The sequence below is a fragment of the Eleutherodactylus coqui genome, chromosome 8 (genome assembly GCF_035609145.1).
Source record: "Eleutherodactylus coqui strain aEleCoq1 chromosome 8, aEleCoq1.hap1, whole genome shotgun sequence".
Classification (NCBI taxonomy): domain Eukaryota; kingdom Metazoa; phylum Chordata; class Amphibia; order Anura; family Eleutherodactylidae; genus Eleutherodactylus; species Eleutherodactylus coqui.
This window is the reverse complement of record NC_089844.1, coordinates 188,546,264-188,618,352: the sequence shown is the minus strand read 5'-3', so window position 1 is coordinate 188,618,352 and position 72,089 is coordinate 188,546,264.

Here is a 72,089-nt window from a genome sequence, read left to right as displayed (position 1 = left end):
TGCAAAATACCGGAAACATGCGTAGGAGCCGGGGAGGGTCCAGGAAACTTAAAATCTTCCTGTTCCTGACTACTAAAGGTAACCGAGAGCCTGGAGCAGTGACCGGCAGCCTTGTTCAGCGGTCCCCGGTCATGTAATAAAAATCTACCTTACGCCGGTCTCACACGACCTAATACAAAACTGCGGATTCGCACGCATTTGATCCGTGCTAATACACGGATCAATCAAATGAATTGGATTACACATTTCCGCTCACATTAGTGGGTCGGAATTAGGTAATCCACTCGTAGGAAACAGAACGCAGCATGTTCTATTTTACCGCAGCTATCCACAACATAGAGGCCATTGTGCTTCATGGTCACGGATATACCCACAGCCCATACGTTACTACATTGTGTACGGGCAGTGGGTACCCGCGTCATCGCTAAGCGTCGCCAGCTAAATACAATATCAAATGGAGGAAATTATGACAAGACAGTGGGGAGACATGTAGCTGGGGGTGTGCTGCTGATTGACAGACTATACAGGGGCCAGCAGTGTGGTGCTCACCTATTACCCCCAGGGCTGATAATGGTGGCTGTGTGACAGGACAGCGGGGAGACATGTAGCTGGGGGTGTGCTGCTCAGTGACAGACTATACAGGGAGCTGGTGCAGCAGTGCTGTGTCCACCTATTACCCTCAGGGCTGATAATGGCGGCTGTGTGACAGGACAGCAGGGAGACATGTAGCTGGGAGTGTGCTGCTCAGTGACAGACTATACATGGACCAGCAGTGCAGTGCCCACCTATTACCCTCAGGGTTGATAATGGCGGCTGTGTGACAGGACAGCAGGGAGACATGTAGCTGGGGGTGTGCTGCTCAGTGACAGACTATACAGGGACCAGCAGTGCGGTGCCCACCTTTTACCTTTAGGGCTGGTAATGGTGGCTGTGTGAAATAAATCCTGCTATTTGTATAGTGATAGATAGCTAGATAGATAGAGTAGATTATAGACATACATTATATCCAGATGATAGATTTTAGATTATTTATATCTGTGTAGATTTTATCATCTATATTAATTATATAATAGATCTATGGATTATCTATCTATCAATCAATAGATCTATTATATAATCAACATACATTATAGAATCTACATATATACATAATACAGCTTTATGTGTTTGTGTATGTATGTAGATATATAAATATATATATATATATCATCTAAAATCTATCTTTAATCTATATGCACAAAATCTATAATTCAGATATAATCTATATCTATAATCTACATAATTAATAAATAAATAGATAGATTCATTCAGTCATACTCATTCATACATACATACATACATACATACACACTGTATGCAAATGAGCCAGGTGTCTGGCAGGCTGATGTCACTGCATTGTGATGTCATCAATTTAGAAGTATAAATACCGGACTTGGCAGCCATGTTAGTCAGTCTCCGCTGCAGCTCGGAGACGGGAGGTGGGGGATCCCCTATCTCCTCCGAGAAGCCACAGAACTGGACCCTTTTTATTTTTAGCAGAGTGCATTTTTAATGCAGCACACAAGGGGGAGACAGCGGCCTACCAAAATCTACTGGGTCATATGACGTGGCTGGCGGTGGGCGGGGAAGTGGTTTTTACTCTATCTTCCGCTGTGCTACAGATTATTTATATCTGTGTAGATTCTATCATCTATATTAATTATATAATAGATCTATGGATTATCTATCAATCAATCAATAGATCTATTATATAATCAACATACATTATAGAATCTACATATATACATAATACAGCTATATGTGTTTGTGTAAGTATGTAGATATATAAATATATATATATATATATCTCATCTAAAATCTATCTTTAATCTATATGCACAAAATCTATAATTCAGATATAATCTATATCTATAATCTACATAATTAATACATAAATAGATTCATTCATTCATACTCATTCATTCATACATACATACATACACACTGTATGCAAATGAGCCAGGTGTCTGGCAGGCTGATGTCACTGCATTGTGATGTCATCAATTTAGAAGTATAAATACCGGACTTGGATCTCTTCAATGCTGAGATTACAGAGGCAGTGGCACCAATCTAGCATTGCGTCCCATTCACAATGTTTCCCCCATACAGGGGTTCCCCAATAGCATCCTTATTTCAGAACATTCAGTGTTGAAATATTACAATCTCCTCTGAGCATCCTCAGTCCTCCGAGAACAAGACCTTCACACATATGGTGCGTCCGCTACCTTTAGATGGCGCTTTCCCTCCTACCTTTATATCTCAAGTTACTTCCCAAGATACTTTAGGCTGTATTCACACGGGGCGGTTGGGGTTCAGTAAAAAACAACATTGACCAAACTGCCCACGTTTCTGCTACGGCTTTGATGCAATTGTGGTGAAAACTGAAACCGCATCAAAACCGCAGCAACAACATAAGCAGTTTTCCCGCTGTGGTTTTGTACATTGTTTCCACCATAAATCCCTGCCAGCGGCCATATTTACCTATACAGTGGTACCCCGAGTTACAAGTGCCTTGGCTGGAGAGTTTCCGAGCAAAAATTCGGGATACGAGCCTGCTTGCAAGTCAAAAAACTCACAAGCTAAGGCTCGGGGGGGGGGGGGGGGGGGTTACTGGGGCTGAGCGCTGCCTGTGATTCACTGAGCACTGTGACCAATCATAGGAATCGCTCAGCTGTTGTTCAATGAACGGCTGAGCGCTGCCTGTGATTGGCTCCGCTCTGTGACCAATCACAGGCAGCGCTCGGCTGTCAATCAATTAATGGCTGAGCACTGCCTGTGATTGGCTGAGCACTCAGCCGATCAGACGCAGCCCTTTCAGCAGCGGGGATTTTAAGCTGAAAAGCTTCCCAGCAGTGCGGGGAGAAGACAGGCCAGTATATATTTTACTTTTTACTACAGCTAGGGATGATTTTCAGGGAAGGGCTTAGATTTAAAGCCCTTCCCCTAAAATTACTGCAGGTGTGACGGCAGGGCATTGCAGTGGACCCCGGATCCCCACAAGCTGGGAGCACCTCACACGGAGAGTATGTGTGTAATATGCACCAAGACGGTGCATGCCGCTGTCTGTTTTGCGCTCACATTCTGTACGCTGTCCCCGGGAGGCACAAATAGAGCTAGATTTAGGTGGAAAAAAAAGACCGATAGAATTTGTGTTTATTAAAAGCGCCAAAATTGGGAAAATTTTGAAAAAAATCGTCATTTTTTCACATTTCCAACTGCAATATCTCAAATATGTGCAAACATAATATAGAAATTTTTGCTAAGATTTATATTTCCATCCGTTTACTTTATTTTGGGAGCACATTGGAAAAACTTTCGTTTTTTTTTTAACCATTTAGGAGACGTACAAATGTAACGTTACTTTTCAGCATTTTGAGGAACACTTTGTTTTCCTACACCAATCCAAAATTGGAAAGGCTCATAGGAGTCAAAATAATAGATACCCCCACAAGTGACCCCATTTTAAAAACTACACCCCTTAACGTATTCACTGAGGGGTGTCATGAGTATTTTAACCCCACAGTTTTTTTTCAGGAGTCAATGCAATTTAGAAGAGAAAAACAAAAATTTCATATTTTTGCAAATATGTCATTTTAAAGACAGGACTTTTTTCTATAGTACACATGAAAATTAGGATTTGCACCCCAGAATGGATACCCCTGTTTGTCCCGTGCTCAGAAACATACCCATTGTGGCCCTAATCTTACGTTTGGATGCACAATGGGCCCAAAATGAAAGGAGCAATCGGTGGCTTTCAGAACAGAAATTTTGTTTGAAGGAGATTTAATCCCCATTGCCCACTTGTAGAGCCATTGAGTGACCAAAACGATGGAGAACCCCCACAAGTGACCCCATTTTGAAAAGTAGACCCCCTAACGAATTTATCTAGGGGTATGATGACTTTTTTGACTTCACAGTTTTTGAATGAATCTAAGCCAAGCCGAAGGAAAAAATTACGATTTTCATTTTTTGGCAATTGTGTCAATTAAAAAACAGGTTTTTTTGGAAAGTGTACATAGGAATGAAGACGTTCGCCCCAAAATGGATACCCCCATTTGTCCTGTGTTCAGAAACATACCCATTGTGGCCCTAATCTACTTACAGGACACATGGCTAGGCCTATAATGGAGGGAATGCCCGCTGGATTTCAGGGCAGAACTGAATAAATTCCAGGCCCCATTGCCCACTTATACGGAAAAAAATTTGACTTCCTAAAAATAATCCCCCCCCTCACCCCCCCCCCCCCCTGCCATCCCCATTTTTTGGCATTCCCTAAATATTAGATAAAGGTAATAATATAAACTGCGTTTTATGTCCGAAGACAGGGGTAATTACGGAGGCTGGTTGGGCTGGGCACATGGGGCAAGAAAGCCGGGTATCCCCCCCCCCTCCCCCCTCATGTATTTTGGGGGGTATTTCGTCTCACAGAGAAGGCGCTCAACAAGCTGCTCCTGGAACTGCAGGAAGGCGAGCGTTCCTGGGGCTTCTTGTAAATTACGGATTACTGGTAGCGGTCTGCATAACGCCGTGCTCACGTAGCCGTAGGCGGAATCCGCTTGCCGAGGCCTGCAGCGGATCCCAGCTGTGAGCCCGGCTGTGACCCTGCGTACGGTTGCGTAATGTTCTGCGCATAACTGCCTACTCACACAGGCGTTTTTTTGTTTGCATTTCCCGCGCCGTCGCTTAGAGATGACCCGGGTACCCGCAGCCCGTACACAATGTGTTTGCATATGGGGTGCGAGTATATCCGTGGTCATAGAGCACAAAGGGCTCTAGGTCGCAGATATTCGTGGTAAAATATAGCATGCTGTGTTCTGTTTCTGCGAGTGGATTACGTAATTCCGACCCGCTAATTGGGGGGAATTGTGTAATCCAATGCATGCGATTGATCCGTGGATTACCGCTGATCAAGCGCATGCAGAACCTGTAATTCCTCTCCGGTCATGTGTGACCGGCCTAATGTTAGTTCGCTACTTTATCATGTGACCGGGGACCGCTCAGCGAGGCCGCCGGTCACTGCTCCAAGCACTCAGCAACCATTGGTCACTGGGAGCAAGGAGATTTAAAATTTCCTGGGCTCCCCGGCTCCTGCGAACGTGTCCGGCATTTTGCCGGCGGGCGCATGCGCAGCAGCCGGAAGGGTCCATGGAGGATAATCGAATCTGGATTCAAATGCGGAAGCCTCCGAGAAGATGTTTCATCTCCCCCCACCGATTGCATCGGTGAGGGGAAATGAAACTGCTACTTTTTAAAGAACTTTTACGTGATCGCCATTATGCATTGGATAACGGCGATCACGTGACCAGTAACCGCATACCGCGGCTCCCCGTGACATCTCCAGGCTCTTGGCTACCAGCAGCAGGGAGATTTTATATTTCTTGGGCAATCTTTCACTTTTGCGCATGCGTCCGCCATCATGCTGACGGGCGCATGCGCAGAAGCTGGGGTAAGATCTGCGGATCAACATTCCACCAGGGAACAAATCCGGGACCTTGGGTACGTAATTTCATCCCCCCTTACGAATACGATCCATAAGGGGAGATGAAACTTTAACTTTTTAAACTTTTTTTTACTTTTTAACTTTATATGATCCTCGTTATCCGATGCATAACGGTGATCATATGACTGGAAGCCGCATACAGCGGTCCCCAGTCATATCTTCCTGCACTCGGCTATCTGTGACAGCCGGGTGCAGGGAGATTTTGAATTTGCCTTACTACCGGTGACGACATAATACATCAATACCATTTAGTGGAAACCTTGTGGCTCTGTAGTTGCTGTTTAGTAGGGGTGGACCTTGTAGCTCTGTATTTGTTGTATAGGGAGAGACCTCGGGGCTCTGTAGTTTGGGGGGGCGGGGGGACCTTGGGGCTCTGTAGTTATATTTAGTGGAAACCTTCTTGTTGTATATGCTATTATGGGGGAAGGGTGGGGAACCTTGGGGCTCTGTAATTGCAGCATGTGACTGCAGCATGTAAAGGGCTGTGACCATGGCCCCCCCCCCCCCCCCCCCCAGAATGTAATCAGGGAGTCCTGATGGGTCTCTGTGGAAGTCCCCTAAAGAGACAAAAAAAAAAAAAGTAAAAAAAAAAAGTTAAAAATTATTTAAAAAATAAATAAAATTAAAAACACCTTTCTCCCTTTACTTTATGAAAAATAAAAAATAAAATTACACATGTGGTATCCCTGGTCGTAATGACCCAGAGAAGGAAGTTAGTACATTATTTAACCCCTTAATGACACGGTCCCTTTTTCCCCCAGTCGTCTCCACGACAGCACCAATTGAGATTGCCTCCTCCTGATAGGACAGGAACACACTGAGAGGTTAAAAGCTCCCCCCCCCCCCCTTCCCCACTTTCCCCAGTGTCTTCCTGTCCTGCCAGGAGGCAGGATCTCTGAGTGGGGCTGGTGGAGAAGCCAGCCGGAAGCCTACTCACGGGCGGATCGGAGGGCAGTGGGTCAGCCTGTCCTCCCTTCCCAGCCAGACGACTCCCGGGACGCCACATGGGGTGGTAACCCCCGGGCCAGGTTCCTCCCGCGGCGGCCCATGGGGGCTACAAAGCGGGAGACTCAGTCCCCCTCCTCCTCCTCGTATAGTGGCAGCGCGGCGCTCCAGGAAGCCCTTTGACGGCGGGGGGCGGGGCGTCGTGTCACGTGCCCAGCGTGGTGACGTCATCACGCTCGCATCAGGAGCCGCATGGAGGGGTCGGAACTTTGCGCAGGCGCGCAAAAATTCAAAAAAAGGAACCTGAGAGAAGCCAGAAGGTGGACCAGCACTACAGGTCGCAGGGTGTCTGCAGCCACCGGTATAGTAATGAGTGCTCCAGCCCCAGAGATAGCTGAAACCTCAGCCTCAGTGGCCGTAAGTAGCCAGTGCGGCAAAAAATACAAAATGCAAAATCCAATGTATTGTATATGGAAAAATTGCATATTTACCCGCAAAAAATACTTTCCCCTCTTTGTTTGTTAGGGGGATAAAAAAGACATTCCCCCCCCCCCCCCCCCCAGAACAAAACCCAAAAAATGTGTGGAGTGCGGGACGAGACTGCCAGCCACGTACCAGAGGCCTCTATGCAAAGCATGCGTAGCTAGGCTAGTCAAAGAGGAATCGGGAGGATTCTTGGATGACGTTAGGAAACTGGTGAAGGAGGAGGTTCGATCAGCCCTAACGTCACAGCTGGCGCCGCCAGCGAAACGCCAGAAAAAGGCATATGTTCCTGTCGAGCCTTCCGACTCCGAGAGTTCTATCGGATCGGAGCAAGAGGAACAGGCGGCCGAGGAGTCTTCAGATGATGACTACAAAAGATACCTTTTTCCATCAGGACGACTTAACAGAATTAATTAACCCCTTGAGTGGCACGCCCGGAAAAGTTCCGTGACGAGCTCCACTGCTCATAGCGATACTGCCCGGAAGATTTCCGGGCTATGTATCACTATGGGAGCTGCAGAGCACAATGCCACAAGCTGTGACAGTGTGCTCTGCCTGCACAGACCCACAGAGAACAAAGCAAGGGCTTTGAAAAACCAGCAGAAGATATTGCCGACATGTCGGCAATGTCCTGCTTTGTTTACAGGTTGCCATAGAGACCATCGGCTTGTCAGAAGCAAGCCGATGGTCTCTGTGGCAGGGAGAGCTTGGTGCTTGGCTGTGAGAGGACACCTAGGTACCAGCTCTTACAGCAGAGATCAGAGAAAACCTGCGATCTCTGCTGTGTTAACCCTTGACTGCAGCATGTAAAGGGCTGTCACTGCAGCATGTAAAGGGCTGTCACCATCGGACCCCTGGAATGTGATCAGGGGTCCTGATGGGTCCCTGTGGAAGTCCCCTAAAGGGACAAAAAAAAAAAAATTTAAAAAAAAATAAAAAAAAAAAAAAGTAAAAAAATTTAAAAAAAAATAAAAAAAACACTTGTCTCCCTTTACTTTGTAAAAAATCAAAAATACAATCACACATGTGGTATCCGTGCGTCATAATGACACAGAGAAGGAAGTTAATACATTATTTAACCCCTTAATGACATGGCCCCTTTTTTTCTTTTTTCCCCATTTCTTTTTTTCCTCCCCCCTGTTTAAAAAATCACAACTTGCCCCGCAAAAAACAAGCCCTCATATGGCCATGTCAATGGAAAAATGAAAAAGTTATGGCTCTTGAGACGCAACTGCAAAACTAGTTGAAATTCAATGATTAGACCATTTTAAAAAACCTGCCCTGGTGGGCACGACAGGGTGGTAGGAAACCCGCCACTCAAGGGGTTAAAGGGGTTGTCCGCGGCAGCAAGTGGGTCTATACACTTCTGTATGGCCATATTAATGCACTTTGTAATGTACATTGTGCATTAATTATGAGCCATACAGAAGTTATAAAAAGTTTTTCACTTACCTGCTCCGTTGCTAGCGTCCTCGTTTCCATGGAGCCGACTAATTTTCGCCATCTAATGGCCAAATTAGCCGCGCTTGCGCAGTCCCGGTCTTCTTCTTTTTTCAATGGGGCTGCTCGTGCTGGATGCCGGCTCCGTGTAGCTCCGCCCCGTCACGTGCCGATTCCAGCCAATCAGGAGGCTGGAATCGGCAATGGACCGCACACAAGCCCTGCGGTCCACCGAGTGAGAAGACCATCTTCATCAGGTAAGTAAGAAGTCACCGGAGCGCGGGGATTCAGGTAAGCGCTCTCCGGTGTTCTTTTTTAACCACTGCATCGGGGTTGTCTCGCGGCGAACGGGGTGGGGGTTGAAAAAAAAAAACCCGTTTCGGCGCGGGACAACCCCTTTAAGTCAGTCAGGGCTACATTAAAAATGGAAGAGCCCAGAGAACCACGCACCCTGCAGGATGAGATATTTGAGGGACTAGGGGAGAGGCATAAACATACCTTCCCTGTCCACAAAAACATCATTAAAATTATCCAAAAGGAGTGGAAGAAACCAGACGCAGGTTCCTTCTCCGCTAGAGGGGTAAAAAGAAGGTACCCATTTGAGGAGGAAGTTTGCGCAAGCTGGGAAGAGATACCCAAGGTGGACGTCCCAGTGGCCAAAGTAGCTAGGAGGACGAGCCTGCCCTTTGAGAACGCTGCACAATTAAAAGATCCCATGGATCGCAAAGTCGAAGGCCTTCTAAAAAAATCATGGGAGGCAGCAGCAAGCATACTTAGGCCAGGGATCGCAGCCACCTGCGTGGCGCGCACCCTGGGGGTATGGCTCGAACAGCTGGAGCTACACTTAAACAATAAAACGCCAAGGGAACAGATCCTAAATTCCCTACCTATCCTGCGCATGGCAACAAATTTGCTAGTGGATACCGCGGCCGAAACGGTTAAACTCTCGGCAAAAGCTGCAGCCCGATCTAACTCAGCCAGAAGAGTACTATGGCTGAAATCATGGTCAGGCGATTTGGCCTCAAAAAATAAACTATGCGCCCTCCCGTTCTACGGACAAAATCCTGGAGAAGGCGGCCGACAAAAAGAAGGGATTCCCGGAAGAAAAGCCGCAGAGAGGGAAGACCTTCTTCCGAACCCCAGGGCAACAGCCCGAGGCCTACCGAGGCAAGGGCAAGACAGGCCGCTGGAGTTACCCCAAGGGGGGCAGAGGGAGAAATATCCTCTTTAATCCCCACCAGGGGGAGCCCAAGCAGAGACCCTGATGCCAGCTCCGTAGGGGCAAGGCTGGGGAACTTTGTGGACCAATGGGCCGCAATTTGCGAAGGCCCATGGATCCCAAAGATCCTACAGCAGGGATACCGGATAGAACTGGTGTCCCTCCCCAGAAGGAAATTCATCATCACAGGAGGCTCAGGGCGACAGTTACACTTCCTAAGGCAAAGCGTTCGGGACCTGCAACATCTAAACGCAATATCCCCCGTACCGCAAAACGAGGAAACTCAGGGCCATTATTCCAGGCTCTTCCTAGTAAGAAAACCCTGCGGGAAACACCGCATGATAGTGAATCTGAAGCCTTTGAACACCTGTGTCAAGTACAGGAAATTCAAAATGAAGTCCATCTCTTCAACAATAAAGTTGATTCCCAGAGGGGCCTACATGGCGTCCATCGATCTGAAGGACGCTTATTTCCATGTACCGATCCACGAGGGGTACCAAAGATACCTAAGGTTCGCAGTGGATATGGGCAAAGGAATAGAGCACCACCAATTCAGATGCCTGCCTTTCGGGATCTCCTCAGCACCCAGAATTTTTACCAAAATTATGGCAGAAGTAGCTGCCTACCTGAGAAAAAAGTCGATCCTAATAATACCCTACCTGGACGATATTTTAATAATAGCAGAGTCCAGGAAACTACTAACAAAGCACCTAGAGATAGTGCTAGAACTCCTCCAGTCTCTAGGATGGATCATAAACTGGGAAAAATCCAGCTTAGACCCCGACAGGAAGAAGACGTTTCTGGGCATAACGCTCAACTCAGAATCACAATGCTCCTGCCTGCCTGAGGAAAAAATACAAAAAATCCAAAGGCTGGTCAGATCCTTCCTACAGAAACTATCATGCACAATTCGGGAAGCCATGTCTCTCCTGGGAAGCCTAACATCATGCATTCCCAGAGTAGCATGAGCCCAGGCTCACACCAGAGCTCTACAGGCCTCCGTCCTATCCGCATGGGACAAAAAGCAGTCCTCGCTACGGACAAAAATGTATATCCCAAACACAGTGAAAACATCCCTGCGTTGGTGGACATTCCCAGCGAACCTGCAGGAAGGGGTTCATTGGCTACAAAACCCAGCCACGCACATCACAACGGATGCAAGCACCTGGGGATGGGGAGCGCATGTGATGAAACCAGTTCTTTCAGGGCCCGTGGTCCCAAAGGATAAAGGAACAATCCTCCAATTACAGAGAGCTACAGGCCGTATGGCGGGTCCTACAGCAGTTAGGAAACTCCCTACGGAACCAGCATATAAAGATACTGTCGGACAATACCACCACGGTCGCCCATATTCGGCACCAGGGGGGCACAAGGTCTCCTGCCCTGCAAAACATTTAGCAGAAAATCTTCCACTGGGCAGAGGGCCGGATCCTTTTGATCACGGCAACCCACTTAAAAGGGATGCTAAACCAAAAAATCCTGACCAACCGGTGGGGGTCCCCACAATTGGACCTATTTGCAACCAGGGAGAACGCCAAAGTAGGCAAATTCTTCTCCCTCCGGCCAGGAGATCGTCTTACAGCAATAGACGCCCTAGGCCAGGACTGGGGAAAGGGGCTAGCGTACGCATTTCCTCCAATACCGCTGATCCCCAGGATCTTACAACATTTCAGAACCCAGGTATGCACGCTAATCCTGGTGACCCCCTTCTGGCCCAAGAGAAGTTGGTTCGGTCTTCTGACAACATTGAGTGTCCAGGACCCAGTCACCTTTCCAACCTGGACAGATCTGCTATCACAGGGGCCACTGAACCACTCGGGCTTAGACAGACTCCACTTAACAGCATGGCTCTTGAGGAATCCTCACTAAGGGGGAAGGGATTCTCACAAAGAGTGGTAGAAACGTTAATGTCCAGCAGAAAAAAGATGACCCACCTTATCTACCAGAAGGTTTGGAGAAGGTTCTCCTCATGGAGACAGGGAAGGGATTCTGGGGATTCTATCCCGAGCATCCCTTTGATCTTAGACTTCTTGCAGGAGGGCCTACAGATAGGCCTCTCTCCAAGTACCCTGAAGGTCCAGGTCACAGCCCTTAGCGCCATATGCGACACAAAGTTCGCGGACAATAGATGGGTCAACAGGTTCTTGACAGCAGCAGCTAGATTACGACCTAGACCCATAAAACTTGTTCCAGACTGGAACCTTAATTGGGTTCTAAGGGCCATGTCAGCGGAACCATTCGAGCCGATCGAAGCACTACCAATAAAAATGCTTACAATCAAGACCGTTTTTCTAGTAGCCATCACGTCTGCAAGGAGGGTTAGCGAGCTTCAGGCTCTGTCTATTCGCCACCCATTTCTAAAAATCTCGGATTCCAAATTAATATTTAAACGGACCCTGCCTTCATGCCAAAGGTGGTATCACATTTTCATAGGTCCCAGGACGTAATAATTCCGTCATTTTTTTAGCAAACCAAAAAACGAGGAAGAAAAAAATCCTAAGCTGCCTGGATGTCAGGAGAGCAGTCCTAGGCTACTTAGATGCGACAAGCCACTGGAGGCGGGACGACAACCTGTTCATCCAGTTCAGTGGCCCAAATAAAGGGAACAAAGCAGCAAAAAACTCCATAGCCAGGTGGATCCGCCTGGCCATCATAGAGTCCTATAAGGCCCTCGGGAAGGAGATCCTCTTAGCTCTTAAAACCCATTCTACAAGGGCAGTAGCATCCTCATGGGCCGAACATAGCTCAGCCTCGGTCGAGCAAATTTGCAAGGCCGCAGTCTGGAAAAAACCCCACGCGTTCACTAAACATTATAGGGTAAAAGTGCAGCAGGACGAGGACATGGCCTTCGGCCGCAAAGTCCTCTCGGCAGCAATCCCACCCTAATAAACTTTAGTTGGTACGTCTCAATTGGTGCTGTCGTGGAGACGACTGGGGGAAAAAATGGATTATACCTACCTGATAATCAGGTTTCCAGGAGTCTCCACGACAGCACCCGTACCTTCCCCCCCCTAAATGGATAGAAAGAAACTATAGAATATGATATATTATATTATATACTTATTTGTTTTTTATAATTTTATAATCAACAAAAAAACCCCGGTTAAGGGAAGAAATTTAAGTTGAGCTCCTACCCCGGCAATTCGTTAGAATCCACTTAGGAAAGTGGGGAAGGGGGGGAGCTTTTGACCTCTGTGTGTTCCTGTCCTATCAGGAGGAGGCAATCTCAATTGGTGCTGTGGTGGAGACTCCTGGAAACCTGATTATCAGGTAAGTATAATCCATTTTTTTTCTTCTTTCCCCAATTGTTTTTTCCTCCCCCCCCCCCCGTTTAAAAAATCATAACTCCTTTATTTATCCATCAACGTCACTGTATGAGGGCTTGTTTCTTGCGAAATGAGTTATATTTTTCAATGGTGCTATTTAAAGTACCATATAATTTGCTGAAAAACTTTTACAAAAATCTAAGTGGAGTAAAATGAAAGAAAAATGACATTCCACCATCCTTCAGTGCGTTTTGTTTCTACGGCACACAAACTGCAACAAAAATGACCTGATAACTTTATTCCATGGGTCAGTACGATTACTATGATACCAAATGTGTAAACTTTTTTTACTATAGCACTTGTATTTTTTTCAAAGACATTTAATTTTTTAAAATTATTTGCTGCTGTATCTTCTGCGCGCAATAACTTTTTTTTATTTTTCCATCGACGTACTTGAGCAAGGGCTCGTCTTTTGCGGGACGTCCTGTAGTTAACGTTGGTACCATTTTGGAATACATACGACTTTTTGATCGCTTTTTATTGGATTTTTTTCTGGGAGACAGGGTGACAGAAAAAGGACATTTCTGGCGTTTATTTATTTTTTTTCGGATTATGTTCACCATGGGGGATAAATAATGCACTATTTTGATAGATCAGACATTTACGGACGCGGCAATACCAAATATGTATTTTTCTTTTATGATTTAGATTTTTTTATTATAGATATGGCAAAAGGAGAGTGATTTATCTTGTATTACTTTTTTTCCCTAATCTCCCTACAAATTTTTTCACAAAAGTTATGCAATACATTATGTATACCCAAAAATGATGCCATCAAAAAGTACAACTTCTCCAGCAAAAAACAAGCCCTCACATGGCCGTGTCAATGGAAAAATGAAAAAGTTATGGCTCTTGGAACGCGAGTGCAAAATTAGTTGAAATTAAATGATTGTCCAATTTAAAAAACCTGCCCTGATGGGCACGACAGGGGGGTAGGAAACCTGCCACTCAAGGGGTTAATGTTTTCCACCTATCATAAATAGAGAGTGGGTCACGGCTTATCTTGGCCGACAGCAAGTGTGTGTAAAGTGCTGATATTAGTCCTCTAGGTCCCTGTAATTTAAGAATACCTACTGTTGGGTATTTGGAGATTTTGGTAGAATTCGGTGGAAACTCTGCATTCAAAGCATGTCTCAACTGAAAGTACCTGAAAAGTTGAAGTCTAGGTACTTTTAGATTCTCTCGTAATTGTATATAGGACAGCAGTGTATTATCCTCGTATATATCTCCTAGAGTATGTATCCCTAGTTTAACCCAGTATCCAACATCCTGCATCATCTTTAGTGAGGGCAGAGTAGGGTTATTCCATAAAGGAATGTCCGTCATTGTATCTGGGTATTGTTGGATACGCTTTGCTGCGCGCCACACAGACAGGGCCACTTTATGCATGGTTAGAAGTCTTGATGATTTTCTAAAATCTGGATGTTCCAAAAACCCAATTAGATTCCGACCCTCTAACTCATCGGCTAGGTAATGATCTGTGATTGGCATCTCTTCCCAAAATGAACCAATCCCTGAGATTACGTAACTGTCTCGCTATGTAATACAATTTAAAGTCGGATAACGCCATTCCGGCTTGATTTTTAGGTCGTTGTAGTGTAGTGAGTTTAAGCTTGGAGCGAGACGGGCCCCAAACAAATCTAATAACGAGAGTTTAAGGTTTGGAAGAAACTTTCCGGAACTTTAACCGACATATGTTGTAACGAATATAAACATTTGGGTCGGATTACCATCCTAATAAGGTTTATACAACCTGCCACGGATATAGGTAATTTCCACCAGGCCTTTATTTTCGTTTGTATTAGGTTTTATGGTCTTGCACTATATTAATTCCTACATACTTGAATTTGGTTATTTCCAATAGACCACAGGCTGACACATCAGAAATTGTGGTCGCGTTTTGGGCTGTATACATTATTGCAGCTTTGGACCAGTTTATATAAAGTCCAGAATGTTGAGAGAGAGTCTATTATCTCAAGGGCTTGTGAGAAGGAATGCTCTGGGTTACGGAGGAAAAGAACCATATCATCTGCATATAGACCAACTTTACTCTCTCTACCCCTCCAACTCACTCCCGTAACCGCAGAAGTATTGCGCAAACGGATGGCCAGTGCCTCAATTGCTATTGCAAAAAGGGAGGGAGACAAAGGACATCCCTGACGCGTCCCCCGTGACAGTGGAAAGTTCGCTGAAGATATACCGTTTACTATAACGTTGGCTGTGGGGGATTCATACAGTAACCTGATCCACCCTAGGAATCGGGACCCGAAACCAAAACGTATCAAACATGCCTCCAGGAAACTCCACTCCAATGAGTCAAATGCTTTTTTTGTATCTAGTGACACTACTGCCCAAGGCATATCATGCAGTCTCCCTATTTATACAATTGTTTGGACTCTGCGTATATTTATTGTGGTTGATTTTCCGGGCATAAACCCTATCTGGTCTTCATGTTAAGTCTAGTAGCCAGTATTTCTGTCAATATTTTATGCTGTGTCCTGTTACCTCACTGTCCCTCCTGCTGTGTCCAGCCACCTCACTGTCCCTCCTGCTGTGTCCAGCCACCTCACTGTCTCTCCTGCTGTGTCCTGCCACCTCACTGTCCCTCCTGCTGTACCCTGTCACCTCACTGTCTCTCCTGCTGTGTCCTGTCACCTCACTGTCCCTCCTGCTCTGTTCTGTCACTTAAGTATCCCTCCTGCTAATGGGTCCTACCACTTCACTGTCCCTCCTGCTGTGTCCGGTCACCTCACTGTCTCTCCTGCTGTGTCCTATCACTTCACTGTCCCTCCTGCTAAAGTGTCCTACCACCTCACTGTCTCTCCTGCTGTGTCCTATCACCTCACTGTCTCTCCTGCTGTCTGCAGTCACCTCACTGTCTCTCCTGCTGTGTCCTATCACCTCACTGTCTCTCCTGCTGTCTCCTATCACCTCACTGTCTCTCCTGCTGTCTCCAGTCACCTCACTGTCTCTCCTGCTGTCTCCCGTCACCTCACTGTCTCTCCTGCTGTCTCCCGTCACCTCACTGTCTCTCCTGCTGTCTCCCGTCACCTCACTGTCTCTCCTGCTGTCTCCCGTCACCTCACTGTCTCTCCTGCTGTCTCCCGTCACCTCACTGTCTCTCCTGCTGTCTCCCGTCACCTCACTGTCTCTCCTGCTGTCTCCCGTCACCTCACTGTCTCTCCTGCTGTCTCCCGTCACCTCACTGTCTCTCCTGCTGTCTCCCGTCACCTCACTGTCTCTCCTGCTGTCTCCCGTCACCTCACTGTCTCTCCTGCTGTCTCCCGTCACCTCACTGTCTCTCCTGCTGTCTCCCGTCACCTCACTGTCTCTCCTGCTGTCTCCCGTCACCTCACTGTCTCTCCTGCTGTCTCCCGTCACCTCACTGTCTCTCCTGCTGTCTCCCGTCACCTCACTGTCTCTCCTGCTGTCTCCCGTCACCTCACTGTCTCTCCTGCTGTCTCCCGTCACCTCACTGTCTCTCCTGCTGTCTCCCGTCACCTCACTGTCTCTCCTGCTGTCTCCCGTCACCTCATAGGAGTATTGGAGGGGTTACTAGTGAGGTACCACAGGGGCCAGAAATAGAGGGGTCATTGTTACTAGTGGGGTACCACAGGGGGCAGTATTGGGCCCTCTTCTTTTTAGTATATTTATTAACCCCTTAGTGACTAAGCCTGTTTGAGCCTTAATGACCAGGCCAAATTTTGCTAATCTGACATGTGTCAGTTTAACATGGAAAAACACCAGAAAGGTTTTGCAAATCCAAGCGATTCTGACAGTTTTTTCGCCACATGTTGTACTTCATTTAGTCGGATAAAATAGACCGATAAAATTTGTATTTATTTATTAAAAGCGCCAAAATTCAAAAATTTTGAAAAAAATCGTCATTTTTCACATTTCCAACTGCAATATCTTAAGTATGTGCAAACATAATATAGAAATTTTTGCTAAGATTTAGATTTCCACCCGTTTACTTTATTTTGGGCGCACATTGGAAAAACTTTCGTGTTTCTTTAACCATTTAGGAGACGTACAAATCTTGAGCGCCCAAAACCATAGAGAACCCCCACAAATGACCCCATTTTGAAAACTAGACTCCTTAACGAATTTATCTAGGGGTGTACTGCGTATTTTGAACCCCCCCCCCCCCCCCACACACACACACACTCCGTTCCCTTTTCGGCGTTCGCAAATCTTAGATAAAAGTAATAATATGAACTGTGGTATTTCCGAAGACAGGGGTAATTACGAAGGCTGGTTGAAATGGGCCCATGGGGTAATAAAACCATGTATCCCCCCTCCTATCATGCTTTTTAGGGGTATTTAGTGACCTCAGTAGCGGGTATGGGGTGTAAAAAGTGGCGCTCTGTGAGTCTCCGTAAGCTTGGTGAGGTGTGGCGGTCTCGCACAGAAGACGCTTAACAAGGTGCTCCTGGAACTGCAGGAAGGCAAGCGTTCCCGGGGCTTCTTGTAAAATACGTATCACAGGTAGCTGTCTGAATAACGCCAGGTTCACGCAGCCATAAGCGGAATCCGCTTGCCGAGGCCCGCAGCGGATCCCATCTGTGAGCCCGGCTGTGACCCTGCGTACGGCCGCGTAATGTAAAAAAAAGTACTGCGCATGACCGCCCGTGTAAGTACGCAGTTATGCGCAGTACTTTTTTTTGTTTGCATTTCCCACACCGTTGCTTAGCGATGACACGGGTACCCGCAGCCCGTATACAAGGTAGTTGCGTATGGGCAGTGGGTATATCCGCGACCACGGAGCACAATGGGCTCTATGTTGCGGATAGCCGCGGTAAAATAGAACCTGCTGCGTTCTCTTTTCTGCGAGTGGATTACACAATTCCGACCCGCTAATGTGAGCGAAATTATGTAATCCAATGCGATTGATCTGCGTATTACTGCGGATCAGACGCATGCGGAATCCGTAATTCCTATCTGGTCATGTGAGACCGACCTATGTTAGAGCGCTACTTTTTTATTATGTGACCGGCGACCGCTCAACGAGGCCACCCGTCACTGCTCCAGGCTCTCGGCGACCATTGGTCGCTTAGAGCACGGAGATTTTAAATTTCCTCGGCTCCCCGACTCCTGCGCATGTGTCCGGTATTTTGCCGGCGGTCAAATGTGCAGAATCCGGGTAAGTTCACAGATGAGGATCGCGTCGGGGTGCAAATACGGAGGCCTCCGGTAAAAAGTTTCATCTCATCTCACCGATCGCATCGGTGAGGGAAGATGAAACTTCAAATTTTTTTTTTACTTTTACGTGATCGCCATTATTGGATAACGGCGAACACGTGACCAGGAACCGTTCACCGCGGCCCCCCGTGAAATCTCCATGCTCTTGGCTACGTTTTGTAGCCAGGAGCAGGGAGAATTTAAATTATCCTGGCAATCCACAGCTTTTGCGCATTCGTCTGCCATTTTGGCGACGGGCGCGTGCACAGAAGCTGGGGTAAGGTCCGCGGATAAATCCGGGGGCCTTATGTACGTACTTTCATCCTCCCTCACGGATGTGATCCGTAAGGGGAGATGAAACGTACGCTTTTTTAACTTTTTTTTACCTTTTTAAAACTTTCTTTTACTTTTTTTTTTTTACTTTTTTACACATTTTTTTACTTTATATGATCACTGTTATCCATTGGATAACAGTGATCACATGCTGGGTGACATCCCTCTGCTCCAGGCTACACATGGCAGCCAGGAGCAGAGGGATTTTGAATTTCCCGGGGCTCGAGCCCCTCTGTGCACGCGCCCGATGTCAATCATCGGGCGCAGAGGGGGACTTCGGGTCCTGGAACACCGGGGACATCGGCGGACCTGAGGTGAGTATTTTCACCTCCCCTCATGGATCCGATCCATTAGGGGAGGTGAAACTTCTTTTTTTCACACTTTTTTTCACTTTTCCGCGATCGCCGTTATCCATTAGATAACGGCGATCGCGGTGCTGGGGACCGCTCACCGCGGTCCCCGCTGACATCTCCTGCCTCCCGGCTACCTACAGGAGCCAGGAGATTTTAAATCTCCCGCGCCGCCGAGCCTTCTGCGCATGCGGCTGATGTAATGCCGCCTGGCGCGCATGCGCAGAAGACTGGCTTCGGGGCCCGGAGCGGCGGGACAGGGGGAGCAGTGCGGCGGACCTCGGTGAGTATTTTCAGCTGCCCTGATGGAGCTGTCACGTCCACAGCCCAAGGGGCTTTATTCTCTGTAGGACGCATGTTTTTACGTCCTCGGAGAATAAAGCCCACTTCGGGAGGACGTAAAAAGACTATGGCCCGGTCGTTAAGGGGTTAATGGCCTGGTAGAAGGATTGTGCAATAAAATACCAATATTTGCAGATGACAAAACTATGTAAAGAAATGAACACAAGAGAAGACAGAATGTAGTGACAAGAGGATCTGGATAAGTTGGAGGCAGAAAAGTGGGAAATGAGGTTTAACATTAATAAATGTAAGGTTTTGCACATGGCCGGGGAAATACGTGTCACAATTACACACTACATGGGAAACCACTGGGTAACACTGATGTGGAAAAGGACTTGTGGATTTTAGTGATCTCTAAGGTAAAATGAAGCAACCAGTGTCAGGCAGCTGCTGCCAAGGCAAATAGGATCATAGGGTGCATCAAAAGAGGTCTGAAATACAAGGCTGAGCCGCAGCGCTCTGCCACAGATGTTCATGCAGACCCACATGGAGATTTGGCTCCAGTCAATGGGGACAGCGTGTGTGCGGCCGACTGACGCAGGTTTTTTTCCCCAGCAATGTGTATCTCAGAACTCACGCACGTACAAATCTGCCCCGTATGAACTGCAGACTTAGGCCGCTTGCACACGGGCGGAAATCCCGCGGCGGGATTATCCGCGGGATTTCCGCCACTGAAAGCCTGCATAGGAGTGCATTACAAAACGCACTCCAATGCAGACGGCCGCGGCATGTCCTATTTCTGTGCGGGGCTCGCAGAGCCTCGCACAGAAACGTCACTCACCCGGCCGCCGGCTCCGGTCTGCGCATGCGCCGGCTGCCCGGGGCCGCCAGGCGTGGGTGAGTACGCGCTACTCCCTGCAGGCGCTGGGGTCGGGTCCCGTGGCGAGAATTCTCGCCGCCGGATCCGACCCGCCCATCTGCAGGCGGCCTTATATAGTATTTCATAGAATGCTAAAATGGCGTGAATTTCATTAGGATTTGGGGCAAAATCAGCAGCAAAAATGTGAAGGAGCAGTAGGAGAAAATATAGTGGTTTCTTTCAGGAATGCCTACTTTACATAGTAACATAGTTCGTAAGGCTGAATGAAGACAATGTCCATCTAGTCCAGCCTGTTAGCCTCCTATTTTGTTGATCCAGAGGAAGGCAAAAAACCCCAAGAGCAGAAGCCAATTAGCCCTTTTGGGGAAAAAATTCCTTCCCGACTCCCTAATGGCAATCAGACTGTTCCCCGGATCAACCCCTAATAGTTCCTACCTGCCTGTATACCCGGATTAATAATTAACCTAAGATTTATAACTAGAGATGAGCGAGCGTACTCGTCTGAGCTTGATGCTCGTTCGAGTATTAGGGTGTTCGAGATGCTCGTTACTCGAGACGAGCACCACACGATGTTCGAGTCACTTTCTTCTCTGAGACATTTGCGCGCTTTTCTGGCCAATAGAAGGACAGGGAAGGCATTACAACTTCCTCCTGTGACGTTCCAGCCCTATCCCACCCCCCTGCAGTGAGTGGCTGGGGAGATCAGGTGACACCCGAGTAGTAAAATCTGCCCCTCCCGCGGCTCACCACAGATGCATGCTGACAGAGATCAGGGAAAGTGCTGCTGATGCTGCTACAGAGTGTTAGGTGTTATTTTAGTCTTCAAGAACCCCAACGGTCCTTCTTAGGGCCACATCTGACCGTGTGCAGTACTGTTGAGGCTGCTTTTAGCAGTGTTGCACAATTTTTTTTTTTTTGTATATCGGGCATGCAGACCAGTCTGCAGTCATTTTGCAGAGTATAGGGGCAGTACTGGTGAGGCAGGGACAGTGGGAAAGGTGAAAGAGATATACTGTCTATATAAGCAGTGGGCTTTTTCAAAAAAATTGGGGACAAATACTATATTTGGGCTGCCTGTGACCGCGTGTCTGCTGGGGGTAGTAGTCATAATTAATACGCAGCTAAGCGTTACAGCAGGCTTGCGCATAATTGTTTCCTGGCTCTGCTGTGCCCGTTACATCACCGCCGTCATAGCGCCAGAGGGAAACAGTATACATAATATACGCTGCATACAGGGTTTGTCTGGTGTTTCAGCTCACCATTTAAAAAAATAGAAGCAAAATACTTAAAGGGGTTGTCCGGCCATAAACATTAGGTCTCATTACTTTTGTTTGCCCAATACAATGCACTTTGTAATATACATTGTGCATTGTAAATTAGGCAAACAGAAGTTATTCACTTACCTTTTGGGGTGCCCCCCCCTGTGTTGCTCCTCGGTTGCCATGGTCCGACAAGTCTCTTGTCCTCTTCTTGTCGGGACGACGGGGACGCGCTTCTCCAGCACAGCTCTGCGCTGACCCTGTGCTAAAAGGTGGGGGGGTCGACAGTGGCCCAACCTAAGCGTAGACATCGCCCAAATAAGAGGGCGGCCCAGCGGTCTTCGGAACTGGGCCATAGCTGATCCTAGGAGCCACAGAACAGGACACACGCATGGCATATAACAGAGACGGAACAGAATACACAGAGATAGAAAACACTGCATACAGAAGCCAAAAATGCAACCACTACTAACAGATAGGCTGATTATAAAGAACAGGTATTACTTGACATTTTAGACAAAACGTGAAGCTAGCGGGCGAACTTCTAAGCTCCTGGTTATACCGCTATTCCCTACACTAACCATGAGTCCAGGAGACCCGGACAACGATCACACAGGAGATCTCTAATAAATCTCTAAACCGCTATAAGCTACATACTGTCCCTGCTTTTCTTCACCACAACTTTAATAGATCCAGACATCTCATTTGGACAATTAGTATGTTTTTCCGAAGCTTTGTTAGCTGTGTGCTAATTTGGTACAGTATTGTGATGGCACCTATACGTTTGCAAGAAAATAAATAAAAGCTATTAGTGTATCCAAAAATGCCAAATAAAAAATAAAAATTCAAGAATTTTATGTAATCTGTTATCCGGCCTATAAGATGAAATTTTAACACAGCAAATTATTGTCCAAATTCGACGTACGTGTACACACACGCGTACATACATAAACGCACGTACGTACATACATGTACGTACGTACATACATAAACGCACGTACGTACATACATGTACGTACATACATAAACGCACGTACGTACATACATGTACGTACGTACGTACATAAACGCACGTACGTACATACATGTACGTACGTACATAAACGCACGTACGTACATACATGTACGTACGTACGTACGTACATGTACGTACATACATGTACGTACGTACATACATACATGTACGTACGTACATACATAAACGCACGTACATACATACATGTACGTACGTACATACATACACGCACGTACGTACATACATACACGCACGTACGTACATACATGTACATACGTACATACATACACGCACGTACGTACATACATGTACATACGTACATACATACACGCACGTACGTACATACATGTACATACGTACATACATACACGCACGTACGTACATACATGTACATACGTACATACATACACGCACGTACGTACATACATACACGCACGTACGTACATACATGTACATACGTACATACATACACGCACGTACGTACATACATGTACATACGTACATACATGTACATACGTACATACATACACGCACGTACGTACATACATGTACATACGTACATACATGTACATACATACACGCACGTACGTACATACATGTACATACGTACATACATACACGCACGCACGTACATACATGTACATACGTACATACATACACGCACGCACGTACATACATGTACATACGTACATACATACACGCACGTACATACACGCACGCACGTACATACATACATACACGCACGTACGTACGTACATACATACATACACGCACGTACGTACATACACGCACGCACGTACGTACATACATACACGCACGTACTTACATACATACACGCACGTACTTACATACATACACGCACGCACGCACATACACGCACGCACGCACATACATACACGCACGCACGCACATACATACATACATGCACGCACGCACGCACGTACATACACGCACGCACGTACATACACACATGCACGTACATACACACACGCAGCTGATGACGAGTGCGCACCGCTGCCACTTCAGTCTATGCCAGACGCAGCACCGTACATTTCCGGCTGTACACGCCTACATAGGATTGCATTTCAATACGCAATCCTATGCAGAAGGCCGTGGTTTGTCTACGCGAAATCACGCGCAGAAAACAAACCGCGCCATGCTCTAATTCTGTGCGGGGTTCGCAGAGCCCAGGACATAAACGTCACTCGCTGGCTGCCGGCTCTGCGCATGCGCCGTCTGCTGGCACATGAGTCAGAGCTGCGGGAGCGGGCGAGTTCCGCACTGCTCTCTGCAGGCGCTCAGGTCGGGTCCCGTTGCGAGCAGCTGGATGCGACACGGCCGTCTGCAGGCGGCCTTAGGCCTCATGTCCACTAGAAAAATACAATCCGCGTAGAATCAGGCGTCACGCGCTCGATTGCCCATGCGCGCTGAGGCGTCATGCGGGACTCCGAAACCGGAAGTATTGGGGTCTCTTGGGGCCGCCGTGACGGGCTCCGCCCCGGAATTCCATGGCAGAGCCCGTCACAGCCATGTGCAGCCGGCTTTACAGCGTGGGTAATCAGGAGTCTGAAAACATAAATAAGGTAAAACAAAAAAACTAATTCAAATCACGTTTTATTATTTATTAAAAATGTGAATTTTACACCAAGTGTCATTCCCTGATAAACCAAAGGCCGCTGTGTTTGGGTATCTTTTCTGTTTACTCAATCGGTGTAAAATATTGCGCAGTTTTTCAGGATCCTCCGTCATAATTCTTTGAAAGAAAAAGCTTATAAAAAAAAAAAAAAAGGTGAGTCACAGGCAAAAAGCAGTCCAATAGCCCTAAACAATATTGTTAAAGGGGTGTTCGAGGCTATCGCTCTTCATGACTGCGAAAGCTTCTTCCCAGGAGCGTGGGCGCAATACACTCGGCGGCACGAAGCGCAATTGTGCCTCGAGGAGAGCGATCCCTTGGCCGGCTTTACCGATACCACGCTACACAGCAGATGAAAGATATGTTTTTTTTTCAGACAGCATTCGCTAGTTGTTACCAAGTACGTCAGGCGCAAACAGAGCTGTAAGTCATGGATGAGAATAACGGAGGAAAAGATTCCTGAAAGTCGCCCAAAGAAAATATGGCGGAGCGAGAAAACCAAACTAAAACGACGCAGACAATTCTCAGCGAGGCACAGGATTTACTGAATGTAAAACTATTCGTCTGCAATACACCCCCCCCCCCCATATGAAATAGAGGAAAATGCACTGAAAAGTTGAATATCTATATATCTCTCTATAGGGGCCACAACAGCCATAATTATACAAGAGGCTTCTGTACCGCAATGCCTCATCAGTTACAGTGGTGATCATAGGTAATGGCAAGCAGGGACACCTGTTGTCATGGCAACCAATCGGCCCGCCACGATTACAAGGGCCAGACGACATAACATAGGGAGCACGCTTCCTCGGGGAATCCTCTACTTGCTTACATCTCAACAGAATGTAGGAGTTTAATAGTAGGGATCGCTATCCTTATGTACCCCGCTGTAGCAGTGGGAAGCCCGCTATCGGATGGTGTGAGCTCAGCTTCTGATCCCACGCCATCCACATGATGTACGGCCTATAATGGAGGGAACACCCGTTGGATTTCAGTGCACAACTAAATAAATTCCAGGCCCCATTGCCCACTTGTGCGGAAAAAAAAATTGACTTTCTAAAAATAATCCCCCTCTACAACCCCCCTCCCCCCTGCCATCCCCAATTTTTAGCATTCCCTAAATCTTAGATAAAAGTAATAATGTAAACTGCGTTTTATGTCCGACGGCGGGGTAATTACAGAGGCTGGTTGAGATGGGCACATGGGGCAAGAAAATCAGGTATCCGCCCTCCTCTCATGCTTTTTTGGGGGTATTTCTTGACCTCAGCGGCGGGTATGGGGTGTAAAAAGTGGCGCTCTGTGAGGCTTCGTATGCTTGCCATGGTGCGGAAGTCTCACACAGAAGACTCTCAACAAGCTGCTCTTGGAACTGCAGGAAGGCAAGCGTTCCCGGGGCTTCTTGTAAATTATGTATTCTAGGTAGTGGTCTGAATAACGCTGGGATCACACTGCCGTATGTAGAATCCACTTGTGGAGGCCGGCGGGCGCATGCACAGAAGCCGGAAGGGTCCATGGAGGATAACCGGATCTGGATTCAAATGCGGAAGCCTCCGAGAAGATGTTTCATCTCCTCTCGCTGATGGCCGGGGTAAGGTCCGCGGATCAACATCCCATCAGGGGACAAATCCGGGGACCTTAGGTACGTAATTTCATCTCCCCTTATGGATACGAAGTGGGGTGACTATCTTCACCTTCCCTCATGGATCCAATCCATGAGGGGAGGTGAAACTTATGAATGTGTGTGTGTGTGTGTGTATGAGTGTGTGTGTGTGTGTATGAGTGTGTGTGTGTGTGTATGAGTGTGTGTGTGTGTGTATGAGTGTGTGTGTGTGTATGAGTGTGTGTGTGTGTGAAAATGAATGTGTGTGTGTGAAAATGAATGTGTGTGTGTGTGTGAAAATGAATGTGTGTGTGTGAAAATGAATGTGTGTGTGTGTGTGTGTGAAAATGAATGTGTGTGTGTGAAAATGAATGTGTGTGTGTATATATGTGTGTGTGTGTGTGTGTGTGTGTGTGTGTGTGTGTGTGTGTTACACTAGGAAAGTGGGCTTACATGAGGGGAGCGTGGAGGCGGTGCGGCTACACAAGGGGAGTGTGATGGAACCCCTAACAATAATCTGTGCCGTGTCATTTCCATAAATGTCATAGAAGGTAATGAAAATGAAGTGAACAGTTTAGCATACAGTAATTCCCCTTTCACATGGGCCAAAACTCTCACTATTCTCACTTACCCAAAGGAAGCAGCTGGTGACAAAACATGAAACATGTGGGCAAGGAGGCTCTGGTATCCTGTTGTACCACTTCTAGCTTGGATACAAGAGGTTATACAGATGGGAATGGAGGCTCTAGTACCCTGTTGTACGCCTTGTAGCTTGGATAAAAGATAAGATAAGGACAGGCAAGGGGACTCTAGTACCCCGTTGTACCACTTCTAGCTTCTAGAATAGAAGATGGGGAACAGGCGGCTATGGAGGCTCTATTCTAGAGAATCAATACAGTAAGCAGTGGAGTAGGTCAGTAAATCCATGGCTGAAATAACAGTTGAATTGTGTTACCACGTTACTACTGACAGTCCTCACCTCTTTAGTAACCGGTGGCATGGCTGAAGCCTCATCACAGTATTTCAGTGCCAGAGCTTTCTGTCCTCGGTCTTTGTAGCACTGGGATGAAAGATAAAAAACACCAAAAAAAGCAAAAACCAGTAAAGCAATAGAATCTTACAGTAACTTTGGGGCATTACGTATACCATATATCTAACAATGCTCTTATTATTTATCTGTAATCTGTATTTTGAAATGCACATGTTAATAAAAAAAACGAATTTAAAAAACTTTGGGGCATTACAGCAGCACACAATGTCCCTGCAGGTTGGATTACAGATGAGTGCTGCTGTATGGTGCCTCCATACCTCTAGGGCAGGATACCTACCTGATATGTATTGTCATGGCCCTTTGTGGCCCTAATCTACTTAAAGGACACATGGCTAGGCCTATAATGGAAGGAGCACCCATTCAATTTCAGGGTACAACGGAATAAATTCCAGTCCCCATTGCCCACTTGTAGAGACATTGGGCGGCCAAATCGAAAAAGAACCCTCACAAATGACCCTATTTTGTAAACTAGACCCCTTAACAAATTCATCTAGGGGTGTACTGCGTATTTTGACCCCACAGTATTTGACTGAATCTAAGCAAAGCAGAAGGAAAAAATTACGATTTTCATTTGTTTGTCAATTTTGTCAATTTAAAAACTGGGTTTTTTTTAACAGCACACATAGGAATGAAGACTTTCACCCCAAAATGGATCCCCCCGTTTGTCCCGTGTTCAGAAACATACCCATTGTGGCCCTAATCTACTTACAGGACACATGGCTAGGCCTATAATGGAGGGAATGCCCGCTGGATTTCTGGGCAGAACTGAATAATTTCCAGGCCCCATTGCCCACTTATACAGAAAAAAAAATTGACATCCTAAAAATAATCCTCCCCCCCCCCCCCCCCCCCGCCATCCCCATGTCAGCATGCTGTTATCCTGACCCCCAAGTGTCAATGCATAATGCATCCCAAGTGGCAGCTTGCCCACCCATATCACGTCTTGTATCCAAGCTAGAGGCGATACAACAGGGTCTGTTTCACATTTTGTATCCAAGCTAGAGGTAGTACAACTTTAACTTTTTTCCTTCTGCTTTGCTCAGATTTTTTTGTCCAAAAAAAAAAGCAGTCCCCTTTATTTTCTCGTGCATTTCTGCAGTGGAAGAACATGTATTATTCTAATTACACTAATTTCAATAAATGGTGGCATGGTTGCGTGTTTTTTTGCGCTTGCAAATGTGCTTGATTCATGCTAACAAAAGTACAGTAAGGGCCGCTTCACACAAACATATTTGTTTCAATGGGTGCCTTCAGAATTCTCTTTACAACGTAGTTGCGTATGGGCTGCGGGTATATCCGCGACCACGGAGCACAATAGGCTCTATGCTGCGGATATCCGCGGTAAAATAGAACCTGCTGCGTTCTCTTTTCTGCGAGTGGATTACATAATTCCAACCCACTAATGTGAGCGGAATTGTGTAATCCAATGCGATTGATCTGCGTATTACCGCGGATCAGATGCATGCGGAATCCGTAATTCCTATCCGGTCATGTGAGACCGGCCTAAGGTAGATCTCTACCTTTTTATCACGTGACCGGGGACCGCTCAACAAGGTCACTGCTTCAGGCTCTCCAGGGAGCAAGGAGATTTTACGTTTCCTGGACTCCCCGACTCCTGCGCATGTGTCCGGTGTTTTGCCAGCGGTCGCATGTGCAGAATCCGGGTAAGTTCACGGATGAGGATCGCGTTGGGGTGCAAATACGGAGGCCTCCGGTAAAAAGTTTCATCTCTCACCGATCACATCGGTGAGGGGAGATGAAACGTACGCTTTTTAAACTTTTTTAACTTTTTTTTTTTTTTTACTTTTTCACACTTTTTTTTTTAACTTTACATGATCACTGTCATCCACCCAGACACGTTTTTGCGTCCTCAGGGATTAAGGCCCACTTGGGCAGGATGTAAAAACACTATGGGCTGGTCACTAAGGGGTTAAGAATTAAATTATGCAAACCGAATAATACGAAATGTAACGATTGGCCAATTTTGCATCTTTCAAATAATGTGGAATATGATTTAGACCCGTTACCACTGAGAAACAAGGCGAGGTTCATCCATAGACTCATCACAACAGTTCTTTTGTTTTATTATATACTTTATTATTGTGATTTGCATTTTATATACTTTGTCAAATCAATTTAGAAAATCAATTAAATATTTGTTGATGAAAATGGACAAATGTTTCCGCTTACCTGTACAGAGCTGACGGAAAATGCGTTTTTCCCATGGAATCGGCTCTTTAACCCCTTAACGACGGCCCCATCAGGATTCTACGTCCTGGCCGGCTGGGCTTTATTCCTAGAGGACGTTGTTTTATGCATCCTCTAGGAATGACAGCCCTGCAGGCTCAGGACGTGATAGCTCCATGCTGCCGGTTACCGGAGGTAGCCGACAGCATGGAGCTGTCATCCCGGGCCACGGGACCCCACCCCCGGTCACGCGATCGCGTTAAACTCAATGGAAAGTTAAAAACAATTAAAATTTCAGCACCCCTTACGGATCCGATCTGTAAGGGGAGCTGAGAGTACTCACCTCCGGTCCTCCGCAGCGTCCGGATCCTTCTGTCTTCTCCCCGACACTGCCGCCGGCGTCTGCGCCTGCGCGCCAGACGCATTACGTCACGCACATGCGCAGAGAGCCGGGAGGCCCGGGAAATTTAAAAATTCCCTGCTCTCGACTAGAATGAGTAGCCGAGAGCAGGGAGCTGTCACCAGGAGCTGCTGTATGCGGTTCCCGCTCACATGATCCACCATTTTGCTTTTGTTGGTATCGGGTTGCATGCATTGATCGTGTCCTGTATGTGATAGTATAATATAGATATTTTCCCCGCTGTGGTGGTGGCGTTACCTATTATGTCCGCCACTATGTTCGTTGTCACTGTTATTTCCGCCAAATTCTTTTACATCTGTGACTGAAGGCTTAGAAGGGTATTTCAATCTCAGCAAATAAAAGTAATACCTTGTATAATCAAAAATTAAAATTTTCCAATATAATTTATAAGCGACTATATGCATAAAACAATGCGGGTGTCCCGTAGTGTACTAACGGTCTATGTGATGCCGACTCTGTCGGCAGAGACTGCGTATGGCAGCGAGTGTACTGCGCATGACTACGTATCTCACGTACACGATCATGCGACGTGTGACTGTCTTTTTTCTTCTAATTCCCTGCTCTGTTTCATCATGGGGGTTGCATATGTATTGCGTATGGACAGTGCTGTATATACGCTGCCCATACAAAAGTATAGGGCTCACACTGCGTGGTATGTGGAGAAATAGAGCAAGCTGCCATCTTTTCCTCGCTCGGATCTACACACAGTGTTTACATGCGAATGTGAATGGATCAATAAAAGTCAGACAACAAAAAAAAAAAAATCACAGAGAGCGGCCATATACTCACTGATATACTGATTCACCACGTGTCACACGGCAGTACATCGCATGAGCCCTAAAGTAGAACATGCTGCGTACCTATTTATGTAGTCTAATAGAGCCTCATGAGTGTGAATAAGCTGGTGATGTCACCAGCTGCTTCCTTTGGGTAAGTGAGATTTTTGGCCCGTGTGAAAGGGGCATTACTGTATGCTAAACTGTTCACTTCATTTTCATTGCCTTCTATGACATTTATGGAAATGGCACGGCACAAATTATTGTTAGGGGTTCCATCACAGGTGCGAAAATCAGCATCCCCACCACACTCCCCTTGTGCAGCTGAACCGCCTCCACACTCCCCGCATGTAACCGCGCCGCCTTCACACTCCCCGCATGTAACCGTGCCGCCTCCACACTCCCCGCATGTAAACGCACCGTCACTACACTCCCCAGCATGTAACCACACCGTCACCACACTCCCCGCATGTAACCCCACCATCACCACACCGCCCTTATGTAACCGTACCGCCACCACACTCCCAGCATGTAACCGTACCATCACCACACCTTCCTCATGTAACCATTGCGCCTCCACACTCTCCGCACATAACCGCACCGCCACCACACTCCCCGCACGTAACCGCACCGCCACCACAATTCCCTCATGTTACCGTGCCGCCACTACACTCCCTGCACGTAACCGCGCCGCCACCACACTCCCTGCACGTAACCGCGCCGCCACCACACTCCCTGCACGTAACCAAGCCGTCACCACTCTCCCCGCACGTAACCCCTCCGTCACCACACTCTCTGCATGTAACCCCACCGTCACCACACTCTCTGCATGTAACCCCACCGTCTCCACACTCCCTGCATGTAACCGTACCGTCACCACACTCCCTGCATGTAACCCCACCGTCGCCACATTTCCCTCATGAAAACCCACTTCTCTCGCGTAACCCTAACACCACCACACTCCCCTTATATAACTGTACCATCACCACACACCTCGTGTAACCCCACATAGGAATGTATATAAGAAAGATGGAGAGACCACACCATTCCCTGACTCACTTACACCCTAGGTGTCTCCACACACTTTTTGGGTGCTCACCTTAAGGAGATAGGACACCGCTTATAATCCACATCATAGGCCCCTCACAGACTAAGCCAGAAGCCTGCTGCACACCTCCCCACCCATCACAATTGTGGGGTGCATTAAAACCGCTTTACCATGCGTTCAAAAGTGCTGCTCAAAATTGAGGTAAAAAACCCACGATTTTAAGCTGTGTTTTCTGAACGCACGTCTTAGAGCAGCCTTAGGCCCCGTGCACACGGGCGGAAATTCCGCTGCCGGATTTCCCGCAGAATTTCCACCCATGGAAGCTGCCATAGGATTGCGTTAGAAAACGCAATCCTAGGCAGACGGCCGCGGTTTGTCCGCGCGAAATCACACGTGGAAAACAAACTGCGGCATGCTCTGGCACCGGTCTGCGCATTTAGGACGGCAACTCCCACAGCCTAGAAGTTTGTATGATCTAGAGGCTCAGTCACAGCAAATGTGGACACATAATACCATATGGAACCTGTATGCCTCAATTGCCCCCCATATCACATCTTGTATCCAAGCTAGAGGCGGTACAACAAAGTACTAGAGCCTCCATGCTCGCCTGTATCACATATTGTATCCAAGCTAGAGGTGGGATAACAGGGTACTAGAGCCTCCATGCTCGCCTGTATCACATCTTTTTTTATGATCGCAGGGAGAGAAAACGCATCAATTCTGCCATAGAATTTTGAGGTTTATTTATAGCGTTAATCATGCAGCACATGGTTAACTACCTGAGCCTAATATATGTCATTTTAATTTTAATGATGGGATTTTTTTCTATAGTGCACATGAAGATGAGGATTGACACCCCAAAATGAAGACCCCCCGTATGTCCCATGTTCAGAGATATACCCATCGTGGCTCTAATCTTGTGTCCGTATGCACAATGGGGCCCAAACCGAAAGGAGCAGCCGGTGGCTTTGTGAACATTTATTTTGCATGAAAGTGTTTTAGGCCCCATTGCCCACTTGTGGAGCCCTTGAGCGGCTTTGGAGAACCCCCACAAATGACCCTGTTTAAAAAACTAGACCCCTTAACGAATTCCTCTAGGGCTGTGCTGCGTATTTTGACCCACAGTATTTTAATGAATCTGAGCAAAGCAGAAGGAAAAAATTACAATTTTAATTTTTTTGGCAATTGTGTTATTTTAAAAGCATTTTTTGTACAGTGTACATAGGAATGAAGACTTTCACCCCAAAATGGATCCCCGTTTGTCCCATGTTAAGAAATCTACCCATTGTTGCCCTAATATTATGACCGTATGCACAACAGGGCCAAACCGAAAGGCGTATCAAACTTCAACTGTGTCTTAACTTTTACATAATCGCCATTATCCATCGGATAACGGCGATCACATGACCGGGGACCGCTCACTGCGGCCCTCAGTCACTGCTCCAGGCTCTCGGCTACCTTTAGTAGCCAGGAGCAAGGAGACTTTTAAATTTACCAGGCCCGCTGCAGCTTCTGCGCTTGCGTACACCAGCTTGCTGATGGGCACATGCGCCAAAATTGAGGAAAGGTCTGCGGGTAAACATCCTGTCGTGGGACATCACCAGAGGCCTTAGGTAAGTAATTTCCCCTCCCCTCATGGATCGGATCTGTGATTGGAGATGAAACTAACTTTTTTTACTTTTCCGTGATCTCCGGTTTCAAGTGGAAAACGGCGATCACGTGACCAGAGGCCGCGTACTGCGGCACCCAGTGAAATCTCCAGGCTCTTGGCTATGTTTAGTAGCCAGGAGATTTTACAATCCCCTAGCATTCTGCGGCTTTTGCACATGCGTCCGCCATCTTGGCGGACTATCCTCTGGGATATCTATGCAAATAAGGATGAGAAAATACCTCTATAGCGCCATCCATTGGATGCAGCATTCCTTCAAATCCAAGTGATTTATCACAAGCCTTAACAATGATTGGGAATATTAAACCAAGCCAGGAAGCCATGCACAGACAGACTGTTTCATGGTGATTGCCCCTCCTCAGTGTGCAGCAGGCTTCTGGCTTAGTCTGTGAGGGGCCTGTGATGTGGATTATAAGCGGTGTCGTATCTCCTTAAGGTGAGCACCCGAAAAGTGTGTGGAGACACCTAGGGGGTGAGTGAGTCAGGGGATATGGAGATACGACACCGCTTATAATCCACATCACAGGCCCCTCACAGACTGAGGGTGCATTCACACGAATGTATATCGGCTTGGTTTTCACGCCTAGCCGATATACGTTGTCCTCATCTGCAGGGGAAGGGGGGGGGGGGGGGAGGCTGGAAGAGCCAGGAGCAGGAACTGAGCTCCCACCTCCATGTAATCGCATGTAATCCAAGGAAGATATGGCAGTAAGGATAATGTCACACAGTGAGTGCGATACCAGGCCGTGAATCGCGGCCTGTTTTCGCGCTCGCTAACGTACAATTTTTCTGTGGATGTGAGTCATTTTTGTAATAAAACTGCCTCCCCTCCCTCCCGCTGTGGCTGTCTGCAGCTAGCACGCGGTGCGATGCTGCCGCCAGCCCCATTAAAACAATGCTGAGGATTACAGCACTGTGTCTCCGAAAAATCAGAACACGCGCAGCGTGACCCTTTTTAGAAGATAATGCGCATGTGCTCTGTCATTAAACTCTATACGAGAGCGCATGCTTACAGAGCCGTCTGCAGAGTCGTGCTGTCTGCTTCTCCGATTTCTCAGGGTTACAGCGCTGGAATGAGGGACCTGGAGAGTATAAAAAGCACCCCCCCCCCCCTCTACAAGTTCCTCCCTCAGCTTTGAGCCCCATAATGTGGGTGCTGATATGTTCCCTTTAACTGGACCTTATCTTTCCCTTTTAGTTTCTGCCTGTTTATGTTCCCTCTGAGGAGGAGGAGAAGGATTATTTTTTATATGCAAACAATGTTCGGGATTACATGGCACAGTATGTAACCAAATCTAAATAGGATTGTATTTCATTTTTTGAATTGATCAAAAATATGTATACAATAAAGCGTGTCTCCAAATTTTAAACATTTTGTAGGATATTTACTTAAACCAGCATTTTATACACCAGTCTAAGGCTTCCCTCACACAGCTGAAAAAGCAGCCAAGGATGCTGGAAAAAAAAAAGCATGTGCCGTCCAGGTCTTGGCCACCGATCTCTGCCACTACTCCGGGCTTCCCCTGCACTGACAAATAATCTATTGCTGTAAACAAGGTTTGAGAACTCGCCTCCAGCAATGGACTATTCATTTCAATGGGTGACACAGGGCTGAAAACGTCCCAAAATAGAACATGCAACGCTGTTAAAGCGCAGCGTTGAAGACAGTGTTTTCAGCCTTGTGTGAGCAGCCCCATTGAAATGTATGCGTGCGTTGTACAGCGTTTAGCGCAGCACTAAAAACTGTACAAAAACACCTGTGTGAGGGAGGTCCAAGGGTCCTTTTACACAAAACGAGTGTCAGGCAAACAATGCCCGACATTCATCCCTGTGGTGCTCGCTCTGCACAGGAGCGAGCATTGCTGGATCGCTGACAGCGCAGCCAGCAGGGAGGCGGGGCAGCTGGAGGAGAATTCTGCCCCCTGCTCACCTCCATTCACTGTAAGCAGCAGACGTTCAGTACTGGACGGCTGCTGCTTACACCGAGAAATGTATTTGGATTTTAAGCTGCTTAAAAGTGAACAACTGGACGATTCTGATCCAGTCGTTCAGTTTCTGCATGTTTTTACATGGGACAATTATCGTTCAAAACCCCGCGGGAGAACACAAGCTACTTACTAGTAATAAGAGGCACAAGCTACTTACTATTGACATCGTGTGACATTAGGCCGGTCTGTTGGTCGAACACAGATCTTAGGAACAAAAATGTCCAAGTCACCTAAAAATATGTATGGAATTAGTCTAACGAGTTCTCGATGTGTTCCTTTCCTGCGCAATTACGCAGCGTATCACGAACCTCCTGGCATATCACATGTATATTTGTGCATCCCCATTGACTTCTATGGGGACTTTTGGTGTGCAAAAGTGCCGCAAAATAGAGTATGCTGCATATTTTTTTTTTGCGTGAAATGTAAAGATGCGCACTTGTGAACGAACCCGTTCGTTAGGGCTCTATTCGCTGCATAAATGCGCACACAAACACACCCATGTGAAGCCAGGCTTAAGAGTTCCTTCACATGGACATTTACACGCGTGTGTTAGCATGCGCAAACTTTCTGAGCACAATATGCAGAGAATAAAACCCATTGATTTCAACGGATTGGTTTTCGTTTCCTTTTTTTGCCCATTTAAAGTCTGTTAAAAAGAAAGCATAGGTTAGTTTTTAAAAAGCACATTGCACTTAACTGCATCAGCGTTCTGCAGCTTCTTCTATTCTTCTTTTAAAGATGGCGCCGCTGGTCTTCTCCCACGGTGGACCGCGGGTCTTCTCCCATGGTGCACCGTGGATTTTCTTCTCCTTCCTTGCGTTCCATTGCCGATTCCAGCCTCCTGATTGGCTGGAATCGGCACACGTGATGGGGCGGAGCTACGATGACGGCGCGGTGAGCAGCTCTCCGGCACGAGCGGCCCCATTCACCAGGCAGAAGACCGCACAGCGCAAGCGCGTCTAAAAAAGCAAGAAGCCAGCGAAATTAGACGGAGCCATGGAGACGGGGACGCCAGCAAGGGAGCAGGTAAGTGAATAACTTCTGTATGGCTCATATTTAATGCACGATGTATATTACAAAGTGCATTAATATGGCCATACAGAAGTGTATAACCCCACTTGCTTTCGCGAGACAACCCCTTTAAGGCGCAAACAGGCTTGGTCACTAAGAGGTTAATGGGGTCGGCTGCAGCATCGCTGGCTTCATTGAAAGCAATGGCTAAACCTCTGCGGCAGTAATAGTGACCCCCCAGCGGTAATTGTGACCCTGAAGGGATGCAAGGCTGTTTTCCAATGAAAACTCTCGCAACCCTGGGGAAATCACATGGTAAGCAGCGCGATATGGAGGCGGGATTCACAGCCCCACATCACGCTCGCCCGTGTCAATTGGCCTCAGGGCTCATGTCCACGACCGTGTTTTTACGGAGTATCAAGTGTGCGTTGCATGACACGCAGTGAATGGAGGCAATGAAAGTCAGTGGACATGCTCTATTTCTCTGTACATGATATGCAGCCCTTTTATGGGTTGCGTATGATACGCTGTCCATACGCACACATTGCGAGTGGGTAGTGTTTCGATACACATTCCTGCTCTGCACAGAGCGGAAATTAAAAAAAAAAAAAATCACACTGCGCATGTCCGTGATGTGAGATTAGTGGGCATGTGCAGTGCTATACTTGCCACATACACGACCTCTGCCGGCAGAGAGTATTGGTTGTAATTTGTAAAACACCGCGGGAGACCCACAGTGTATTACGTATACGCCAGTGGACATGAGCCCTAAGGTTGCTTTCACACAGGCGTCTGTTAAAAAATTTCGAACGCCATTTTTAAATGTGTTCAACAGCGTTGTGTAATGCACTCCATCATTACAATGGGTGATATGGGGCATTAAAAAGGGCTGAAACAAACTAAACTAGAGCAGATAGCGTTAGAAAATTGTAGTGTTCGAACGCAGCTCCATTGTGATCAATCAGTGGGTTTTTTTGCGGCTTTTCACAAACCACGCTAAATGCTGTAAAAAACATTCTGTGTGAAAGAGGCCTTAGTGACAAAGTCTGTTTGCTCCTTAACCCCTTATTGACCGCCCTATAGTGTTTTTAATCCCCACAGCCATAAAAACATGCTCATGCTGAGGATTACAGCCCTGGGGGCTGTGGACATGACAGCTCCTTGTTGTCAGCTGCCGGAGTGACCCCCAGTCACGCTATTGCCGTTATCCAAGTAAACTGTTAAAAACTTTAAAATTTCATCTTTCCTCATATCCGTGAGTGGAGATGAAATTACATACCTAAAGCCCCCTGATTTATCCGCGGACCTTACCCCAGATTGCCGGGGTAATTTAAAATCTCCCTGTTGCTGGCTAGCAAACGTAGCTGAAAGCCTGGAGATTTCACGATGGGCACCGGTCCCGGCGCTCTCCCCGACGCCCGGTTTGAATTTGGCGCCAAAAACCTCATGGCGCGTCCTGCTCCTTGCGGCCTCTCGCCGCCGCGACTGCTCTTACAGCCGCCTCTCTTTGCAGCGGGACTCGGGCTGAGTCGCGCCGGGGGGGGGGGGGGGGGGGGTGTTCTTCGCTTCGGGCGGCCTCGCCCGGCATCCCCCTCGTGTGCTGCTCCCTCTCCGGATACCGGCTCCCTTGCTGCTGGCTCAAGTGGCCTCCCCGACTCCGATCCCGACCTGCAGCTGGCGATTAACTCCTCCAACCACTCGGCGCCATCCCGCTGGATTGCTTCTTGAATCTGTAGCCGCAAATCTTCCATCCTCAGTCTTGGGTCTTCTTGCTTCCACGGACCACTCTGGCACACTCTCCCTCTTCTTGCTTGCTTTTGCCGCTTGAAGCGAATTTCGCCTTCTTTTCGCAGTCCTGATCTTTTGCTGAATTTCGCCTTCTTTTCGCTGTCCTGATCTTTTGCTGATCTTGCTCAATTTTCTGTCTTCTGTTGCTTTCTTTCTTTCTGCTGCTCGTCTTCTTGGCTCCTATCTTCCTTCTTCTCCTCGTGTCTCTCGTCTCTGGTCTTCTTCCGCTCCCCTCCCTCTTCCTGTCAAACCCCTTGCTTCCGGTGGCGTCAAGGTACACTAATACCTAGCATTGGTTTGATATACAGTAGGCCTCATTTATTAGAACTAGCTACAAGAAAAACTCTGTTGTCCGCAGCAACCAATCACAGGGCAACTTTGCTTTTACTAGAGCAGTTTGGAACAATGAAAGCCCCCCTGGTTGCTAGGGGCAACAAAGACAGTTTTTTAAAGTATTTAATCAGTAATCTACTTCTAGAACATTGCTAGTGAGTTATTGGAGCTTCTGCACAAATGGGCAGCAAGTGTAACAGTCGTTTGGCCGCGTCTCTCCCGTTATTTTGGAGTCTTGGCTCTGGAGAGCTGATACAGTCTGTAACCTTCCAAAGCCCCCGATTGACCCATGTGCTGAATTTGATGCAGATCGGTCTAGTTCACCGCATCTCACCAGTGCTTTAGTAAAAAAATTTTTTAGCAAATATCCCGTGATCAGAAGGCTGGGTTCACACAGGGCGGATTTGTCGCGGAAATTCCGTCCAGTGTTAGGCCACGGCAAATCCACCTGCGGCCCTTCAGCCCTGCCGCCGGGAAATGTGCTTCACGGCCCTGTGGGTTCCCTGAAGGCCACCCCGCTCAGCGCTGTCACACACAGCGGGGTGCGTTGCTCTTGCCTGCCGCCGGAGAGCCCCGTTCAGCTACACCAATGCGCGCCTCCTGCGCGGGGCCAACAAGAAAGATATGTGCAGCCCTCCATGAATGTAAGCGGGGATTCTTTTTTTGGGCCGACGACGAGGGTGTTTCAGCTGGCTTGCATAGCAGCGGGGTCCGTTCTTGTTGCCGGGCAAGGGGAGTGGGTTTTAGGTGTCCCAATGCACGGATCAGCAATAAACGGAGCTAAAGGAATCCCAACATTTCGGCTGCCTCAGCTTACTGGACTAACAGGACCTGCTGCAGAGCAAGCTGTTCCAGCCAATCAGATACAGGGGGCGTCAACCACTGTCAAACTTGACTCCTCCAGTAAATCCTGGTGGCGTCAAGATACACTAGTACCCTAAGGAAAGGACCTGTGCATAACACTACCACACTCCCCTTATATAACCGTACCATCACCACACACCTCGTGTAACCCCACATAGGAATGTATATAAGAAAGATGGAGAGACCCCACTATTCCCTGACTCACTTTAAGGAGATAGGACACCGCTTATAATCCACATGATAGGCCACTCACAGACTAAGCCAGAAGCCTGCTGCACACTGAGGAGGGGCAATCACCATGAAACAATCTGTCTGAGCATGGCTTCCTGGCTTGGTTTAATATTCCCAGTCATTTGTTAAGGCTTGTTATAAATCACTTGGATTTGAAGGAATGCTGTCATCCAATAGATGGCGCTATAGAGGTATTTTCCCATCCTTATTTGCATAGATATCCCAGAGGAGCTAGCATCACCTTATAAGTCTCCTTACTCATTTTTTGGGTGACATCAGAGGTCCTTGACAGACAGCACCCACCCGCACCCGGCTCAGGTAGTTAACCATGTGCTGCATGATTAACGCTATAAATAAACCTTAAAATTCTATGGCAGAATTGATGCGTTTTCTCTCCCTGCGATCATAAAAAAAGATGATGTGATACAGGCGAACATGGAGGCTCTAATACCCTGTTGTCCCACCTCTAGCTTGGATACAAGATGTGATACAGGCAAGCATGGAGGCTCTAGTACTTTGTTGTACCGCCTCTAGCTTGGATACAAGATGTGATATGGGGGGCAATTGAGGCATACATGTTCCATATGGTATTATGTGTCCACATTTGCTGTGACTGAGCCTCTAGATCAGGGGTCCCCAACCGCCGGGCCGCGGCCCGGGGCCGGGCCGTTGGGTGCTTAGCGCCGGTCCGCGGCACCGCCGGGAACTTTTACTCTAAACACAAGGCCCGCGGGCCGAATCCGGCCCGCTGCCTTGTGCTATGTGGCCCGCGGCGTGCCGACGCCGCTGACCACCGAAGCGATTACCAGTGAGGGCGCCGCAGCTCCCCGCTGGTAATCGCGCTGATGCCGGCGCACACTGACGTCTGTGCAGCCAGGATACTCTTCCCCGAGTCCCCTGCTCATTAGTTCCGCAGGAGAGGACTCGGGGAGGAAGTGTTCCGGGCTGACGTCAGGGCAAGCAGACAGAGAGCGACAGCAGGGAGGAGGTAAGTATATGGGTTGGGGGGCTACTTATTACAGGGGAAGGGGCTGCCAATTACTGGGAGGGCTGGTTATTACTGGGGGCTACTTATTACAGGGGAAGGGGCTGCCTATTACTGGGGGGCTGGTTATTACTGGGGGCTACTTATTACAGGGGAAGGGGCTGCCTATTACTGGGGGGCTGGTTATTACTGGGGGCTACTTATTACAGGGGAAGGGGCTGCCTATTACTGGGGGGCTGGTTATTACTGGGGGCTACTTATTACAGGGGAAGGGGCTGCCTATTACTGGGGGGCTGGTTATTACTGGGGGCTACTTATTACAGGGGAAGGGGCTGCCTATTACTGGGGGGCTGGTTATTACTGGGGGGTGGGGGCTACTTATTACAGGGGAAGGGGCTGCCTATTACTGGGGGGGCTACTTACTACTGGGGGACCTGCTTATTACAGGGGGGACCTGCTTATTACTGGGGAGGGGGGAGGGGGTGTGCTTATTACTGGGGGGAGGGCTACTTATTACAGGGGAAGGGGCTGCTTATTACTGGGGGGGGGGCTGGTTATTACTGGGGGGGGGGGGGGCTACTTATTACAGGGGAAGGGGCTGCCTATTACTGGGGGGCTGCCTATTACTGGGGGGGGACCTGCTTATTACTGGAGGGGTTGCTTACTGGGGGGGCTGCTTATTACTGGGGGGGGGCTACTTATTACAGGGGAAGGGGCTGCCTATTACTGGGGGGGGGCCTGCTTATTACTGGGGGGGGGGTGTTCTTATTACAGGGGAATGGGGTTGCTTATTACTGTGGGGGCTGGTTATTACTGGGGGGGACCTGCGTATTACTGGGGGGGATTGCTTACTGGGGGGGGCTGCTTATTACTGGGGTGGGGACTACTTATTACAGGGGAAGGGGCTGCCTATTACTGGGGAGGCTGCCTATTACTTGGGGGGGGGGCGCTGCCTATTACTTGGGGGGGGCGCTGCCTATTACTGGGGGTGGGGCGCTGCCTATTACTGGGGGGGGGACCTGCTTATTACTGGGGGGGGGGGGGACCTGCTTATTACTGGGAGGGGACCTGCTTATTACTGGGGGGGGGGACCTGCTTATTACAGGGGGAGGGGCTGCTAATTACTGAGAGGTGGGGGCTGTCTATTACTGAGGGATGGGGGCTGTCTATTACTGGGGGGGGGGGAGATAAATTATATGCTGCCCTATGTGTGTTCTGGGGGGGGGGGGATTATACACTACCCTATGTGTGTACTGCCAGGACATTCTAATGTCATAACTAAATAAGAATGCACTAAACTCCAACCCCCTTCATAACCCCGCCCCCTATAACCAAAGCCCCGCCCATGTCCCGCCCAACCCTGCCGGGCCTTGTAAAAATGGTCTTGCTTGAAGCCGGTCCCTGGTGCCAAAAAGGTTGGGGACCACTGCTCTAGATCATACAAACTTCTAGGCTGTGGGAGTTGCTGTCCTAAATGCGCAGACCGGTGCCAGCGGCCGGCGAGTGACGTTTCTGTGCGGGGCTCTGCGAACCCCGCACAGAAATAGAGCATGCCGCGGTTTGTTTTCCACGTGTGATTTCGCGCGGACAAACCGCAGCTTAAAATCGTGGGTTTTTTGCCTCAATTTTGAGCAGCACTTTTGAACGCATGGTAAAGCGGTTTTAATGCATCCCACAATTGTGATGGGTGGGGAGGTGTGCAGCAGGCTTCTGGCTTAGTCTGTGAGGGGCCTATGATGTGGATTATAAGCGGTGTCCTATCTCCTTAAGGTGAGCACCCAAAAAGTGTGTGGAGACACCTAGGGTGTAAGTGAGTCAGGGAATGGTGTGGTCTCTCCATCTTTCTTATATACATTCCTATGTGGGGTTACACGAGGTGTGTGGTGGTGTTATGGTTACGCGAGAGAAGTGGGTTTTCATGAGGGAAATGTGGCGGCGGCGCGGTTACGTGCAGGGAGTGTGGCGGCGGCGCGGTTACGTGCAGGGAGTGTGGCGGCGGCGCGGTTACGTGCAGGGAGTGTGGCGGCGGCGCGGTTTACGTGCAGGGAGTGTGGCGGCGGCGCGGTTACGTGCAGGGAGTGTGGCGGCGGCGCGGTTACGTGCAGGGAGTGTGGCGGCGGCGCGGTTACGTGCAGGGAGTGTGGCGGCGGCGCGGTTACGTGCAGGGAGTGTGGCGGCGGCGCGGTTACGTGCAGGGAGTGTGGCGGCGGCGCGGTTACGTGCAGGGAGTGTGGCGGTGGCGCGGTTACGTGCAGGGAGTGTGGTGGCGGCGCGGTAACCTGAGGGAATTGTCGTGGCGGTACGGTTACGTGCGGGGAGTGTGGTGGCGGCGCGGTTACGTGCAGGGAGTGTGGTGGCGGCGCGGTTACGTGCGGGGAGTGTGGTGGCGGCGCGGTAACATGAGGGAATTGTGGTGGCGGCGCGGTTACGTGCAGGGAGTGTGGTGGCGGTGCGGTTACGTGCGGGGAGTGTGATGACGGTGCGGTTATGTGCGGAGAGTGTGGAGGCGCAATGGTTACATGAGGAAGGTGTGGTGATGGTACGGTTACATGCTGGGAGTGTGGTGGCGGTACGGTTACATAAGGGCGGTGTGGTGATGGTGGGGTTACATGCGGGGAGTGTGCCATACGCAGTCTCTGGCGACAGAGTCGGCATCACATAGACCGAGTCCCCCTCACTGCACTCCAAAGTAGCCCCCCTCCACATGCTCCCCACAGTCCCCCCATCCACAGCGTCCCTATACAGTGCCCCCCCTGTGACCTCCCCCACAGAGTCCCCCTTTACAGTGCCCACACACAAGTACACTAACAGCACCCCCTGCCCCTCCCTCCTACCAGTACAGTGATACCTATATATAGATAACACGGGATCCACCATTCACAACAGACACAGCTCGCCTCCTCCCCTCCCTGCACAGGCAGGATTATACATTGTGTGAAAAATTACTGTCACAGCCCCCTCCAACCCCACGTGACAAATTACTGTGACAGACCACCCCCCCCACAGCTACAAATCTATGGGACCGCGCACCCCACCGCGACAAGTCTATGGGACCGCGCACCCCACCGCGACAAGTCTATGGGACCGCGCACCCCACCGCGACAAGTCTATGGGACCGCGCACCCCACCGCGACAAGTCTATGGGACCGCGCACCCCACCGCGACAAGACTATGGGACCGCGCACCCCACCGCGACAAGACTATGTGACCGCGCACCCCACCGCGACAAGACTATGTGACCGCGCACCCCACCGCGACAAGACTATGTGACCGCGCACCCCACCGCGACAAGACTATGTGACCGCGCACCCCACCGCGACAAGACTATGTGACCGCGCACCCCACCGCGACAAGACTATGTGACCGCGCACCCCACCGCGACAAGACTATGTGACCGCGCACCCCACCGCGACAAGACTATGTGACCGCGCACCCCACCGCGACAAGACTATGTGACCGCGCACCCCACCGCGACAAGACTATGTGACCGCGCACCCCACCGCGACAAGACTATGTGACCGCGCACCCCACCGCGACAAGACTATGTGACCGCGCACCCCACCGCGACAAGACTATGTGACCGCGCACCCCACCGCGACAAGACTATGTGACCGCGCACCCCACCGCGACAAGTCTATGTGACCGCGCACCCCACCGCGACAAGTCTATGTGACCGCGCACTCCACCGCGACAAGTCTATGTGACCGCGCACTCCACCGCGACAAGTCTATGTGACCGCGCACTCCACCGCGACAAGTCTATGTGACCGCACACTCCACCGCGACAAGTCTATGTGACCGCACACTCCACCGCGACAAGTCTATGTGACCGCACACTCCACCGCGACAAGTCTATGTGACCGCACACTCCACCGCGACAAGTCTATGTGACCGCACACTCCACCGCGACAAGTCTATGTGACCGCACACTCCACCGCGACAAGTCTATGTGACCGCACACTCCACCGCGACAAGTCTATGTGACCGCACACTCCACCGCGACAAGTCTATGTGACCGCACACCCCACCGCGACATGTCTATGTGACCGCACACCCCACCTCGACAAGTCTATGTGACCGCACACCCCACCGCGACAAGTCTATGTGACCGCACACCCCACCGCGACAAGTCTATGTGACCGCACACCCGACCTCGTCAAGTCTATCATTCTTACCTTGGAGATGAAGAGCTAGCAGCCACGCCTCCCCTGCAGGCAGAACTGAGCTTCCCAGCGGCTGAAGTTCTTCTGCACATGCGCAGAGCTGTGCTGGAGAAGCGCGTCCCCGTCGTCCCGACAAGAAGAGGACAAGAGACTTGTCGGACCATGGCAACCGAGGAGCAACACAGGGGGGGGCACCCCAAAAGGTAAGTGAATAACTTCTGTTTGCCTAATTTACAATGCACAATGTATATTACAAAGTGCATTGTATTGGGCAAACAAAAGTAATGAGACCTAATGTTTATGGCCGGACAACCCCTTTAAGTATTTTGCTTCTATTTTTTTAAATGGTGAGCTGAAACACCAGACAAACCCTGTATGCAGCGTATATTATGTATACTGTTTCCCTCTGGCGCTATGACGGCGGTGATGTAACGGGCACAGCAGAGCCAGGAAACAATTATGCGCAAGCCTGCTGTAACGCTTAGCTGCGTATTAATTATGACTACTACCCCCAGCAGACACGCGGTCACAGGCAGCCCAAATATAGTATTTGTCCCCAATTTTTTTGAAAAAGCCCACTGCTTATATAGACAGTATATCTCTTTCACCTTTCCCACTGTCCCTGCCTCACCAGTACTGCCCCTATACTCTGCAAAATGACTGCAGACTGGTCTGCATGCCCGATATACAAAAAAAAAAAAATTGTGCAACACTGCTAAAAGCAGCCTCAACAGTACTGCACACGGTCAGATGTGGCCCTAAGAAGGACCGTTGGGGTTTTTGAAGACTAAAATAACACCTAACACTCTGTAGCAGCATCAGCAGCACTTTCCCTGATCTCTGTCAGCATGCATCTGTGGTGAGCCGCGGGAGGGGCAGATTTTACTACTCGGGTGTCACCTGATCTCCCCAGCCACTCACTGCAGGGGGGTGGGATAGGGCTGGAACGTCACAGGAGGAAGTTGTAATGCCTTCCCTGTCCTTCTATTGGCCAGAAAAGCGCGCAAATGTCTCAGAGAAGAAAGTGACTCGAACATCGTGTGGTGCTCGTCTCGAGTAACGAGCATCTCGAACACCCTAATACTCAAACGAGCATCAAGCTCAGACGAGTACGCTCGCTCATCTCTAGTTATAAATCTTAGGTTAATTATTAATCCGGGTATACAGGCAGGTAGGAACTATTAGGGGTTGATCCGGGGAACAGTCTGATTGCCATTAGGGAGTCGGGAAGGAATTTTTTCCCCAAAAGGGCTAATTGGCTTCTGCTCTTGGGGTTTTTTGCCTTCCTCTGGATCAACAAAATAGGAGGCTAACAGGCTGGACTAGATGGACATTGTCTTCATTCAGCCTTACGAACTATGTTACTATGTAAAGTAGGCATTCCTGAAAGAAACCACTATATTTTCTCCTACTGCTCCTTCACATTTTTGCTGCTGATTTTGCCCCAAATCCTAATGAAATTCACGCCATTTTAGCATTCTATGAAATACTATATAAGGCCGCCTGCAGATGGGCGGGTCGGATCCGGCGGCGAGAATTCTCGCCACGGGACCCGACCCCAGCGCCTGCAGGGAGTAGCGCGTACTCACCCACGCCTGGCGGCCCCGGGCAGCCGGCGCATGCGCAGACCGGAGCCGGCGGCCGGGTGAGTGACGTTTCTGTGCGAGGCTCTGCGAGCCCCGCACAGAAATAGGACATGCCGCGGCCGTCTGCATTGGAGTGCGTTTTGTAATGCACTCCTATGCAGGCTTTCAGTGGCGGAAATCCCGCGGATAATCCCGCCGCGGGATTTCCGCCCGTGTGCAAGCGGCCTAAGTCTGCAGTTCATACGGGGCAGATTTGTACGTGCGTGAGTTCTGAGATACACATTGCTGGGGAAAAAAACCTGCGTCAGTCGGCCGCACACACGCTGTCCCCATTGACTGGAGCCAAATCTCCATGTGGGTCTGCATGAACATCTGTGGCAGAGCGCTGCGGCTCAGCCTTGTATTTCAGACCTCTTTTGATGCACCCTATGATCCTATTTGCCTTGGCAGCAGCTGCCTGACACTGGTTGCTTCATTTTACCTTAGAGATCACTAAAATCCACAAGTCCTTTTCCACATCAGTGTTACCCAGTGGTTTCCCATGTAGTGTGTAATTGTGACACGTATTTCCCCGGCCATGTGCAAAACCTTACATTTATTAATGTTAAACCTCATTTCCCACTTTTCTGCCTCCAACTTATCCAGATCCTCTTGTCACTACATTCTGTCTTCTCTTGTGTTCATTTCTTTACATAGTTTTGTCATCTGCAAATATTGGTATTTTATTGCACAATCCTTCTACCAGGCCATTAACCCCTTAACGACCGGGCCATAGTCTTTTTACGTCCTCCCGAAGTGGGCTTTATTCTCCGAGGACGTAAAAACATGCGTCCTACAGAGAATAAAGCCCCTTGGGCTGTGGACGTGACAGCTCCATCAGGGCAGCTGAAAATACTCACCGAGGTCCGCCGCACTGCTCCCCCTGTCCCGCCGCTCCGGGCCCCGAAGCCAGTCTTCTGCGCATGCGCGCCAGGCGGCATTACATCAGCCGCATGCGCAGAAGGCTCGGCGGCGCGGGAGATTTAAAATCTCCTGGCTCCTGTAGGTAGCCGGGAGGCAGGAGATGTCAGCGGGGACCGCGGTGAGCGGTCCCCAGCACCGCGATCGCCGTTATCTAATGGATAACGGCGATCGCGGAAAAATGAAAAAAAGTGTGAAAAAAAGAAGTTTCACCTCCCCTAATGGATCGGATCCATGAGGGGAGGTGAAAATACTCACCTCAGGTCCGCCGATGTCCCCGGTGTTCCAGGACCCGAAGTCCCCCTCTGCGCCCGATGATTGACATCGGGCGCGTGCACAGAGGGGCTCGAGCCCCGGGAAATTCAAAATCCCTCTGCTCCTGGCTGCCATGTGTAGCCTGGAGCAGAGGGATGTCACCCAGCATGTGATCACTGTTATCCAATGGATAACAGTGATCATATAAAGTAAAAAAATGTGTAAAAAAGTAAAAAAAAAAAAGTAAAAGAAAGTTTTAAAAAGGTAAAAAAAAGTTAAAAAAGCGTACGTTTCATCTCCCCTTACGGATCACATCCGTGAGGGAGGATGAAAGTACGTACATAAGGCCCCCGGATTTATCCGCGGACCTTACCCCAGCTTCTGTGCACGCGCCCGTCGCCAAAATGGCAGACGAATGCGCAAAAGCTGTGGATTGCCAGGATAATTTAAATTCTCCCTGCTCCTGGCTACAAAACGTAGCCAAGAGCATGGAGATTTCACGGGGGGCCGCGGTGAACGGTTCCTGGTCACGTGTTCGCCGTTATCCAATAATGGCGATCACGTAAAAGTAAAAAAAAAATTTGAAGTTTCATCTTCCCTCACCGATGCGATCGGTGAGATGAGATGAAACTTTTTACCGGAGGCCTCCGTATTTGCACCCCGACGCGATCCTCATCTGTGAACTTACCCGGATTCTGCACATTTGACCGCCGGCAAAATACCGGACACATGCGCAGGAGTCGGGGAGCCGAGGAAATTTAAAATCTCCGTGCTCTAAGCGACCAATGGTCGCCGAGAGCCTGGAGCAGTGACGGGTGGCCTCGTTGAGCGGTCGCCGGTCACATAATAAAAAAGTAGCGCTCTAACATAGGTCGGTCTCACATGACCAGATAGGAATTACGGATTCCGCATGCGTCTGATCCGCAGTAATACGCAGATCAATCGCATTGGATTACATAATTTCGCTCACATTAGCGGGTCGGAATTGTGTAATCCACTCGCAGAAAAGAGAACGCAGCAGGTTCTATTTTACCGCGGCTATCCGCAACATAGAGCCCATTGTGCTCCGTGGTCGCGGATATACCCACTGCCCATACGCAACTACCTTGTATACGGGCTGCGGGTACCCGTGTCATCGCTAAGCAACGGTGTGGGAAATGCAAACAAAAAAAAGTACTGCGCATAACTGCGTACTTACACGGGCGGTCATGCGCAGTACTTTTTTTTACATTACGCGGCCGTACGCAGGGTCACAGCCGGGCTCACAGATGGGATCCGCTGCGGGCCTCGGCAAGCGGATTCCGCTTATGGCTGCGTGAACCTGGCGTTATTCAGACAGCTACCTGTGATACGTATTTTACAAGAAGCCCCGGGAACGCTTGCCTTCCTGCAGTTCCAGGAGCACCTTGTTAAGCGTCTTCTGTGCGAGACCGCCACACCTCACCAAGCTTACGGAGACTCACAGAGCGCCACTTTTTACACCCCATACCCGCTACTGAGGTCACTAAATACCCCTAAAAAGCATGATAGGAGGGGGGATACATGGTTTTATTACCCCATGGGCCCATTTCAACCAGCCTTCGTAATTACCCCTGTCTTCGGAAATACCACAGTTCATATTATTACTTTTATCTAAGATTTGCGAACGCCGAAAAGGGAACGGAGTGTGTGTGTGTGGGGGGGGGGGGGTTCAAAATACGCAGTACACCCCTAGATAAATTCGTTAAGGAGTCTAGTTTTCAAAATGGGGTCATTTGTGGGGGTTCTCTATGGTTTTGGGCGCTCAAGATTTGTACGTCTCCTAAATGGTTAAAGAAACACGAAAGTTTTTCCAATGTGTGCCCAAAATAAAGTAAACGGGTGGAAATCTAAATCTTAGCAAAAATTTCTATATTATGTTTGCACATACTTAAGATATTGCAGTTGGAAATGTGAAAAATGACGATTTTTTTCAAAATTTTTGAATTTTGGCGCTTTTAATAAATAAATACAAATTTTATCGGTCTATTTTATCCGACTAAATGAAGTACAACATGTGGCGAAAAAACTGTCAGAATCGCTTGGATTTGCAAAACCTTTCTGGTGTTTTTCCATGTTAAACTGACACATGTCAGATTAGCAAAATTTGGCCTGGTCATTAAGGCTCAAACAGGCTTAGTCACTAAGGGGTTAATAAATATACTAAAAAGAAGAGGGCCCAATACTGCCCCCTGTGGTACCCCACTAGTAACAATGACCCCTCTATTTCTGGCCCCTGTGGTACCTCACTAGTAACCCCTCCAATACTCCTATGAGGTGACGGGAGACAGCAGGAGAGACAGTGAGGTGACGGGAGACAGCAGGAGAGACAGTGAGGTGACGGGAGACAGCAGGAGAGACAGTGAGGTGACGGGAGACAGCAGGAGAGACAGTGAGGTGACGGGAGACAGCAGGAGAGACAGTGAGGTGACGGGAGACAGCAGGAGAGACAGTGAGGTGACGGGAGACAGCAGGAGAGACAGTGAGGTGACGGGAGACAGCAGGAGAGACAGTGAGGTGACGGGAGACAGCAGGAGAGACAGTGAGGTGACGGGAGACAGCAGGAGAGACAGTGAGGTGACGGGAGACAGCAGGAGAGACAGTGAGGTGACGGGAGACAGCAGGAGAGACAGTGAGGTGACGGGAGACAGCAGGAGAGACAGTGAGGTGACGGGAGACAGCAGGAGAGACAGTGAGGTGACGGGAGACAGCAGGAGAGACAGTGAGGTGACAGGAGACAGCAGGAGAGACAGTGAGGTGACGGGAGACAGCAGGAGAGACAGTGAGGTGACGGGAGACAGCAGGAGAGACAGTGAGGTGACGGGAGACAGCAGGAGAGACAGTGAGGTGACGGGAGACAGCAGGAGAGACAGTGAGGTGACTGGAGACAGCAGGAGAGACAGTGAGGTGACGGGAGACAGCAGGAGAGACAGTGAGGTGACTGGAGACAGCAGGAGAGACAGTGAGGTGATAGGAGACAGCAGGAGAGACAGTGAGGTGATAGGACACAGCAGGAGAGACAGTGAGGTGACTGGAGACAGCAGGAGAGACAGTGAGGTGATAGGACACAGCAGGAGAGACAGTGAGGTGGTAGGACACTTTAGCAGGAGGGACAGTGAAGTGATAGGACACAGCAGGAGAGACAGTGAGGTGACCGGACACAGCAGGAGGGACAGTGAAGTGGTAGGACCCATTAGCAGGAGGGATACTTAAGTGACAGAACAGAGCAGGAGGGACAGTGAGGTGACAGGACACAGCAGGAGAGACAGTGAGGTGACAGGGTACAGCAGGAGGGACAGTGAGGTGGCAGGACACAGCAGGAGAGACAGTGAGGTGGCTGGACACAGCAGGAGGGACAGTGAGGTGGCTGGACACAGCAGGAGGGACAGTGAGGTAACAGGACACAGCATAAAATATTGACAGAAATACTGGCTACTAGACTTAACATGAAGACCAGATAGGGTTTATGCCCGGAAAATCAACCACAATAAATATACGCAGAGTCCAAACAATTGTATAAATAGGGAGACTGCATGATATGCCTTGGGCAGTAGTGTCACTAGATACAAAAAAAGCATTTGACTCATTGGAGTGGAGTTTCCTGGAGGCATGTTTGATACGTTTTGGTTTCGGGTCCCGATTCCTAGGGTGGATCAGGTTACTGTATGAATCCCCCACAGCCAACGTTATAGTAAACGGTATATCTTCAGCGAACTTTCCACTGTCACGGGGGACGCGTCAGGGATGTCCTTTGTCTCCCTCCCTTTTTGCAATAGCAATTGAGGCACTGGCCATCCGTTTGCGCAATACTTCTGCGGTTACGGGAGTGAGTTGGAGGGGTAGAGAGAGTAAAGTTGGTCTATATGCAGATGATATGGTTCTTTTCCTCCGTAACCCAGAGCATTCCTTCTCACAAGCCCTTGAGATAATAGACTCTCTCTCAACATTCTGGACTTTATATAAACTGGTCCAAAGCTGCAATAATGTATACAGCCCAAAACGCGACCACAATTTCTGATGTGTCAGCCTGTGGTCTATTGGAAATAACCAAATTCAAGTATGTAGGAATTAATATAGTGCAAGACCATAAAACCTAATACAAACGAAAATAAAGGCCTGGTGGAAATTACCTATATCCGTGGCAGGTTGTATAAACCTTATTAGGATGGTAATCCGACCCAAATGTTTATATTCGTTACAACATATGTCGGTTAAAGTTCCGGAAAGTTTCTTCCAAACCTTAAACTCTCGTTATTAGATTTGTTTGGGGCCCGTCTCGCTCCAAGCTTAAACTCACTACACTACAACGACCTAAAAATCAAGCCGGAATGGCGTTATCCGACTTTAAATTGTATTACATAGCGAGACAGTTACGTAATCTCAGGGATTGGTTCATTTTGGGAAGAGATGCCAATCACAGATCATTACCTAGCCGATGAGTTAGAGGGTCGGAATCTAATTGGGTTTTTGGAACATCCAGATTTTAGAAAATCATCAAGACTTCTAACCATGCATAAAGTGGCCCTGTCTGTGTGGCGCGCAGCAAAGCGTATCCAACAATACCCAGATACAATGACGGACATTCCTTTATGGAATAACCCTACTCTGCCCTCACTAAAGATGATGCAGGATGTTGGATACTGGGTTAAACTAGGGATACATACTCTAGGAGATATATACGAGGATAATACACTGCTGTCCTATATACAATTACGAGAGAATCTAAAAGTACCTAGACTTCAACTTTTCAGGTACTTTCAGTTGAGACATGCTTTGAATGCAGAGTTTCCACCGAATTCTACCAAAATCTCCAAATACCCAACAGTAGGTATTCTTAAATTACAGGGACCTAGAGGACTAATATCAGCACTTTACACACACTTGCTGTCGGCCAAGATAAGCCGTGACCCACTCTCTATTTATGATAGGTGGAAAACATTAACCCCTTGAGTGGCGGGTTTCCTACCCCCCTGTCGTGCCCATCAGGGCAGGTTTTTTAAATTGGACAATCATTTAATTTCAACTAATTTTGCACTCGCGTTCCAAGAGCCATAACTTTTTCATTTTTCCATTGACACGGCCATGTGAGGGCTTGTTTTTTGCTGGAGAAGTTGTACTTTTTGATGGCATCATTTTTGGGTATACATAATGTATTGCATAACTTTTGTGAAAAAATTTGTAGGGAGATTAGGGAAAAAAAGTAATACAAGATAAATCACTCTCCTTTTGCCATATCTATAATAAAAAAATCTAAATCATAAAAGAAAAATACATATTTGGTATTGCCGCGTCCGTAAATGTCTGATCTATCAAAATAGTGCATTATTTATCCCCCATGGTGAACATAATCCGAAAAAAAATAAATAAACGCCAGAAATGTCCTTTTTCTGTCACCCTGTCTCCCAGAAAAAAATCCAATAAAAAGCGATCAAAAAGTCGTATGTATTCCAAAATGGTACCAACGTTAACTACAGGACGTCCCGCAAAAGACGAGCCCTTGCTCAAGTACGTCGATGGAAAAATAAAAAAAAGTTATTGCGCGCAGAAGATACAGCAGCAAATAATTTTAAAAAATTAAATGTCTTTGAAAAAAATACAAGTGCTATAGTAAAAAAAGTTTACACATTTGGTATCATAGTAATCGTACTGACCCATGGAATAAAGTTATCAGGTCATTTTTGTTGCAGTTTGTGTGCCGTAGAAACAAAACGCACTGAAGGATGGTGGAATGTCATTTTTCTTTCATTTTACTCCACTTAGATTTTTGTAAAAGTTTTTCAGCAAATTATATGGTACTTTAAATAGCACCATTGAAAAATATAACTCATTTCGCAAGAAACAAGCCCTCATACAGTGACGTTGATGGATAAATAAAGGAGTTATGATTTTTTAAACGGGGGGGGGGGGGAGGAAAAAACAATTGGGGAAAGAAGAAAAAAAATGGATTATACTTACCTGATAATCAGGTTTCCAGGAGTCTCCACCACAGCACCAATTGAGATTGCCTCCTCCTGATAGGACAGGAACACACAGAGGTCAAAAGCTCCCCCCCTTCCCCACTTTCCTAAGTGGATTCTAACGAATTGCCGGGGTAGGAGCTCAACTTAAATTTCTTCCCTTAACCGGGGTTTTTTTGTTGATTATAAAATTATAAAAAACAAATAAGTATATAATATAATATATCATATTCTATAGTTTCTTTCTATCCATTTAGGGGGGGGAAGGTACGGGTGCTGTCGTGGAGACTCCTGGAAACCTGATTATCAGGTAGGTATAATCCATTTTTTCCCCCAGTCGTCTCCACGACAGCACCAATTGAGACGTACCAACTAAAGTTTATTAGGGTGGGATTGCTGCCGAGAGGACTTTGCGGCCGAAGGCCATGTCCTCGTCCTGCTGCACTTTTACCCTATAATGTTTAGTGAACGCGTGGGGTTTTTTCCAGACTGCGGCCTTGCAAATTTGCTCGACCGAGGCTGAGCTATGTTCGGCCCATGAGGATGCTACTGCCCTTGTAGAATGGGTTTTAAGAGCTAAGAGGATCTCCTTCCCGAGGGCCTTATAGGACTCTATGATGGCCAGGCGGATCCACCTGGCTATGGAGTTTTTTGCTGCTTTGTTCCCTTTATTTGGGCCACTGAACTGGATGAACAGGTTGTCGTCCCGCCTCCAGTGGCTTGTCGCATCTAAGTAGCCTAGGACTGCTCTCCTGACATCCAGGCAGCTTAGGATTTTTTTCTTCCTCGTTTTTTGGTTTGCTAAAAAAATGACGGAATTATTACGTCCTGGGACCTATGAAAATGTGATACCACCTTTGGCATGAAGGCAGGGTCCGTTTAAATATTAATTTGGAATCCGAGATTTTTAGAAATGGGTGGCGAATAGACAGAGCCTGAAGCTCGCTAACCCTCCTTGCAGACGTGATGGCTACTAGAAAAACGGTCTTGATTGTAAGCATTTTTATTGGTAGTGCTTCGATCGGCTCGAATGGTTCCGCTGACATGGCCCTTAGAACCCAATTAAGGTTCCAGTCTGGAACAAGTTTTATGGGTCTAGGTCGTAATCTAGCTGCTGCTGTCAAGAACCTGTTGACCCATCTATTGTCCGCGAACTTTGTGTCGCATATGGCGCTAAGGGCTGTGACCTGGACCTTCAGGGTACTTGGAGAGAGGCCTATCTGTAGGCCCTCCTGCAAGAAGTCTAAGATCAAAGGGATGCTCGGGATAGAATCCCCAGAATCCCTTCCCTGTCTCCATGAGGAGAACCTTCTCCAAACCTTCTGGTAGATAAGGTGGGTCATCTTTTTTCTGCTGGACATTAACGTTTCTACCACTCTTTGTGAGAATCCCTTCCCCCTTAGTGAGGATTCCTCAAGAGCCATGCTGTTAAGTGGAGTCTGTCTAAGCCCGAGTGGTTCAGTGGCCCCTGTGATAGCAGATCTGTCCAGGTTGGAAAGGTGACTGGGTCCTGGACACTCAATGTTGTCAGAAGACCGAACCAACTTCTCTTGGGCCAGAAGGGGGTCACCAGGATTAGCGTGCATACCTGGGTTCTGAAATGTTGTAAGATCCTGGGGATCAGCGGTATTGGAGGAAATGCGTACGCTAGCCCCTTTCCCCAGTCCTGGCCTAGGGCGTCTATTGCTGTAAGACGATCTCCTGGCCGGAGGGAGAAGAATTTGCCTACTTTGGCGTTCTCCCTGGTTGCAAATAGGTCCAATTGTGGGGACCCCCACCGGTTGGTCAGGATTTTTTGGTTTAGCATCCCTTTTAAGTGGGTTGCCGTGATCAAAAGGATCCGGCCCTCTGCCCAGTGGAAGATTTTCTGCTAAATGTTTTGCAGGGCAGGAGACCTTGTGCCCCCCTGGTGCCGAATATGGGCGACCGTGGTGGTATTGTCCGACAGTATCTTTATATGCTGGTTCCGTAGGGAGTTTCCTAACTGCTGTAGGACCCGCCATACGGCCTGTAGCTCTCTGTAATTGGAGGATTGTTCCTTTATCCTTTGGGACCACGGGCCCTGAAAGAACTGGTTTCATCACATGCGCTCCCCATCCCCAGGCGCTTGCATCCGTTGTGATGTGCGTGGCTGGGTTTTGTAGCCAATGAACCCCTTCCTGCAGGTTCGCTGGGAATGTCCACCAACGCAGGGATGTTTTCACTGTGTTTGGGATATACATTTTTGTCCGTAGCGAGGACTGCTTTTTGTCCCATGCGGATAGGACGGAGGCCTGTAGAGCTCTGGTGTGAGCCTGGGCTCATGCTACTCTGGGAATGCATGATGTTAGGCTTCCCAGGAGAGACATGGCTTCCCGAATTGTGCATGATAGTTTCTGTAGGAAGGATCTGACCAGCCTTTGGATTTTTTGTATTTTTTCCTCAGGCAGGCAGGAGCATTGTGATTCTGAGTTGAGCGTTATGCCCAGAAACGTCTTCTTCCTGTCGGGGTCTAAGCTGGATTTTTCCCAGTTTATGATCCATCCTAGAGACTGGAGGAGTTCTAGCACTATCTCTAGGTGCTTTGTTAGTAGTTTCCTGGACTCTGCTATTATTAAAATATCGTCCAGGTAGGGTATTATTAGGATCGACTTTTTTCTCAGGTAGGCAGCTACTTCTGCCATAATTTTGGTAAAAATTCTGGGTGCTGAGGAGATCCCGAAAGGCAGGCATCTGAATTGGTGGTGCTCTATTCCTTTGCCCATATCCACTGCGAACCTTAGGTATCTTTGGTACCCCTCGTGGATCGGTACATGGAAATAAGCGTCCTTCAGATCGATGGACGCCATGTAGGCCCCTCTGGGAATCAACTTTATTGTTGAAGAGATGGACTTCATTTTGAATTTCCTGTACTTGACACAGGTGTTCAAAGGCTTCAGATTCACTATCATGCGGTGTTTCCCGCAGGGTTTTCTTACTAGGAAGAGCCTGGAATAATGGCCCTGAGTTTCCTCGTTTTGCGGTACGGGGGATATTGCGTTTAGATGTTGCAGGTCCCGAACGCTTTGCCTTAGGAAGTGTAACTGTCGCCCTGAGCCTCCTGTGATGATGAATTTCCTTCTGGGGAGGGACACCAGTTCTATCCGGTATCCCTGCTGTAGGATCTTTGGGATCCATGGGCCTTCGCAAATTGCGGCCCATTGGTCCACAAAGTTCCCCAGCCTTGCCCCTACGGAGCTGGCATCAGGGTCTCTGCTTGGGCTCCCCCTGGTGGGGATTAAAGAGGATATTTCTCCCTCTGCCCCCCTTGGGGTAACTCCAGCGGCCTGTCTTGCCCTTGCCTCGGTAGGCCTCGGGCTGTTGCCCTGGGGTTCGGAAGAAGGTCTTCCCTCTCTGCGGCTTTTCTTCCGGGAATCCCTTCTTTTTGTCGGCCGCCTTCTCCAGGATTTTGTCCGTAGAACGGGAGGGCGCATAGTTTATTTTTTGAGGCCAAATCGCCTGACCATGATTTCAGCCATAGTACTCTTCTGGCTGAGTTAGATCGGGCTGCAGCTTTTGCCGAGAGTTTAACCGTTTCGGCCGCGGTATCCACTAGCAAATTTGTTGCCATGCGCAGGATAGGTAGGGAATTTAGGATCTGTTCCCTTGGCGTTTTATTGTTTAAGTGTAGCTCCAGCTGTTCGAGCCATACCCCCAGGGTGCGCGCCACGCAGGTGGCTGCGATCCCTGGCCTAAGTATGCTTGCTGCTGCCTCCCATGATTTTTTTAGAAGGCCTTCGACTTTGCGATCCATGGGATCTTTTAATTGTGCAGCGTTCTCAAAGGGCAGGCTCGTCCTCCTAGCTACTTTGGCCACTGGGACGTCCACCTTGGGTATCTCTTCCCAGCTTGCGCAAACTTCCTCCTCAAATGGGTACCTTCTTTTTACCCCTCTAGCGGAGAAGGAACCTGCGTCTGGTTTCTTCCACTCCTTTTGGATAATTTTAATGATGTTTTTGTGGACAGGGAAGGTATGTTTATGCCTCTCCCCTAGTCCCCCAAATATCTCATCCTGCAGGGTGCGTGGTTCTCTGGGCTCTTCCATTTTTAATGTAGCCCTGACTGACTTAAAGGGGTTGTCCCGCGCCGAAACGGGTTTTTTTTTTTCAACCCCCACCCCGTTCGCCGCGAGACAACCCCGATGCAGTGGTTAAAAAAGAACACCGGAGAGCGCTTACCTGAATCCCCGCGCTCCGGTGACTTCTTACTTACCTGATGAAGATGGCCGCGGGGATCTTCTCACTCGGTGGACCGCAGGGCTTGTGTGCGGTCCATTGCCGATTCCAGCCTCCTGATTGGCTGGAATCGGCACGTGACGGGGCGGAGCTACACGGAGCCGGCATCCAGCACGAGCAGCCCCATTGAAAAAAGAAGAAGACCGGGACTGCGCAAGCGCGGCTAATTTGGCCATTAGACGGCGAAAATTAGTCGGCTCCATGGAAACGAGGACGCTAGCAACGGAGCAGGTAAGTGAAAAACTTTTTATAACTTCTGTATGGCTCATAATTAATGCACAATGTACATTACAAAGTGCATTAATATGGCCATACAGAAGTGTATAGACCCACTTGCTGCCGCGGACAACCCCTTTAACCCCTTGAGTGGCGGGTTTCCTACCACCCTGTCGTGCCCACCAGGGCAGGTTTTTTAAAATGGTCTAATCATTGAATTTCAACTAGTTTTGCAGTTGCGTCTCAAGAGCCATAACTTTTTCATTTTTCCATTGACATGGCCATATGAGGGCTTGTTTTTTGCGGGGCAAGTTGTGATTTTTTAAACAGGGGGGAGGAAAAAAAGAAATGGGGAAAAAAGAAAAAAAGGGGCCATGTCATTAAGGGGTTAAATAATGTATTAACTTCCTTCTCTGTGTCATTATGACGCACGGATACCACATGTGTGATTGTATTTTTGATTTTTTACAAAGTAAAGGGAGACAAGTGTTTTTTTTATTTTTTTAATAATTTTTTTACTTTTTTTTTTTTTAATTTTTTTTAAAATTTTTTTTTTTTTGTCCCTTTAGGGGACTTCCACAGGGACCCATCAGGACCCCTGATCACATTCCAGGGGTCCGATGGTGACAGCCCTTTACATGCTGCAGTGACAGCCCTTTACATGCTGCAGTCAAGGGTTAACACAGCAGAGATCGCAGGTTTTCTCTGATCTCTGCTGTAAGAGCTGGTACCTAGGTGTCCTCTCACAGCCAAGCACCAAGCTCTCCCTGCCACAGAGACCATCGGCTTGCTTCTGACAAGCCGATGGTCTCTATGGCAACCTGTAAACAAAGCAGGACATTGCCGACATGTCGGCAATATCTTCTGCTGGTTTTTCAAAGCCCTTGCTTTGTTCTCTGTGGGTCTGTGCAGGCAGAGCACACTGTCACAGCTTGTGGCATTGTGCTCTGCAGCTCCCATAGTGATACATAGCCCGGAAATCTTCCGGGCAGTATCGCTATGAGCAGTGGAGCTCGTCACGGAACTTTTCCGGGCGTGCCACTCAAGGGGTTAATTAATTCTGTTAAGTCGTCCTGATGGAAAAAGGTATCTTTTGTAGTCATCATCTGAAGACTCCTCGGCCGCCTGTTCCTCTTGCTCCGATCCGATAGAACTCTCGGAGTCGGAAGGCTCGACAGGAACATATGCCTTTTTCTGGCGTTTCGCTGGCGGCGCCAGCTGTGACGTTAGGGCTGATCGAACCTCCTCCTTCACCAGTTTCCTAACGTCATCCAAGAATCCTCCCGATTCCTCTTTGACTAGCCTAGCTACGCATGCTTTGCATAGAGGCCTCTGGTACGTGGCTGGCAGTCTCGTCCCGCACTCCACACATTTTTTGGGTTTTGTTCTGGGGGGGGGGGGGGGGGGGGGGGAATGTCTTTTTTATCCCCCTAACAAACAAAGAGGGGAAAGTATTTTTTGCGGGTAAATATGCAATTTTTCCATATACAATACATTGGATTTTGCATTTTGTATTTTTTGCCGCACTGGCTACTTACGGCCACTGAGGCTGAGGTTTCAGCTATCTCTGGGGCTGGAGCACTCATTACTATACCGGTGGCTGCAGACACCCTGCGACCTGTAGTGCTGGTCCACCTTCTGGCTTCTCTCAGGTTCCTTTTTTTGAATTTTTGCGCGCCTGCGCAAAGTTCCGACCCCTCCATGCGGCTCCTGATGCGAGCGTGATGACGTCACCACGCTGGGCACGTGACACGACGCCCCGCCCCCCGCCGTCAAAGGGCTTCCTGGAGCGCCGCGCTGCCACTATACGAGGAGGAGGAGGGGGACTGAGTCTCCCGCTTTGTAGCCCCCATGGGCCGCCGCGGGAGGAACCTGGCCCGGGGGTTACCACCCCATGTGGCGTCCCGGGAGTCGTCTGGCTGGGAAGGGAGGACAGGCTGACCCACTGCCCTCCGATCCGCCCGTGAGTAGGCTTCCGGCTGGCTTCTCCACCAGCCCCACTCAGAGATCCTGCCTCCTGGCAGGACAGGAAGACACTGGGGAAAGTGGGGAAGGGGGGGGGGGGGAGCTTTTAACCTCTCAGTGTGTTCCTGTCCTATCAGGAGGAGGCAATCTCAATTGGTGCTGTCGTGGAGACGACTGGGGGAAAAAGGGACCGTGTCATTAAGGGGTTAAATAATGTACTAACTTCCTTCTCTGGGTCATTACGACCAGGGATACCACATGTGTAATTTTATTTTTTATTTTTCATAAAGTAAAGGGAGAAAGGTGTTTTTAATTTTATTTATTTTTTAAATAATTTTTAACTTTTTTTTTTTACTTTTTTTTTTTTTGTCTCTTTAGGGGACTTCCACAGAGACCCATCAGGACTCCCTGATTACATTCTGGGGGGGGGGGGGGGGGCCATGGTCACAGCCCTTTACATGCTGCAGTCACATGCTGCAATTACAGAGCCCCAAGGTTCCCCACCCTTCCCCCATAATAGCATATACAACAAGAAGGTTTCCACTAAATATAACTACAGAGCCCCAAGGTCCCCCCGCCCCCCCAAACTACAGAGCCCCGAGGTCTCTCCCTATACAACAAATACAGAGCTACAAGGTCCACCCCTACTAAACAGCAACTACAGAGCCACAAGGTTTCCACTAAATGGTATTGATGTATTATGTCGTCACCGGTAGTAAGGCAAATTCAAAATCTCCCTGCACCCGGCTGTCACAGATAGCCGAGTGCAGGAAGATATGACTGGGGACCGCTGTATGCGGCTTCCAGTCATATGATCACCGTTATGCATCGGATAACGAGGATCATATAAAGTTAAAAAGTAAAAAAAAGTTTAAAAAGTTAAAGTTTCATCTCCCCTTATGGATCGTATTCGTAAGGGGGGATGAAATTACGTACCCAAGGTCCCGGATTTGTTCCCTGGTGGAATGTTGATCCGCAGATCTTACCCCAGCTTCTGCGCATGCGCCCGTCAGCATGATGGCGGACGCATGCGCAAAAGTGAAAGATTGCCCAAGAAATATAAAATCTCCCTGCTGCTGGTAGCCAAGAGCCTGGAGATGTCACGGGGAGCCGCGGTATGCGGTTACTGGTCACGTGATCGCCGTTATCCAATGCATAATGGCGATCACGTAAAAGTTCTTTAAAAAGTAGCAGTTTCATTTCCCCTCACCGATGCAATCGGTGGGGGGAGATGAAACATCTTCTCGGAGGCTTCCGCATTTGAATCCAGATTCGATTATCCTCCATGGACCCTTCCGGCTGCTGCGCATGCGCCCGCCGGCAAAATGCCGGACACGTTCGCAGGAGCCGGGGAGCCCAGGAAATTTTAAATCTCCTTGCTCCCAGTGACCAATGGTTGCTGAGTGCTTGGAGCAGTGACCGGCGGCCTCGCTGAGCGGTCCCCGGTCACATGATAAAGTAGCGAACTAACATTAGGCCGGTCACACATGACCGGAGAGGAATTACAGGTTCTGCATGCGCTTGATCAGCGGTAATCCACGGATCAATCGCATGCATTGGATTACACAATTCCCCCCAATTAGCGGGTCGGAATTACGTAATCCACTCGCAGAAACAGAACACAGCATGCTATATTTTACCACGAATATCTGCGACCTAGAGCCCTTTGTGCTCTATGACCACGGATATACTCGCACCCCATATGCAAACACATTGTGTACGGGCTGCGGGTACCCGGGTCATCTCTAAGCGACGGCGCGGGAAATGCAAACAAAAAAACGCCTGTGTGAGTAGGCAGTTATGCGCAGAACATTACGCAACCGTACGCAGGGTCACAGCCGGGCTCACAGCTGGGATCCGCTGCAGGCCTCGGCAAGCGGATTCCGCCTACGGCTACGTGAGCACGGCGTTATGCAGACCGCTACCAGTAATCCGTAATTTACAAGAAGCCCCAGGAACGCTCGCCTTCCTGCAGTTCCAGGAGCAGCTTGTTGAGCGCCTTCTCTGTGAGACGAAATACCCCCCAAAATACATGAGGGGGGAGGGGGGGGGGATACCCGGCTTTCTTGCCCCATGTGCCCAGCCCAACCAGCCTCCGTAATTACCCCTGTCTTCGGACATAAAACGCAGTTTATATTATTACCTTTATCTAATATTTAGGGAATGCCAAAAAATGGGGATGGCAGGGGGGGGGGGGGTGAGGGGGGGGATTATTTTTAGGAAGTCAAATTTTTTTCCGTATAAGTGGGCAATGGGGCCTGGAATTTATTCAGTTCTGCCCTGAAATCCAGCGGGCATTCCCTCCATTATAGGCCTAGCCATGTGTCCTGTAAGTAGATTAGGGCCACAATGGGTATGTTTCTGAACACAGGACAAATGGGGGTATCCATTTTGGGGCGAACGTCTTCATTCCTATGTACACTTTCCAAAAAAACCTGTTTTTTAATTGACACAATTGCCAAAAAATGAAAATCGTAATTTTTTCCTTCGGCTTGGCTTAGATTCATTCAAAAACTGTGAAGTCAAAAAAGTCATCATACCCCTAGATAAATTCGTTAGGGGGTCTACTTTTCAAAATGGGGTCACTTGTGGGGGTTCTCCATCGTTTTGGTCACTCAATGGCTCTACAAGTGGGCAATGGGGATTAAATCTCCTTCAAACAAAATTTCTGTTCTGAAAGCCACCGATTGCTCCTTTCATTTTGGGCCCATTGTGCATCCAAACGTAAGATTAGGGCCACAATGGGTATGTTTCTGAGCACGGGACAAACAGGGGTATCCATTCTGGGGTGCAAATCCTAATTTTCATGTGTACTATAGAAAAAAGTCCTGTCTTTAAAATGACATATTTGCAAAAATATGAAATTTTTGTTTTTCTCTTCTAAATTGCATTGACTCCTGAAAAAAAACTGTGGGGTTAAAATACTCATGACACCCCTCAGTGAATACGTTAAGGGGTGTAGTTTTTAAAATGGGGTCACTTGTGGGGGTATCTATTATTTTGACTCCTATGAGCCTTTCCAATTTTGGATTGGTGTAGGAAAACAAAGTGTTCCTCAAAATGCTGAAAAGTAACGTTACATTTGTACGTCTCCTAAATGGTTAAAAAAAAAACGAAAGTTTTTCCAATGTGCTCCCAAAATAAAGTAAACGGATGGAAATATAAATCTTAGCAAAAATTTCTATATTATGTTTGCACATATTTGAGATATTGCAGTTGGAAATGTGAAAAAATGACGATTTTTTTCAAAATTTTCCCAATTTTGGCGCTTTTAATAAACACAAATTCTATCGGTCTTTTTTTTCCACCTAAATCTAGCTCTATTTGTGCCTCCCGGGGACAGCGTACAGAATGTGAGCGCAAAACAGACAGCGGCATGCACCGTCTTGGTGCATATTACACACATACTCTCCGTGTGAGGTGCTCCCAGCTTGTGGGGATCCGGGGTCCACTGCAATGCCCTGCCGTCACACCTGCAGTAATTTTAGGGGAAGGGCTTTAAATCTAAGCCCTTCCCTGAAAATCATCCCTAGCTGTAGTAAAAAGTAAAATATATACTGGCCTGTCTTCTCCCCGCACTGCTGGGAAGCTTTTCAGCTTAAAATCCCCGCTGCTGAAAGGGCTGCGTCTGATCGGCTGAGTGCTCAGCCAATCACAGGCAGTGCTCAGCCATTAATTGATTGACAGCCGAGCGCTGCCTGTGATTGGTCACAGAGCGGAGCCAATCACAGGCAGCGCTCAGCCGTTCATTGAACAACAGCTGAGCGATTCCTATGATTGGTCACAGTGCTCAGTGAATCACAGGCAGCGCTCAGCCCCAGTAACCCCCCCCCCCCCCCCCCGAGCCTTAGCTTGTGAGTTTTTTGACTTGCAAGCAGGCTCGTATCCCGAATTTTTGCTCGGAAACTCTCCAGCCAAGGCACTTGTAACTCGGGGTACCACTGTATAGGTAAATATGGCCGCTGGCAGGGATTTATGGTGGAAACAATGTACAAAACCACAGCGGGAAAACTGCTTATGTTGTTGCTGCGGTTTTGATGCGGTTTCAGTTTTCACCACAATTGCATCAAAGCCGTAGCAGAAACGTGGGCAGTTTGGTCAATGTTGTTTTTTACTGAACCCCAACCGCCCCGTGTGAATACAGCCTAAAGTATCTTGGGAAGTAACTTGAGATATAAAGGTAGGAGGGAAAGCGCCATCTAAAGGTAGCGGACGCACCATATGTGTGAAGGTCTTGTTCTCGGAGGACTGAGGATGCTCAGAGGAGATTGTAATATTTCAACACTGAATGTTCTGAAATAAGGATGCTATTGGGGAACCCCTGTATGGGGGAAACATTGTGAATGGGACGCAATGCTAGATTGGTGCCACTGCCTCTGTAATCTCAGCATTGAAGAGATCCAAGTCCGGTATTTATACTTCTAAATTGATGACATCACAATGCAGTGACATCAGCCTGCCAGACACCTGGCTCATTTGCATACAGTGTGTATGTATGTATGTATGAATGAATGAGTATGAATGAATGAATCTATTTATGTATTAATTATGTAGATTATAGATATAGATTATATCTGAATTATAGATTTTGTGCATATAGATTAAAGATAGATTTTAGATGAGATATATATATATATATATTTATATATCTACATACTTACACAAACACATATAGCTGTATTATGTATATATGTAGATTCTATAATGTATGTTGATTATATAATAGATCTATTGATTGATTGATAGATAATCCATAGATCTATTATATAATTAATATAGATGATAGAATCTACACAGATATAAATAATCTGTAGCACAGCGGAAGATAGAGTAAAAACCACTTCCCCGCCCACCGCCAGCCACGTCATATGACCCAGTAGATTTTGGTAGGCCGCTGTCTCCCCCTTGTGTGCTGCATTAAAAATGCACTCTGCTAAAAATAAAAAGGGTCCAGTTCTGTGGCTTCTCGGAGGAGATAGGGGATCCCCCACCTCCCGTCTCCGAGCTGCAGCGGAGACTGACTAACATGGCTGCCAAGTCCGGTATTTATACTTCTAAATTGATGACATCACAATGCAGTGACATCAGCCTGCCAGACACCTGGCTCATTTGCATACAGTGTGTATGTATGTATGTATGTATGTATGAATGAGTATGACTGAATGAATCTATCTATTTATTTATTAATTATGTAGATTATAGATATAGATTATATCTGAATTATAGATTTTGTGCATATAGATTAAAGATAGATTTTAGATGATATATATATATATATTTATATATCTACATACATACACAAACACATAAAGCTGTATTATGTATATATGTAGATTCTATAATGTATGTTGATTATATAATAGATCTATTGATTGATAGATAGATAATCCATAGATCTATTATATAATTAATATAGATGATAAAATCTACACAGATATAAATAATCTAAAATCTATCATCTGGATATAATGTATGTCTATAATCTACTCTATCTATCTAGCTATCTATCACTATACAAATAGCAGGATTTATTTCACACAGCCACCATTACCAGCCCTAAAGGTAAAAGGTGGGCACCGCACTGCTGGTCCCTGTATAGTCTGTCACTGAGCAGCACACCCCCAGCTACATGTCTCCCTGCTGTCCTGTCACACAGCCGCCATTATCAACCCTGAGGGTAATAGGTGGGCACTGCACTGCTGGTCCATGTATAGTCTGTCACTGAGCAGCACACTCCCAGCTACATGTCTCCCTGCTGTCCTGTCACACAGCCGCCATTATCAGCCCTGAGGGTAATAGGTGGACACAGCACTGCTGCACCAGCTCCCTGTATAGTCTGTCACTGAGCAGCACACCCCCAGCTACATGTCTCCCCGCTGTCCTGTCACACAGCCACCATTATCAGCCCTGGGGGTAATAGGTGAGCACCACACTGCTGGCCCCTGTATAGTCTGTCAATCAGCAGCACACCCCCAGCTACATGTCTCCCCACTGTCTTGTCATAATTTCCTCCATTTGATATTGTATTTAGCTGGCGACGCTTAGCGATGACGCGGGTACCCACTGCCCGTACACAATGTAGTAACGTATGGGCTGTGGGTATATCCGTGACCATGAAGCACAATGGCCTCTATGTTGTGGATAGCTGCGGTAAAATAGAACATGCTGCGTTCTGTTTCCTACGAGTGGATTACCTAATTCCGACCCACTAATGTGAGCGGAAATGTGTAATCCAATTCATTTGATTGATCCGTGTATTAGCACGGATCAAATGCGTGCGAATCCGCAGTTTTGTATTAGGTCGTGTGAGACCGGCGTAAGGTAGATTTTTATTACATGACCGGGGACCGCTGAACAAGGCTGCCGGTCACTGCTCCAGGCTCTCGGTTACCTTTAGTAGTCAGGAACAGGAAGATTTTAAGTTTCCTGGACCCTCCCCGGCTCCTACGCATGTTTCCGGTATTTTGCAGGCAGGTGTATGCGCAGAAGATGGCGAAGGTCCGAGGAGCAGGGTTGTGTCTGTGTTCAAATGTGGAGGCCTCAGGTAAGAAGTTTCATCTGCTCTCACCAATCGCAACGGAGAGGGGAGATTAAACTTCAACTTTTACGTGATCACCATTATCATTTGGATAATGGTTGATCATGTGATGAAGGATAAAGATCCCGTCGGGTACATTGCCGGAGGCTTTAGGGAAATATTTTCATCTCCCCTCACTGATTGGATCCATGACGGGAGATTAAACATTAACTTTTTTATTTTTACATGTAACCAGGGACCGCGGCCCATCGTGAAATCTCCAGGCTTTCAGCTACGTTTGCTAGCCAGCAACAGGGAGATTTTAAATTACCCTGGCAATCTGGGGTAAGGTCCGCGGATAAATCCGGGGGCTTTAGGTATGTAATTTCATCTCCACTCACGGATATGAGGAAAGATGAAATTTTTAATTTTTTAACTGTTAACTTGGATAACGGCAATAGCGTGACTGGGGGTCACTGCGGCAGCTTTCAACAAGGAGCTGTCATGTCCACAGCCCCCAGGGCTTTAATCCTCAGAGTGAGCATGTTTTTACGGCCCTAGGGATCAAAAACACTATAGGGCGGTCAATAAGGGGTTAAGGAGCAAACAGACTGTCACTAAGGCATCTCTATTTTAGTTTGATTCAGCCCTTTTTAATGCCCCTCATCACCCATTGTAATGATGGAGTGCGTTACACAACGCTGTTGAACACGTTTGAAAATGGCGTTCGAAAATGCTTTAAAATGCAGCATTTTCCCAGACGCCTGTGTGAAAGCAGCCTTAGGGCTCATGTCCACGGGCGTATACGTAACACACTGTGGGTCTCCTGCGGTGTTTTACAAATTGCAACCAATACTCTCTGCCGGCAGATAGACGGCAGAGGCCGCGTATGTGGTAAGTATAGCACTGTGCATGCCCACTAATCTCACATCACGGACATGCGCAGTTTGATTTTTTAAAATTCCCGCTCTGTTCAGAGCAGGAATGTGTATCGAAACACTGCCCTCTTGCAATGTGGAATTTCTGCGGTTTTGTTTTTACCACTTCTTTTCCTGGCTGTTATTTGTGCGCTCGGGAAAAGATAAGACCTGCCCTATCATGTAGTGACAGTACCTGCAGGGAAGATCAGGCGGCGCCTGTCATCCCGTAGCAATTTCCAAACTTCTGCGCACTGGCACGGAGTGTAAACTGCTGGTGAAGGGGACAGGATTCCATTTGTTCTGGGGCAGTTGCACCTACGAAAGTCACAGAAAATAGAAATGATTGATTTCAATGGGTTTGTTCACAGGCGCATATTTTCCATGTGCATTTCGATCGCAGAAAAAAATACGCAGCATACTATATTTTCTCGCACATTCTCATAGGGAAAGAACGCATATTATACTAATTGTCTATTTCACTAGCTGAGATAATCGTTGCGTGTTATTTCTTTGTCTGTGCAAATATGCGTAAACTCATCGGAATCCAGCCTAAATGTAAACATATATCTTTATAGGGCCATTTTCACACAGTTTTTCCTCTCACTACGGTTCCATGCGTTTTTGGCGCTGCACTCCCATGTGTATCCAACATGTCGGGGCTTCCTCTATATCAGTGATGGTGAACCTTTTAGAGACTGGGTACCCAAACTGCAACACAAAACCCACTTATTTATCGCAAAGCGCCAATGTGTCAGGGGCGGGGCTGATCAGGACGTATGATTTTACCCCCGTCGTTCTAAAAAGGACAGGGCCTCTTTAACCCTCTGCAATCCAATTTTGGATTCGGATTGCATAGGGGCTTTTCTTTTTCTGCCTTATACTATGGCGCCTTCTGCTGGCTAAAGTTAGGGCTCCTTCCCACGGAGGGATTTACGCTGCGTAAATCTGCTGCGTTGCCCGCAGCTATTAGGTTCTATTGAACCTAATAGCTCAATGCTCATGGTGCGGAATTCCATCGCAGAATTCCGCACCGTGAAATCACCCGACCTCACCCGCGGTATGCTTTATTTGCCACGGGTGTACGCGTGGCCGGCCTCCATTCTAGTCAATGGAAGCAGTGCGTCACGCTATCTTCCGCTGTAGCACAGCGGAAGATAGAGTAAAAACCGCTTCCCCGCCCACCGCCAGCCACGTCATATGACCCAGTAGATTTTGGTAGGCCGCTGTCTCCCCCTTGTGTGCTGCATTAAAAATGCACTCTGCTAAAAATAAAAAGGGTCCAGTTCTGTGGCTTCTCGGAGGAGATAGGGGTTCCCCCAGCTCCCGTCTCCGAGCTGCAGCGGAGACTGACTAACATGGCTGCCAAGTCCGGTATTTATACTTCTAAATTGATGACATCACAATGCAGTGACATCAGCCTGCCAGACACCTGGCTCATTTGCATACAGTGTGTATGTATGAATGAATGAGTATGAATGAATGAATCTATCTATTTATTTATTAATTATGTAGATTATAGATATAGATTATATCTGAATTACAGATTTTGTGCATATAAAGATAGATTTTAGATGATATATATATATATATTTATATATCTACATACATACACAAACACATATAGCTGTATTATATATATATGTAGATTCTATAATGTATGTTGATTATATAATAGATCTATTGATTGATAGATAATCCATAGATCTATTATATAATTAATATAGATGATAGATTTGAGATAATTTATATCTGTGTAGATTCTATCATCTGGATATAATGTATGTCTATAATCTACTCTATCTATCTATCGCTATACAAATAGCAAGATTTATTTCTCTATATAATCTATAGTTATGGATGGATGGATGGATGGATTTATTTATGTATGGCGGGGAAAAAAAAAAGGCCTGCTGTACATTTTAACTTCTTCAGATGACCATGCTGATCTATTCTTATTCTTACTAGAGTCTACTAATGCCAGCCCAGGGGAAGCCAATAAAGCCCTATGGGGTCGAAGCCAATTTTCCTTTTTTTGGGAAAAAGTTTCCGTCCGTCCCCACTCGAAATGCGTCCACCAAAAGAGATCTCTCAAAACGACCGACGGACGCACCTTCAGAGGCAAACTAGTGCTTGCTTCTAGTGTCATCGTCTGCTTAACCATCCTGCGTAGGGAGGTGACGAGTCCTGCAGGCTCTGCAAGCCTAGGATGCGTGAGCATGGTGCAAGAGGAAGGACTGAGGGGGATGTGAGGGGGAGGGCGCGGTTGAGAAAGCGTTGGGTGGGGCTATGCAAAGGTCTTCCAGCTCCCTCAGTGCATTGTGGGTGCGCCCGGAGTGCTGCCTGAGCGTGTTGCATCTGATACGTCCCCTATCTGGGGATCATTTATTAAAGGGAGCATAGGTGCAGCACGTTTCTGTAAAACCAATAGAGGGCGTTGCAATGTTACTGTAGAAACCAATGGACAGCATGGAAGGTAGCTATACATAGATTTTAAAGACGACGACTGCCAAGGCTAAAGCCCGTGTATATTCCATAGACTATAGCTATCTCCAGGATAGCTGCATGCGCAGTCGTGTGCCGGGTTCGCCCGTGCGCAGTCGCGCCATTGTCTCGCACGGCTGCTTTCATTCCGCGCTTCCTGAGAAGGCAATGTATGCATACGTCACTAGTGAAGGAAGTGGAAGGTAGCGCAATGTACGCTTTTTGACCGGATGGAGGAAAATCGGGTTACTGGAGGTCACGTGACCGAAGTGACAAGCGGCTCCAGGAGAAGATTTGGGATAAGAAGAAGAGGTAAGCAGGCTGCCAGGGGAGCAAGAGGTAAGTATATATTTTTTTGTTTTTAATGGCAGAACCCCTTTAAGGCTCTATTATGACACTTTTCGAACCGTGGTATGGTTATATGCGGGGAGTGTCAAGACGGTATGGTTACATAAGGGGGGGTGTGGTGACAATACGGTTACACTAGGAAAGTGGGCTTACATGAGGGGAACGTGGAGGTGGTGCGGCTACACAAGGGGAGTGTGATGGAACCCCTAACAATCTGTGCCGTGTCATTTCCATAAATGTCATAGAAGGTAATGAAAATGAAGTGAACAGTTTAGCATACAGTAATTCCCCTTTCACATGGGCCCAAACTCTCACTATTCTCACTTACCCAAAGGAAGCAGCTGGTGACATCACCAGCTTGTTCACACTCATGAAGCTCTGTTAGACTACACATGTGATACTGGACAATGCACCCATCCTCAGCCCTTGTTGGCCTGTGGTTCACATTCCTATGTGGGTCAGAAGCGGTGTTGTGTCTCCTTAAGGAGAGCACCCAAAAAGTATGTGGAGACACCTATGGGGTAAATGGGTCAGGGGATGGTATAGTCTCTACCCAAGCACTGCACACAGAAGAGGCGTTTGAAAACCTAAAAAATGAGTAAGAACACTTATAAGGTGATGCTAGCTCCTCTGGGATATCTATGCAAATAAGAATGAGAAAATACCTCTATAGCGCCATCCATTGGATGCAGCATTCCTTCAAATCCAAGTGATTTATCACAAGCCTTAACAATGATTGGGAATATTAAACCAAGCCAGGAAGCCATGCACAGACAGACTGTTTCATGGTGATTGCCCCTCCTCAGTGTGCAGCAGGCTTCTGGCTTAGTCTGTGAGGGGCCTGTGAATATGGATTATAAACAGTGTCGTATCTCCTTAAGGTGAGCACCCGAAAAGTGTGTGGAGACACCTAGGGGGTGAGTGAGTCAGGGGATATGGAGATACGACACCGCTTATAATCCACATCACAGGCCCCTCACAGACTGAGGGTGCATTCACACGAATGTATATCGGCTCGGTTTTCACGCCTAGCCGATATACGTTGTCCTCATCTGCAGGGGAGGGGGGGGGGAGGCTGGAAGAGCCAGGAGCAGGAACTGAGCTCCCACCTCCATGTAATCGCATGTAATCCAAGGAAGATATGGCAGTAAGGATAATGTCACACAGTGAGTGCGATACCAGGCCGTGAATCGTGGCCTGTTTTCGCGCTCGCTAACGTACAATTTTTCTGTGGATGAGAGTCATTTTTGTAATAAAACTGCCTCCCCTCCCTCCCGCTGCGGCTGTCCGCACCTAGCACGCGGTGCGATGCTGCCGCCAGCCCCATTAAAAGAATGGGTGATGCAAGGCCCCGCCCAAAGATAGAACGAGCCGCGGTTCATATACGTGCAATATTTGCTCTGCCGTGTGAAAAAGACCGAAGTGTTCAATTCCCCTGCAACGCCTCCGCAGGAGAAATGAAGTATTATGCCATCCTTCTGCCATATGATGAACAGACATGTTGGCTGCACCATATGGTAAACTGGAGTCGGGTAATAGTGAAACGCTCAAACGTGGGAATACAACAGTTCACGTTCCATCTGAATATTGGCGCATTTACGGTCGGCGTTCGGAGGCAGAACACGTCTTAAGCAGGATTTTCACACAATGAACACAGAAACAGCAAACCTGCTGTGAAGTCGAGGAGCGTCCGACACGTTCGCAGCAGTACGTACAAATCTGCCGCAGGACACCAACAGCGGAGATTATTAGCGCCACGCGGTCCAGCAATGTACGAACATGGCCTAAATGTTAGGAGGCTCATATATATGAGTCCCCTAATACTCAGGCCGCGTTTACATGAGCGACAAAGTCACGCTGCGACAAATCACGTGTTTGTTCGGCCCATGCTTTCCAATGGGGTAATTCACATGTTTTGGAGGGTGCGACATCCCGATATGCCCGCGACTCGTGAGGTTTCGTGGCCCATGTTACCCTATGAAGCCTTCCTCTCTGTTGCATCGCATGAAAACGTGATTTTCCCCCAGTCGTCTCCACGACAGCACCAACTGAGATTGCCTCCTCCTGGTAGGACAGGAACATACTGAGAGGTTAAAAGCTCCCCCCCTTCCCCACTTTCCTCAGTGTCTTCCTGTCCTGCCAGGAGGCAGGATCGTGAGAGGAGCTGGTGGAGAAGCCAGCGAAAGTATACAGGCGGATCGGAAGGCAGTGGCTCACCCTGTCATCCCTTCACAGCCAGACGACTCCTGGGACGCCACATGGGGTGGTAACCCCCGGGCCAGGTTCCTCCCGCGGCGGCCCATGGGGGGTTCAAAGCGGGAGCCTCAGTCCCCTTCGTCCTCTGGCAGAAATTACAGCGCGGCGCTCCAGGAAGCCCTTTGACGGCAGGGGGCGGGGCGCCGCATCTCGCGTCCAGCGCGATGACGTCATCGCGTCTGCATTAGGAGCGGAGGGGGTGGGGCTTAGCGCAGGAGCGCGAAAATTCAAATAGGAACCTGAGAGAAGCCAGAACACCAGCACTACAGGTCGCAGGGTGTCTGCAGCACTGGTATAAAGATGAGTGCTCCAGCCCCAGAGACAGCTGAAACCTCAGCCTCAGCGGCCGTAAGTAGCC